Raw genomic sequence first — 70,829 nt, 5'->3', positions numbered from 1 at the left:
ACTGTGAGGATGTCCAGGGTTTAACCCATTACAGTGGTGCCACCAACCCCGGTGTCTGAGTAGGTGAGGAAGCACAGTCTCCCTTTGACCTCCATCCTCCCAGGCCCAATTATTACGTACTCCAAGTGCCTCAGAGTGCTGTTCATACGGAGGGCTTGAGCGAGGGCCCTGGCTCCCTCTGGACTGATGGAGTTTTCTCGTAGGCTGAGGAGAGATGAGACTCTCAACATCCAATCGGGCAAGTGAGGCTTCTGCCCGAATAAGCCCAGATGTCCAGGCTTTCCAAACCCCAGGAAACCACAGACAGGCCCTGGGCCTCCTGGGCCATCTGGGCTGAAAGGTGAAGGAACCTCTTGCTCCCAGCTAGGGCTCTAATCCGTGTCCTACTCGGGACCACAGCAGTGCAGGAATGCACAGGAGGAAAGGGACCGGATCTGGGTTATGATGGGCAAATGGCACCCGAAGGACTGTACATAGAGGGGCGTATCCACTGGGGGCCACACACACAAGGCAGGAAAAGGGGCAGGGTGCTATGTTCTAGAGCCAAGCCCATACCAACTACGGTGTTTTCTACAGCAGTTTTCTCTGTCCCAGCCTTTCTTTCCAAGTCCTAGAGGCCCTGCATCCCCACTGGTCAAAGGGGCAACATCCGGGTTAGGGGTTGGGGGCAGGACTTACTTAAGACTAGAGAGTGTCTGGTTAACATGGAGGGCTCGCATCAGCACGGCCACTCCGGTGTTACTGATGGCATTGCTCTGTAGACTGCAATAAAAGACAAGACAGTGTTGATGTGGCTGTCCCAGGACCTGGAGCCATACCCAATGGGTTCAACAGGGAGTTGGGGACCTGGGGATTGCTCTTCTCGTCCCTCTTTCCCCGCCAGTCACTCCACTTTCTAGCTCCTGCTGGGTAAAGTCAGTGTGGTTTAGCATAAGCCCTGAAGCTTAAGCTGACATGGGAGCTGCATATGTTCTCAAGGCCGTGAATGTTACCCTGCTCCAGAGAAAGCGATGCAGGAAACCATCCTGAAGTTGCGGTGGCATCCAGCTCACCCTGCCCAACCTACCAAGACTTTCCTGCAGCCCTGGGGGCTCGCTTATGACGAGGCACGCGGACCCTGTCATTCTGAAAGATGGAAGAGGCCAGAAGGTGGTGGAGGGGCAGGAACAGCACAGTGCTGGAGCTGGGGTTGCTAGGGTGGGTTGGTTCTCATGGAAATGGGTTCTGGCAAGAGTATCATCCATGGGGGATTCCCAGGCAGACTCACTCCAGGTTCTCCAGGCCCTGGTTCACCTTCAGGGCCTCAGCCAGTGCCATGGCACCTCTATCTCCAATGGTATTGCTGGAAAACCTGCAAGGGACAATGGTGATGGGCTGTGCCTAGAGGTCAGCGCTCAGGGGAGACTCCCTCTGTCCCGGGAGTGTCCAGTGCAGCTCATCTGGCCGCAGCTGTGCTTATCCTAGACTCCAAAGGTGACCCTTATCTTCCTTAGCTCTTTGGAAAGAACTAAGGGTCACACCCTCGAGGTGTTTGTGGGACTTTATGTGAAGATGGCCAAGCAATGATGTTTCTTCCTGAGAGCAGGGAGACAATAATGTAAACATGCCCACACTGCTTAGGGCTCACCCAGTTCTGGGAGTCTGGGTTTCGATTCTCCTTGTCCAGTGTTTTGTGCTTCCAAACCAACTAACCTGCATTCGCGCACACATCAGTTTATCTAAATCTCCCACGTGTCCCTCTTTCCAACCATTTCATCACCAGTCCACCCACCCATTCTCTTGTTCATCCAAGGCCGTCCATACGTGCATCTTCTCACCCCTCCCTCCATCCCTCTATCCTGTCATCCACTCCCCTGTTCACAATACGCAGTGTGCCCTGGCCTTCTGCTTGGCACAGAGAAAACCAGGTTGGCCCTTTGGCCTTTCTCACATGAGTTCCTTTAGACTCTTGTTCTGTTTCAGGGCATCTGCCATCTGCTGGGCTCCCTTAGGCCCAATTAGGTTCTTCTGTAGCCTGTGGGAGATGAGAGGGGTCCATCAGCAAAGCCAGCCATACTCACTCCCAGGTCAATGCCAGTCTGAGTTTTGGGTGAGAGGTTAGGGACAGATAGGATGCCATCTCCTTCACAGGGCAGTGGAAAGGGGTCTCACAAAGGATCTAGCTGGAAGAGTTAGGGGGAAAGAGCAGCCAGGAGTGGGGGCTGATGGGCTTAGCAGCCTCCTGTATGCAAGACTTTTGCACTCAAGTCTGCAGCTAGAACGTACACATCTGGACCAGCACACCGCCTCCCACCTGCAGAAACGTCCCTGGGAAGAGGTATAGGGGACAGATGGGGAAGGACCTCACCTGTGTAAAATACCCTCCATATAAAGAAAAGACATGGCCTCTGGATGGCTCATCAGGTAAAGGTGCTTGCCACCAAGCCTGGAGACCAGAATTCAGTCCCTAGGACCCACGCGATGGGAAGAGAAAAATGACTCCTGCAAGCTGTCTTCTAACCTCCATACTTGTGTCATAGCATGCATGTGTGTATGTGCACACACACACACACACACAGAAATAAAACATAAAAAATGTACCTATACTGTACGTGACCAGACACCTTTTTTTTTTTTAAAGGAGAAAGTCATCTATCTCCCTCTTTGTAGACTGTTTTCTTGGGAAACTAAAATTTAAACTAAAAACTAAAATTTTTAGGTTGCAAATTCATACTCTGTCTGCTTGCAGGCTCAGTCAGCCGCCTCTGGCCCCACAGCCCAGGGGTGTGTTTGGTTTGGTTTTTGAGACAGGGTCTCTTCATGTAGCTCAGGCTGGCCCCAAATTCCCAGAGATCTGCCTGCCTCTGCCTCCTAAATGCGGGATTAAAGCCATTTGCCACCACACCAGGCCTCCTGGGGTCTTTCTAAGGGTCTTGAGGCCTTCATTTCCAAGACAAACATCAAACAAGGAAGTGCTCCTGTCCCTCTCACTGTGGGAATTAGCCTGGGTGCACAGCTCCAAGTTGTGCTTTACCAGATCGTCATAAAGGTAGGAGCACTTTCGTCTGGGCAAAGCAGTTCAGGGGCACAGTGGCCTCTCTCCCTGTCTGGCAAGCTCAGGATCAGCTGCCAGCTCCTCACGCTTGACAACAAATCCTCATTGACCTTGGGGACGTGCATGGAGCGAAGGGCAGGACCTCCGTCTTTGCAGCCTCGCTGGCTGATTACAGGTGGTATTATTTAGAGAGGAGAGCAGTGTCCTTTTCCTGTGGCTGTGGGCATGATTTCCTGGGCTGACAAGAGGTTTTATTTTCTCTGGAGAAACAGGTGGAGCAGACAGCCTTAGGACCGCCTCCTTTCTCTCTGTCAGGGGCAGGGCAGAGGCTCAGGAGGAGAGAGGAGAAGCAAGACTTTGTCACTCACTGTAGTATGGCGATGGTCTGGTTGGAGACGAGGGCCTCCGCCATGCACATGACACCATCATCCTTGATCACGTTGCTTTGGAGGCTACAGAGGTAAGAAGAGGTGTGTCACCAGTGGCCCGGCCTCTCTCTGCAGTGGAGACACCTGCCTCAGAGGCCCAAGACAGGAAGCAGCTGACTTCCATGAAATGATTTACCAACCATTATGGTTCATCACCCAGGAAAGACTTAGCCCTCCTGTACTGAGTTTCTAAGTAGCTACCTGCCAACTAGGAACAAGGTGTCTACATCAATTAAAATGCAATTCCATTCCTAGGTGTATTCCCCAAGTAATTAAAGACAGGTACTTGAATACTTCTACACAAATGTTGCTATCAGCATGTAGCTAAAAAGCAGAAGCACACTGAATGTATGAATGCATGGACAGTCTGTGCCTGGGTGTGCAAGCAGACTTCTCCACCCATACAGTGGAACACTAGTCAGCTACTAAGTGCAAGAAAACAATATGCTACATGTGGATGAACCTGAAAACACGCTAGCAGAGACGACAGACAAAAAGTTCGTGTGTGTGTGTGTGTGTGTGGTTTTTCAAGACAGGGTTTCTCTGTAGCTTTGTACCCTGTCCTGGAACTCGCTCTTGAAGACAAGGCTGGCCTCGAACTCACAGAGATCCTCCTGCCTCTGCCTCCTGAGTGCTGGGATTAAAGGTGTGCACCACTGCCGCAGGACCCAAAGTCTTATTGTATAATTACATTTGTATGAACTGTCCAGAGAAAAGGAATAAGCAAAAATTAATGGTCAAAAACATTCTGAAAACATTTTGACAGAGGTGGTGGCTGTACAATATTGTGAGTGTACAAAATGCCAATGACGCTAGGCTGTGGTGGCGCTCGCCTTTCATTCCAGCACTCAGGAGGCAGAGGCAGGTGGATCTCTGAGTTCAAGTCAGCCTGGTCTACAGAGCAAGTTCCAGGACAGCCTGGGATACACAGAGAAACCCTATCTCAAAAATAAAATAAAATAAATGCCAAAGAACTATACACTTCAAAATGATAAATTTTATATCATTAAATTTCATCTGATGCTAGGCAGTAGTGGTGCATATCTTTAACCCCAGCACTTAGGAGGCAGAGACAGGTGGATCTTTGTGAGTTCAAGTCCAGCTCGCTTTGAAGGCCAGGCTGGTCTTGAACTCATCAAGACCTATATAGCCAGACCCTGTTTCAAAACAATAATAATGAAAATTTCATTTGAGCTGGGCAGTGGTGGCGCACGCCTTTAATCCCAGCACTCGGGAGGCAGAGGCAGGCGGATCTCTGTGAGTTCGAGACCAGCCTGGTCTACAAGAGCTAGTTCCAGGACAGGCTCCAAAACCACAGAGAAACCCTGTCTCAAAAAAAAAAAAAAAAAAGAAAAAAGAAAATTTCATTTGAATAATAAAATTAGAAAACCAGAACAAAACAACAGTATACCCTCAACTAGATGGACACAACCACAGGCTCCTAAAAGGGACACAGCAAGCCATACCCAAGCACTGTCATCTTCTGGAAGGCAGACTTGTTATTGTCCCAAGAAATCTTGGGGTCTTAAGGAAGCACACAGAGTTAGGGCCATCTGGAACCTGAAGCCTGCTGGCACCCCAAAGTCTCCATTTTAAATCCTCTCCCACGCCACAGCCTCTCCTGTAGCCAAGGTTTAGTTTTCTGGGCCCTCTCCTGAGGTCAGGGGTGGAGCCACATACCTTAGAGAGGTTAGAGTTCGGTTTATCTTCAGAGCATCTGCCAGGGCCTTAGCTCCCTGGGGCCCAATGGTGTTGCTCCGGAGGCTGGTAGAAGCAAGAGAAAAAAAAGATGATCGGGGTATGAAGAAGAATCAAAATAGCACTGACATTTAAAGTCTACAATTCTTAAAGGGAAGGAACTGGCGTTAGGGATTTCATGTTTGATATATGGCAGAAATCGTGTGTGTATGCATGTATGTGTGTATATATGTGTATGTATGTGTGTGTATGCATGTATGTGTGTATATATGTGTATGTATGTGTGTGTGTATGTGTGTGTGTGTGAATGTATGTATGTATGAATAAAGGAGTTCCCCAAAGCAGCCCGCCATGGTGAAGGCAAGGGAACAGGATGTGGTCTAGTGAGCTAACTGTGGAAATGACAATAATGAATCTAGGTCAGGGTCAAAAATCAAGTGTTTTCTGAAATAAAGTTTAAGGGACAAAAGAAGTGGTGACATTGCTTGCCCAGCTGTCCTTCCCGCCAGTCAGAAGGACATGTAGTCGGCAGGAGCTCAGAGCTCAACACTGCTGTAGATGGGGCTCTGGGAGCGCTCAAGACATTTCACAGACAGGGAGATAGTTAAAATTCTCTTCTTCCAGGGGCCCGTGGTGTCCGACTTACTCTAGTGTGGTGAGACTTCTGTTGACCAGGAGGGATCTGGCCAGAGCTTTGGCCCCTTTGTTACCAATCTGGTTCTCAGTTAGGCTGCCAAGACAAGGGAAAGTGGTTATCGCAAGTCTGTGCCTCTCATTGCCTCTTCTGTGATACTGGGCTCATGGTTAGTCCTTGTTTTCCCAACATCACCCACGAGACTATAAGTGACCAGGGAGCAGAAGGCAGGGATAGGAAGACCCCTGAACCTGGAACATGGAGTCAGAGTGGGCCTGATGACCTTTGCCCTGATGAAGGGCTCCAAGGAAATTTTCCCAGCATGCCACACAACAGCTGCTTTACAAATGTGGAGCTTTGCGTTGAACATAGAAGTCTTTCACATGGGACCGGCAAGGTGGTTCAGAGGGTAAAAGTACCTGCGGCTAAGCCTGACAACCCCAACTTGATCCCCAGAACGGGAGAACTGACTTATACAAGTGGTCCTCTGACCTCCACATACGTGTTGTGGTGTGTGCATTTACACGCATGCACACACACATACACACTAGCACTAATACAATAAATGCAGTAATTTCTATACTGGATTCTTCCATATAGACCCCATCTATAATGTTCATGTGACCCTCAAGGGGAAGCGAAACACTGCTGCTGGTTTCTTGGTGCAAATGCCCCAAACCACAGCGAGTTTCAAGCACTCTCTACTTGTGAAATTCCTGAAAACCCACAGCGCTCCTAAACTAGCCCGAACTAGTTCGAGCATACCATCAATCCTAGCCTTTCTCTAGTGTAAAACAGCAAATGGTACAATTACCACAAAATTAACTAAGTTTACAAAGGCTCATCTTTATGTGCCTGGGAAGGTGGTTCCCGCAGCTGGCGGATCCACTCAGTGTTGCTGCCTGTGCCGCTGTTAGAAGTGGGGTGCTTGGGACTTCTTTAGTTTTGCAAGCATCATCCCCTAGGAAAGAGCTGTGTGTTAGAATCCCTGTGATGTTAGGATCAAGTGAATTCCAAGAGCCCTGTGGGATCCTGGTACCCGGGGCTGTCAGGAAGAGGAAGGGCGCCAAGGGGAGCAGGCTCTTCTAATACTAACGGTTCCCCCTTTGTCCATTTTATTCCCTGGGTTCTGATTGACACATTGCTTTTCAGATGAGTTCTGTTGCTTAAAAACTTGAGCCAGGTGTGGTGGTGCACGCCTTTAATCCCAAAACTTGGGAAACAGAGGCAGGCCGATCTCTGAGGGTCAGAGGCTAGCCTGGCTTACACATTAGTTCTAGGCCAACTGGGACTGCATAGTGATACTCTGCGCATAAACAAACAAACACACACACACAAATAAATAAATTTGAATACTAGCCAGGTGCAGTGGTAGATGCCTGTTATTATAGAACTCGGAAGGTTGGCATATTGAGTCTAAACTACGGAAAACCTTGTTTCCCTGCCCTCCACCTCAAAATGTTTGAAGAGCAGCCCACTTTTGTCGCCACAGAATTTATACAATGTCATATAAACAACATCTCACAAGCAACCTTAAGTGTTTTTCAGAGACTTGAACACTGTAAACAAGTGTCTCTGAGGGCCAGAGAGGAAAAGCTTGTAGGAGAGATGCTTGGCTTTCTTCAGAATCATTTTTGAGCCCCATTTGCAGCAGAACTAAATCGATTCTTTTGCCATGGGCTAGAAAGACTAGAGCTGCTGTGCACGACAAAGAACTGGCAATGAGAAGCTGCAAGATCATCTCCTTTCAAAGGGGTTCATCCTTCCCCAGCCAGGCAGAGCCCCCCTACACTTCATCCCTGCCCCTATTCTCCAGAATGACCCCATCGCTCTGCCGACCTTCCCGGTGTCAACACACCACAAGCCCAAGGGCTGCCTCCCTCAAGTGTAGAGCTTTCAGAAGCTGTGACATCAGCACGCTGTGACGTCAGCACGCAGGCTCTTCTCTAATCGCAGCATACTCGGCGCCTTCGCGTTTTATCTGAGCTGGGATCTCACTGTGTGTAGGCCAGGCTCTCCTCCTGCATCCGCCTCTAGAGTGCTGGGATTGTAGGCATGGACATTACTCCCAGCCAGAGACAAACTTGTAAACTTAAGCTTCTGAGACTGGAGCTGAGAATGTGACTCAAGTGTTTGCCTCGCATGCGTGGTGCCCTGGGCGCCATCTCCGGCACGGCGTAAACTGGGTATAGGGGCACACTGCTGCAATCCCAGCTCTCGGGAGGCTCAATGCTCAGGATCACCTTACCTATGTAGTGAGTCTGAGCAAATGTGGACTACACAAGACCCCGTATCCAAAAACAAAACAAAAATTGAGGCTGGAGAGAAGGCTCAGCTGTCAAGAGCATTTATTCTGGCAGAGGACCTGGGTTCGTTCCCAGCAACCACATAGTGGCTCACAGCTGTCCCTAACTTCCATTCCAGGGGATCTGACGCTGCCTTCTGACATCTGCGGACACCAAGAGCAGGCCACGGCACATCTGTACATCCATACACACCAATCTAAAACATTTTTAAATTTCCACCTTAAATTATATTTAAATTGAAAATTAAATTTTAAATTAAACTTTTAAATATCCTAGTTTAAGATATAGTCCTGTGCTCAGAATGTCATCAGAGTGAGAAGGTGATGGCTGATCCAGGCCTGCAGGTGAGCGAGCACTGGGGACACCCCCAAGTCCAGGACAGAGTGTGCGCCTTGGCCACCGTTTCCCTTGTCTCGCAGACCAGGTGCCTGAGCCGTAGACACCTTCTGGAAGGGGGCGAAAAGAGCAGAGGGCAACCTGAGCACTGAAAAGATACGTGTTCTTGGGGTGCCCTGGATAGCTGGGTAGAGAGGGAAGAGACCGCATCCCATGCGACAGGTGGGTACACTGGGGTCTGTGTTACCTGATGTTTTGAATGCGACAGTCCTTCCCACTCAGCACACTGCCCAACAGCTCCATCACAGGGTCCTGGAACTGGTTGTTGTCCAGTCTGGCGGGGAGAAACCATGACACTGAGCAAGACAGGGCCCCATCCCCACTGAGGTCCGTGGTTTCAACGCAGAGCTCCAGACTTCCCTGTGGGAGCAGCTGAGGCGGTTCCTGTGAGCTACGCTGTCCCTCCTCCGTGGCATCTTACAGAGTGTTGTCACAACAGCTCTGATAGCATTGTATGGGACACTGTGGCTCGCTTTCCTTCTGATGCCCAAGCCACTCTCAAGTCCTGATTGACCCATGTCCAACATCTTTTCCTCTTTGCTTGCTAAGTTCAGAGTATGGCTGAGGGTGTAGCTTCTGTCAACACTGACTGGCTTTGTGTGTGTGTGTGTGTGTGCGTGTGTGTGTGTGTATACAGCCCCTTGTATCACACTGCTCTGGCCTACCTCCTGCAGCTGTATGTGTGTGTGTGTGTGTGTGTGTGTATGTGTATGTGTGTGTATGTATATACATACACACACAAAGCCAGTCATTGTTGTGTGTGTGTGTGTGTGTGTGTGTGTGTGTGTGTGTGTGTGTATAATCTTGCTATGGGCTGGGGCAGACTGAGGGGCCACTGGCAGTGGCACCAGGATTTATCCCTACTGCTTGCACTGGCTTTTTGGGAACCTATTCTCTTTGGATGGATACCTTGCTCAGCCTAGATATAGTAGGGAGGGCCTTGGACCTTCCCCAAAGCAATGTGCCTTACCCTCTCTGAGGGGTGGATGTGGGGGTGGGGTGGGGGGTGGAATGGGAGGAGAGGAGGGAGTGGGAACTTGGATTGATATGTATAATGAAAAAAAAAGATTTTCTTTTTTAAAAAAATAAAAATAAAAAATCATTCTTAAAAAAAAATCTTGCTATATAGCCCAGGTTGTCCTAGAACTCAGCAATCTTCCTTCTTCAGCCTCCTGATTCCTGGGATCACGGTATGAGTTGCAATGCCTGGTTCTCAGAGGGTCTCATGAGTTGTACCGTGTTTCTTTGTTGAAATTCTAATCTTGCTGTCTCGAGAATATACCCTTATAGGGATGTGAGCTTATTGCAGATAGGAGGATGCCACACTGACACAGGTGGGCCTATAACCCAATATGATGATGTCCTTGTAGGAAAAGTGAGTGCCACGTGAAGACAGACTCAGGGGCAGATGGTCATATGACAGGGGGGGACCAGGGAGCATCAAAGACTGCTGGCCCTCGGGAGCTCCAGAGGCAGGAACGGCCCTCTACTAAGGTTTCAGAGAGAGAGTACTGCCCATGCCCTTGACCTCGGTCTTAGTTCTGACTTCCAGAACTAAATCAGTTGCCATGATGGTCCCACACCCTTACTCCCAGAATGGACCCCATACTCGCCTGAGGCTCTGGCAATAGAGCAGCTGGGGCAGCAGGCTCTGAAGGACACTCTGGCTGAGGCACAGGGATAAGTTGGCTTCCTGGGAGCGGATATCAGACAGCTGCAGGAGGTAGGCCAGAGCTGTGCGATGCGAGGGGCTGGTCAGTCCAGCCAAGGTCCCGCTCTGCATGGCCTCCTCCACACTGCGGGCCAGCTCTGTGTGCTGCATCTCATGCAGGCAGTACAAGACATTGATGCCCCGTGCACAAACCGCGGTGTCAGGGCGTAGCAAACCTTGTAGGACCTCAGCTGCCTGGGCCCGGTAGTTCTGATGCTCACCTTGGGCCAGCAGGGAGCCAGCCAGCAGCGTATTAACCCTTGGAGACAGGAGGCCAGAGAGGAAGCGCAGAAACACATCCAGCCTCCCATCCTGAGCTTGTGTAGCCCTCTGGGCCGCACACCTGAAGTGTGTGAGGAAACCCAGCCTGGGCCAAGACATGCCACTCTCGGTGAAGAGGTCAAAGATGGCTCTCTTGGATGCGCTGAAGTAATACGTGGCCGCCACAAATTCTTGCAGAGACAGGTGGGTAAAGCAATAGGCTGCCGAGGAGGCCAGAGTCTCTTCCCGTTGCAGGAGACAGCCGCACAGAGCGCTCTGCAGCAAAGTGAGGTCCACGCCAAACGCCTTCATGTCTTGCTCATAAAACACGTATTTCTTCTTGACCAGCCCATGAAAGGCCAGGCGGCCCAGTGTCCCCACCATTTTGCGGGCTCCCTGGGCCATCTGCTCAATCCTAGGACTTACCTTTCCCTTGTCCCGCCCCTCCCCACCAAAGGCCATCCTAAAGTACCAAGAGTAGAGCTCACACAGGGTCAGGGGCAGTGGCAACTCTGCGTCTTGGACAGCTAGGTTGCTGTGGTACAGGTGACCCAGTGCCAGCCCCACGAGCCTACAAAAGGCTGGCACGGTGCACATCAGATACAGAGCCTTGTTGGCCTTTATCTGAGTGAGCACCTGGCCTAAGAGGTTTGGGTCCTCAGGAAATACTTGCTCCAGACACGCTTTGATCTCTTCCTCAGTAAGGCCCCGGATCTCAGTCATCCGGTCCACTAGGCCCCCGGGGACCTGACCAGCAGCACTGGGACGGGAGGTGATCCAGACAGAAATTTCTGGAAAGAGGTTGCCTCGGATGATGTTAGTGATTAGGTGGTCCACCTGGATCTCCTTCTTTGGGTCTGTGCAGGCCATGGTGTTGGAGAATTCCAGTGGCGTCTTGCACTCATCCAAGCCATCCAGGACCAGGAGGACTCTGTTTGGGGCCGTTACCTCCAGGTTACCTTCCCCAGCGTTTGGGAAGACGGAGTGGATGAGTTTGTCAGCAGACAGCTTCTCATAGGTGTTCAGGTCCCGAAAGGTGAAGGGTAGAACCAGTGAGAAGTTCTTGCCCACCTGTCCCCTAGCCCAGCAACGAACAAAATGCCTCACTAGAGTAGTCTTGCCGATGCCGGCCACGCCAATGGTGACAGAGATGCGAGGTGGGATGGACACCCGGGACAGAGGCAGGAAGAGCCTATCCAGGGTGATGGCCCTGGCAGAGTGCCAGACCCCACGTGTGGCCTCCACCTGTGTGAAGTCATGCTCCCTCAGCTGCAGGTCTGTGAGGCCCTCAACCAGCAGGAGGCTGGCCAGACGGTGTGAGAGGCTGCCCAGTTCTGGGTCATTCCCCACCCTGCTCAGCAGGGCCTCACAGTGCCTCCGTATCCTTGAGTCTGCAGGGCGCAGGAAAAAGCAGGTAAGATCGCAGGGCAAGGCAAGAGGGTTCAGGTACCCCCTCTCCCCCACACCCATGGTAAACTTACCATTGCTTTGGGATCCTAGCGGGGAGTCTGGCATTTTGCTAGGGGCCTGTAGTAGCTGACCACCATTCCTAGCCAGCAGATCCACAAGGGCCTTCACCTGCTCAGCTGGGGAGACAGCATTGTAGGCCCGGCATGTCTCTCCATCTGTCCTCACCTCTTGCTTCCTCATGGAGTCTGTGACTGCAGCCAGGAGCTGTGAAGAGCCCAGACTGCTGCCTGGTGGACCTCCGTTGTTTCCTGGCCAATGAAAATAATCATGGAGACGCAGGGGCCAAGTGAACAAGACTTGGGGTGCTGGACTTGGTCTCTGCTCTGGCACTTACTGAGTGACCCTGGGCAGGCTGTGTCATTTCTCCCTCATCTGTGACCTGGCAATGATGATGCTATTAAGAGCAAGGAGACCAGAAGGAGGGAGGAGGGAGGTAGCCAACCTGGGGAGGAAGCAGTCCATGAGGCCATCTAGTTAGCATCCTGGGGAAGGCAAAGACTGGAGATGGAAGGACGAAGGTGAGGATGGTGGGTGCCAGGGTTGAGGATACGGAGGCAACAACACTGCCCTGTGTGATGCTGTAATGGTGGCTGGGTGTCGCTGTATGTATGCAAGGGTAAACTGGGTTTCTGGTGATCGTGTGTCAGCTAAGAACCCGAGGTCCCTCACTGTAGCCAATGCAGCAGGGCTAGGGGACGTGGGTGGCGGAGTCTGTCAGGGCAGGCACAGCTGTGAGGGATCTCCATTCTCCCGTGAGCCTAAACTGCTCTAAAATGTGGCCTTTTAATTTTTCAAAAAGGAAAGGGAAGAAAGAGAGGGGAAGGAAGGCAGGCGGCTCTCAGAGCAGAAGCACTGTGGCTTCTCTTAGCTTTCCTGGCCTTCCTGGAAGCGTGGGGGCTCTGGGCTGCAGGAAGCACCCTTTGCTCTGAGGATAGAGACTTGGAGACAGCAAGAGGCGAAGCCGCTGCACATCCCACCTGCTCACACCCTTTCGCCAAAGCCACTGCTTCTTGGGAACTCTCCTATGACCCGTTCCATCTGTGCTCCTCTTCATCGGGCACAGGGGCCACCACAGTCCCTATGGACCTGTCACCCATAGTTGACAGATCTAGAAGAGGAAAAAACAATGGGGGAGGGTCAGCAGAGGTCATGGTTCACCACTGCTGGCCGCAGCCCTGTTTACGGTCGGTCAGTTGTCATTGCTGCCAAGAATCTGGCGAGCCCTCGATGCCCTGCGCTTGGCCAGTTCAGTGGCTGGTTAGCTGAAGAGAAGGTTGCTGTCAACAGACTCCTGGTTTTGAAATTGCATTGTGGATTGGTGTCAGTTTAACTCGGCATGAATATTTTCACACAGAAAATACTAAAAGAAGGTAGCAGTAAGAAAAACAACCGTTCTGCTCACAGCCATGGTGAACAGTCAATAAAAGCAGCAAGGTTAAGTCCAGTGAGCTGGGCTAGCCTGGGATTGCTGAGGCTAGCGTAGGATGGGGCCACTCTGGGCTAACCTGGGAATGCTGAGGCTAGCGTAGGACAGGGCCACTCTGGGCTAACCTGGGAATGCTGAGGCTAACGTAGGACAGGGCCACTCTGGGCTAACCTGGGAATGCTGAGGCTAGCGTAGGACGGGGCCACTCTGGGCTAACCTGGGAATGCTGAGGCTAACGTAGGACGGGGCCACTCTGGGCTAACCTGGGAATGCTGAGGCTAACGTAGGACAGGGCCACTCTGGGCTAACCTGGGAATGCTGAGGCTAACGTAGGACAGGGCCACTATGGGCTAACCTGGGAATGCTGAGGCTAACGTAGGACAGGGCCTATGGGCTAACCTGGGAATGCTGAGGCTAACGTAGGACAGGGCCACTCTGGGCTAACCTGGGAATGCTGAGGCTAGCGTAGGACAGGGCCACTCTGGGCTAACCTGGGAATGCTGAGGCTAGCGTAGGACGGGGCCACTCTGGGCTAACCTGGGAATGCTGAGGCTAACGTAGGACATGGCCACTCTGGGCTAACCTGAGAATGCTGAGGCTAGCGTAGGACAGGGCCACTCTGGGCTAACCTGGGAATGCTGAGGCTAGCATAGGACAGGGCCACTCTGGGCTAACCTGGGAATGCTGAGGCTAACGTAGGACAGGGCCACTCTCCCCTCCTGTGCAATCCTGCTGGTTTTGCTCTTTTATTTTTGAAATGTTCAAACCAAGGGGAAAAGCAAGTGGGATAACCATTGATGCTGTGATATTTCGGACTTGTGCTCGTGATTAGATGTGTTCATAGGTTACCTAGTAAACCGTATTTTTTTCTCATCTACAGTTTGGAAAATAACAGCGTCTTACTTGTATCTCAGCATTTGTAAAATAGTTTTTGTTGGCCTGGAGAGAAGGCTCAGTGGCTAAGATCACTGGCTGCTCTTCCAGAAGACCAGGGTTCAATTCCCAGCACCCACATAGTGGCTCACAGTCATCTGTAACTCCAGTTCCTAGGGGGACACCCTCTTCTGGCCTCTGCAAGTGTTACCCGGGTGCACATTCAGACAAAGTATATAAAATAAAATATTAATAATAAAAAGTTTTTGTTGTCATTTTGAATATTATTGGTGTAAAAGATGATTAATTTTTGTATTTCATCATATTTCAGTGAATTGGGCATTTTTGTCGACTCATCACTGCTCTGTTAGTTTCCTTCATGCTTTTACATTTTCAGTGGATCCTCTAGAGATGTCATGGCTGTGTCGCTTGGCATCCTTGTAGGAGCCTAACAGTGGGAGCAGGGGCTGTCTCTGACCCCTTTGCCTACTGGTGTGACCCTTCTCCTCCTCCTGGTTGCCTCATCGGCCTGGATGTCACGGTATGTGCCTGTCTTGTATGTAGCTTTCTATCTGTGTCTGGCAGATGTGGATGTCCTGGGAGGCCTGCTCTCTTCTGAGGGGAGGGAGAGAAGAGAGGATCTGGGGGACAAGAGAGGTGTAGGGGAGAAACTGAGGCAAGGGGAGGGAGGGGGAGCTGCAGATGGGATGTAATATATGAGAGAAGAATTAAAAATTAAAGCAGATTTTCATTGGGAATAATTTATGTTCTGTTCATGTGAACGTGTGTTCATGTCTCTATGGGTTTGTACGCATGCGTGTGTGTGCTCACAGAGGCCAGGGAGGCTGTCAGGTCTGCTGGCGCTGCCATAGGTGGCTCTGGTGAGGATTTGGGACCAGACTTGGCTCCTCTGCAGGAATCGTATGTACTCATTTTTAAGACTTGTTTATTTTATGTGTATGAGTGCTGTTCTGCAGGCCAGAAGAGGGCGTCAGATCCCAGATGGCTGTGAGCCACCATGGGGGTGCTGGGAATTGAACTTGGCCTCTGGAAGAGCATCCAGTGCCCTTAACTCCTGAGTCATCTCTCCAGACTCATAATTCATGTTATTTCTGAACTGTCACTCATTTTTAACAGTTTGGCAACCAGTCACCTTTCCCTGGAGCAGTGCTGGCTAGCAGCCTCACTGTGCTGTGTGCGCCAGGAGCAGCTCTGGGCAGATTTCGAGTTTCTATCGCCATTCAGCTAATGTTGCAGGATGTTTCCCAAAGTCACACTGCATCCCACACCTCCTGTGCTCCTCCCAAGGCATCTACATCCACACCTGTTGTGCTCCTCCCAAAGGCACACCATTGTTGTGCTCCATGTTTGCATCATCTAACTTACTTATAAGGATGAGTCTCTACCATTGCCTCATTTATACATAGACCAGAACACGGAGGTTAGGTGACTTTCCTAAGGACGTGTGGCTGGGAAGCGTGGAAGCTGAGCTGGGATGGAATCCCAGGCCCTACTGATCCCAGAACCTGTGATGTGTCACTACCTCTGTAACAGGTATACACATGGCTCAAAGCCTTGGTCACTGGGCGTGGTGGTGAATGACTTTAGTCCTGGCACTTTGGAGGCAGGGGCACCAGGAATGCAATCTCGAGGAGAGCCTGGGCTACATAGCAAGACCTTGCCTTAAAAAAATAGAGGAATGTCTGTTAACTAAAAGGTATTTTTTTTTTTTTTTTTTTTGGTTTTTCGAGACAGGGTTTCTCTGTGGTTTTGGAGCCTGTCCTGGAACTAGCTCTTGTAGACCAGGCTGGTCTCGAACTCAGAGATCCTCCTGCCTCTGCCTCCCGAGTGCTGGGACTAAAGGCGTGCGCCACCACCGCCGGGCCTAAAAGGTATTTTTTATTTTCCATTCATTCAACCAGTGAAATTTTTTTTTTTTTGAGACAGGGTTTCTCTATGTAGCCCTGACTATCCTGGAACTCACTCTGTACACTAGGCTGGCCTCTAACTCACAGAGATCCACCTGCCTCTGCCTTCCAACTGCTGGGATTAAAGGTGTGCACCACCACTGCCTGGCTCAATCAGTGAAAATTTAAAGTATGTATGTGAGTGTGTGTGATGGTGTGTGTGTGGTGTATGCTCTCAGGTGTGTATGATATTACACACACACACACACACAGAGGCCAAGTGAGGATGTCAGTTGTCCTGCTGTGTCACATTCTCCTTCACTCCAGCGACATGACCTGGACCTCTGCTGGCAGACAGAAAGCCCCAGAGACCCTCCTGTCTCTGCCCACCATAGCGCTGGGATTATAGATACACACACATGACCATGCCCAGCTGTTACATGTGTTTTAAGGATTTGAACTCAGATCCTTGTGCTTGTTCAGCAAGTGTTCTTGCCCACTGACCCATCTCCCCAGGCTCTAATCTGAAAATTTGTTTGCACGTTTGTTTGTTTATGAGATGTCTTAGAGAGTGGCCTTGGCTGGCCTGGTGCCTCCTTTGTAGCTCAGATTGGCCTGGAACTCATGTAGTCCTCCTGCCTCATCCTTCCAAGTATTGAAAGTACAGGCAGGTGTTACCAGGAAATGTTTATAGAGGGTGTGTTTTGTGTTGAAGATTCGGGGAATATGAAAGTGAACAAATTGGACAATGTTCTCATCTTGTGAGAACAAGGGAGTAGGGATAACGATAGTAAAGGAGACAGAAGAAAGGATTTCTAAGGTGACTGGTGACGCCCATGTAACCGTCAGCAAGGGTGACAGGAGTTGGCAGTCTGTGTGGTGGGCTGGAGGATGCTTTAGCCATGGAGGCATCTCTGAGCTCTGTGAGACAGCTACGTAAAAGTAGGAGGGTAATGGGGCTGGGAAGATGGCTCAGTGTGTAAAGTGCTTGCTGCCCAAGCATGGCAACCTGAGTTCAGATTTCCAGCAGCCGTGTAAAAGCTGATACAGAGGTATGTGCCCTGGCCCAGTGCTCGAGCAGAGACAAGCAGATCCCTGAACTCAGTGGCCAGCCATTGCAGTCAAACAGACTCAGGGTCTCAAAAGGAAACCGATCAGGAGGACACGTGATGTCCACTTCTGTTCTCCATAACGCATACACAGGCATCACACAAACACACACAGAGACACACATTAGGATTAGACAGTGTTGAGAAGAGCATTATAGACAAAGGAAATAATTAGAATTAGAAGAAACGGACTGGAGGGTAGGCTCAGTGCCTAAGAATGCTTGCTGCCCTTCCAGAGGAGTAGAGTTTCCAGTATCCACATCAGACAGCTTACAGATGTCTGTAACTCCAGCTGGCCACTGAGGGCACCCGCACACACCTGTCTGTAATGCCAACTGACCTCTGAGGGCATCTGCACACACCTGTCTGCAACTCCAGCTGGCCACTGAGGGCACCTGCACACACCTGTCTGTAACTCCAGCTGGCCTCTGAGGGCATCTGCACACACCTGTCTGTAACTCCAGCTGGCCTCTGAGGGTGCCTGCTCACACCTGTCTGTAATTCCAACTGGCCTCTGAGGGCATCTGCACACACCTGTCTGTAATTCCAACTGGCCTCTGAGGGCACCTGCTGACACCTGTCTGTAACTCCAGCTGACCTCTGAGGGCACCTGCTCACAACTGTCTATAACTCCAGGTGACCTCAGAGGGCACCTGCTCACAACTGTCTGTAATGCCAGCTGAACTCTGAGGGCACCTGCACACACCTGTCTGTAACTCCAGCTGGCCACTGAGGGCACCTGCACACACCTGACTGTAACTCCAGCTGGCCTCTGAGGGCATCTGCACACACCTGTCTGTAATGCCAGCTGGCCTCTGAGGGCACCTACTGACACCTATCTGTAACTCCAGCTGACCTCTGAGGGCACCTGCTCACAACTGTCTGTAACTCCAGGTGACCTCAGAGGGCACCTGCTCACAACTGTTTGTAATGCCAGCTGGACTCTGAGGGCACCTGCACACACCTGTCTGTAACTCCAGCTGGCCTCTGAGGGCACCTGCTCATAACTGTCTGTAACACCATATGACCTCTGAGGGCATCTGCACACACCTGTCTGTAACGCTTGCTGGCCTCTGAGGGCACCTTCTCACAGCTGTCTGTAACGCTTGCTGGCCTCTGAGGGCACCTGCACAAACTTGCATACAAGATGCCTACACTCACAAAGACATATACACATGAATACAAAAAAATAAATATATTTAACTTTTATTTATTTTTATGTGTAGGGGTGTTTTGTCTACATATATGTCTGTGCACCACATGTGTGTCTGCTATGCATGGAGACCAGAAGAGGAGTTCAGATCCCCTGGAACTAGAGTTACAGGTGGCTTTGAGCTATTATATAGGTGCTAGGATCCTCTGGAAGAGCAGTCAGCACTCTTAACCACTCAGCCACACCTCCAGCCTCAAAACAAATATTTAAAAAAAAACAGATGGGTGGTGGTGACACACGCCTTTAATCCCAGCACTTGGGAGGCAGAGGCAGGCAGGTCTCTGAGTTCAAGGCCAGCCTGGTCTATAGAGTGAGTTCCAGGGCAGCCAGGACTACACAGAGAAACCCTGTCTCAAAAAAACCAAAATAAATAAATAAAATTAAATGCAATAAAGATGGATATAATTTATAGAAATATGTGACTAAGAAACAGTCTGTCAATCAAGAAGAAAAACACTGAACTATTCATTTCCAGTTGGCAAATATGAAACCTTAGTGTGGTTATGACAAGAATATGGCAGTATTAGGAACCTTTCTCTTAAGATCTGTTTATTTTATGTGTTATGAGTATTTTTCCTGCATGTATATTCACCATGTGTGTGCAGTACCTCAGGAGGCCAGAAGAGGGTGTCAGGTGTCCTGGAACTGGAGTTATAAATGGATGGGAGCTGTACCCATGTGGGTGCTGGGAACAAATCTGAGTCCTCAGCAAGAGCAGCAAGTATTCTTAACTGCTGAGCCATCTCTCCAGCCCAAGAAGTATCCACACATTGGTGATGGAAATACATGTTAGTATAGAAATGATGGAATATTTTTTTGTAACAATGGGGCTGTATCCCCTCGTGCATAACAGGAAAGCTCTACCACAGTGACCGCATCCCCAGTCCAAATTATAGATTTTAGTTTGCCAGTAGAAATTCTACTTATGGGAATTAATTTTTTTTGTATATGTGTATGTAAGTGTCTGTGTGTCCATGTGTGTGTGATGTATGCACAAGCATGCGCGAGTACAAATGCCTGTGCATGTGTGGAGGCCAAAGCAAGATGTTGGATTTCTGGTCTACCTCTCTCCACCTTATTCCTCTGAGACAGGGTTTCTCACTGAATCTGGAACTAGGCTGGTGGCATACATGTGGCATGCATCACACACATAACATGTCAGCTACCTTTCTCCACCCAGCACAGCACTGGGGCTATGTATGCACAGCCACACCCAGCTTTTTACATGGTGCTGAGAATGTGAACTCATGTCTCATCAAGTGCTCTTACTATCTCCGAGCCGTCTCCCTAGCCCCCACTGAGGGAGTTTATCTTAAATAAATAAGCAGATACTCAAAGATGCAACTACAAAACATATTTATAAAAATAAATTTGGTTGGGTTCTACACTGGAAAGGGTAAAGTAAGGCCGACAATGTGTCAAACTAGAATAATGCGCACACTGTACTCTTTATTTTGAGAAGGGTCTCGCTGAATAACCCTAGAACTGTAGACCAGGCTGGCCTTGAACTCACAGAGATCCGCCTGCCTCTGCCTCCCAAGTGCTGGGATTAAAGGTTTGTGCACCCCCATGCTAAGCTTCACAGTATACTTTTTATCTTTTAATGTCATAAAGGTTTTAAACACCTTATTTTAATGTATAATACATAAAAATGGATAATTTTGAGTGCCATTAAATGGATTCTTTTTGTGTGTGGCTGGGAGTTAAGCTGGAGTCTTGATCATGGCAGGCAAGGGTTCTACCAATGAGCCATAGTCCAGATCTGCAATACATTTATCATGGCAGGCAAGGGTTCTACCAATGAGTCATAGTCCAGATCTACAATACATTTTTATACTGAAAAAGTTAAAGCACAGAATACAGAGGCTGGAGAGATGGTTCAGTGGTTGCTGCTCTTACAGAAGAGCCAAGTTCAGTTCCCTTAAAAGCTGGATGTACCATCTCCAGCGCTCTCTCTCCTCTCTCTCCTCTCTATCTCCTCCCCTCTCTCCCCTCTCTTTCCTCTCCTCTCTCTCTCTCTCTCTCTCTCTCTCTCTCTCTCTCTCTCTCTCTCTCTCTCTCTCTCTCTCTCTTTCTCTCTCTCTCTCTCCTCTCTGCACACTGACCTCAGGTTTGTTGTGCATTCCGTGTTTCCTTCTCACTCACGCCAGGTAATTTCAAATACTGCAGCCCAGAGTTGATACAAAAGTTGCATTCAAGACAATGCTGACACTCACACAGCATAGGCAGATGCTATTTAAGATCACAGCTGGGCGGTGGTGGCCCATGCTTTTAATTCCAGCACTCAGGAGGCAGAGAAAAGCAGATCTCTGTGAGTTTGAGGCCAGACTGATCTATAGAGTGAGTTCCAGGACAGTTTCTAAAGCTACAGAGAAACCCTATCTTGAAAAAAACAAAAACAAAAACAAAACAAAAGAAACAAAAACATGACAACCAGAGATCTATCCCCAGATCAAAGGAGAGAACCAATTCCTGAAAATTGTTCTGACCTTCACATGCATGCAACGATATACACATGTGTGCATACACATACACATAATAATATATAATATTGAATATTATATTATAATAATAATGTTATTAAATTAAAATTTGAGATGGCATATTGTACACGAACATGCAGAAGAAAGTATCACAATGATTAAAAACTATGTCTCACCATTCACAGTTAAAATGATCGTGTACACAGAAAATTCAAAGCCGTCTATACACAAACAGTTAGAAGTGATGTATGAGCTTGTCAAGGATCCAGACACAGGGCTGGTGCTCACAAGCAGCTCGTTATAGTTGTACTTACTAGCCACAATCAAATCAAAACTGAAATGTTAAGATATCATAAAAATAAACTACTTGGGATGAACTTAGCAAGAAGTCTGCACCTTCTATGATGACACTATTAACCATCTCAGATGAGGAAGTGCCTGCCAGAGGGACCTAGGCTCGGAGGCATCTATTTCCACCAACGCACGGGTGCTAGAATGTTCTTGACAGTTTTATTCATAGTTATCTAAAGTAATAAAATCAACCAGTATCCACCAACCACAGCCTGGGAAATTTGGGGAACATGAAAAGGCGCAAACTGCTGGCCCAATCTACCACACAGATGACCTCATGGCTTGCTACAAAATATATGTTCTAGGGGTCCACTTTTAGAGAGCTTAAAACCAGGCCAAACAGATCTGAAATGATAGATACAAAAGTAATCACTCTCGGGGGGGGGGGGGTTGCTTCTACCTGAGGGGGGCACAGGAGAGGTCAGGTATGTTTCCACCCGTTGACGTTAGTGGTCATAAGAACACACACACAGAGCCAGTGAGCTCACTTCCTTGGTGTAAAGTACATCTTGACTTAAAATTGAAGTTGATAACTGTGTAAAAATTATAAGCATAGTTAGGCCAAACAGAGCCATGCCAGGATACGAGGGCCCCGTCATACTTTCTGGTAGGGAGCTGTCAGGGTGTGGACCAGGGCTCGACACTGCTTACTGTAACCAGAGGCCCACAGATGATATCTTACTGCTGCTATTGACCAACAGGATGAGGAGACCATGCTTTGGGAAGGCCTGTGTTATCGCGTCTTGGTTCTGGCGGAGCGTTACGGCTGGTGGAGCCTGTTCTGTTTCATGCTTTTCTCCCAGGGCTGGACCTGCAAATTTCCTTCCAAATGGCTGCTTTTCCCTGCCTACCTTGGCCTAGAAAGTGGGTGGGACTTACTGTGATGGCTGCCACCTGGAACGCTCAGATCTTTGGCCACAGTATCTCGGGCTTTCCGTATTACCAAGCCCTCACCCGCATCCCACTTCCGATGCCTGACCTAGCACCATGGCAACTATGAGCATCCTGAAGGCAGAAGCAGAGCCTAAGGAGACACTTACTGCCCTGCCCTGGAGTCCCAGCATGAGGGTAGATACAGCCTTTGAGGGATGGCCGAAGTGAGTTAGGCCCGAGTGTAGCCCAGGGCCTAGGAGCTTTGCATGGGGTGGCTACCAGAGCTAACACTCCCTATGGCCATGGGGTTTCGGCTGGCTGTGCAGCAGCACCTCTGACAGAAGCTCTCCCATGGTTATCAGTCCCCCAGGCATGGCTAGGAGTGGCCCTCGGGGAGGGGGTACTTAGGGGAACTGGGCCCGGGAGCTGTGTGTATCACCTCTCTTAATCTTTGTCGCAGATGCTGGAGTTGTTACCCCACTTACAGAAGGGAACTGAATGCCAAGAAGAGGGCCGCCTACTTGGGATCTGCAGCCTGGGAGGAGCAGGGTTCCAAGAGCATTGCTGTTCACCTGTGGCAACCTGCAATGCATCCTCCTCCCATGCCATCACCAAGAAAGGGGAGCTTCTTCTACACTGAGGCATGCAGCCCCAGCAGCTGCCGGCACCCCGGGGGTCAACGTTCTGGAGTCTCCCCACGCTCAGAATAGCTCAGGCCTTAAGAGCTTCTGTCCCTGCTCCTCCCCTGCTCCCGCACTGACGTGCTCTGGACTCTACTTACCTCCCTGCCGTTGTTGCTGCTCCAGGGTGCTAAAGTGGGTGCCCAGAGGGTTCCACCTGCATGCTCGCTCCTGGGCTCAGCCCCCGAGAGCAGGAGGACATTGTGGTGGAATGCCTTGGGTAATTAGTGGCAGTCCGGCTGAGGCTGGGGCCTTGGTCTGTCCGGAGCTGAGGGAACCTTCTCTGACGGGATCAGGGGAGTTTACCACACTGATCACACCAGGGCCAGGAGTGACAGACCCACCACATCCTGCAGTTCGCAGGCGCTTCACCCACTGTCACTGCAGCTCAGCTCCTCAGCTCTTCCTGTGCGGGACTCCACCTCAACCCTCCTTCCTGTCTAGTTTCAAAAGCCAACAGCCTTGTTGACAAATCAGTGAGCCGCTCGGCCCCCAAGCTCACCTCGATGGTTTTGTCACGGCCTCCAGAAGTCTAAAGTGTGGGGAAAAGATGCTGGGTCTCCATTCTGGGTCTGAGCATCCATCCCTACAGCATGTGTTCAGGAGGTGGTGTAGTGCCAAGACACTTGCCTTCCACCCAGACAGACACCGTCAGTAGGCGGTAGCTTTTAGGTGGGTGGTGGGGGAGCCAAGTGAGCAAGGAGGAAGTTAGTACCTGGCTTTAGGTCATACTGCTAAGAGACAGCTTGTGGGGCCGCAATGCCTGTGTACTTGCAGGCTTTGATATGGTGTACTCTTACTAGACCTCTTCCTTTCCGCCCAAGGTCCTTCTGGCCTAGCTCTAGTCTATGTCTAGAGTCAATGGACCCCAAAGACAGTCACCTCGATCCTGAGACAGCAGAATGCATCCATTCACAGCAGGAAGGTCACTTTGTCTCAGTAGGTGTCCTGCTCTGGCAGGAAAGGTAGGGTAAGGGCATGGCTCGGAGTGAACAAAGGAGATAAGCCTCAATAACTGACCTGTTTAGAACATCTAGTGACAGGCAGCAAGCCACTTAACACGAAGCCACTGAGGTGAGTTAGGCAGCCTGCGTGCAGGGATGCCAGGGACCTGCAAGGCCCCTGTGATTGTTATGAGTCCATCTTCATTGAGAGGGGAGGGACTTTGGTGGTAGGTTAGAAACGCTATCTTCTTCCTTTCTGAGCACACAGGAGTAGGCACTGCGCTGGAGGACACAGTGGTGAGGCTCCAGGCAGAGCATAGAATCGGTGGCTGCAAGGTGGGGCTAAGATGCCTGAACCAGGTACCTACAGCATGTTGGGAAAACACAGGGGCCTTGTGGGCCTAGCAGACTTTAGAGGCCCAAGAGCTCAGCTGCCTGCTCTAGGGATCTGGCAGGAGAGGAGATAATTTCCTCTCTGAGGGTCATGGGGAGCATCCCAGTGCTAACTCCCTGCTCAACTCCTCACCTCCTCACCTCCTCACATGGGCTATTCTGTGCTCTCTCTCTCCCCCCTTCTCCCTCCCCCTTTGTATACATTCCTCCAGGATCATCCTCACTCTGAGACTTTTGGTCTTAACTTGGGGAGTGTGAGGTTTCCTGCCTGCAGGTCAACGGCTTTCCCTGTGAGCTTCCATTTTTTCTTTCTCTCTCTCTCTCTCTCTTTCTCTTTTTTTCTCCCAAGGCAGGGTTTCTCTCTGTAACAGCCCTAGCTCTGTAGACCACGCTGGCCTCAAACTCACAGAGCTCCATCTGCCTCTTCCCTGTGAGACTCCTTACCGCGGCCAGTGGTCATCTATCCAAGCTGGACTGTGTCTCAACACAAGCTGCTTTTAAGTAGACAAGCCTAGGACACGGCAAGGGCTGGAGCATGGGAAGTGAGCAAACTGGAGGTCTGGTCACGCTGCTGTGGCTGCATGGTTCACTTGTGTTCAGCGGGCATTGTTGCGGGGCCAAGTGTTTTCTTTTTGTGCTAATCCTATGAAGGCAGGTGGTTTCTGGGACGGAACCTCTCCCCGCAGTTTATTCAACAAGGGGTCCCTGTGCCCATGTGGTTTCAGCTTCTTTGGAGGTGAGAGGCAGCCCTGTCTTGGTTTCCTCTTTGAGTGGCTGACCCAGGGCTGTGATGCTGGAGCCAGCGTTTTTGTGGGAAGATTGAGGGATTTTTTTCCCCAAGTCCCTGTTCACCTCTTCTAGTTCTGGACGGTGGCCATGCCTTCATGCAGTGGTTTGTTTTAACCTCCCTCCAGAAGCAGCAACTGCTCACTGATTGCTTTAGAACAAGTGGGTGATGCCGAATACACAGCTTTAGTGGTTCCAGACGGCTACCCACGGCACATGCATGTGCAGCCTGAGCCTGCTGCTCAGCACTGTGGGCTGCCAGGAGCCAAGTGGGCCCAGCCTGGCCACGGAGTGAGGCTGACACAACCACTGGTTTGTCTCCTGCTTTTAGCCACCCAAAGGCTTTTTTAAAAACGCTTTTTTATTTTCCTAACTCTTCCCTCAAGATGGACAACCTGACCTCTTTTTTTTTGTTGTTGTTGTTTTTTCAAGATAGGGTTTCTCTGTAACTTTGGAGCCTGCCCTGGAACTCACTCTGTAGCCCAGGCTAGCCTCAAACTCATTGAGATCCACCTGCCTCTGCCTCCTGAGTGCTGGGAATAAAGGTGTGCGCCACCACTGCCCGGCAAGTTGGTATAATTTAAGAAAAGCTGTCAAAAAACAAGTCAAGCTAAGGCCAGACATTTATAACTAAGAATAAGCCTCTGTGTGTGGTCTATTTGGGAGCGGGGTGGTGGGCCCTTCAAAAAGCCCAGAGTAAAACATCTCACAACACAAAGCTTCATTTTTCACCACCCTAAACTGTTGGCCTCTAAAGTTAGCTCAGAGACCTTTTCCAGGTCCTTGATGTCAGCCTAGGGGCCCAAGGGTGCTTCACCTCCTTGTTGCAGGGCTGAGAACTGAGCCCAGAGCCTTAGGCATGCCAGGCAGGTGCTCGATCGCCGAGCCATGTCCCAGCTCCTAAAGAAGGCTGGCTGGTCTTCCCTGTGGTCTGGCATAGTTGCAGATCAGCACTGTACACGCATTGTGTTGACAAGGCAAAGCTGACCAGTAGGTCCATCAGGACCAGCCTGCCACTTGTGTGTGTCCCTGGTCTGCTTCCCTGAGCAGCTGCAGTTTAGTGCCTGTAAGGGCACCGCCAGTGTGAACAGAGGGACAGTGGATGGACAAGCAAGAACTGAGTCCTATGCCTGTTACCTAGGACCGGAGAGAAACGGGCAATGAGCAGCCCTGGCCCCCGGGGTAAGAATGTGTGCAAAGGCGCTGGGGGCAGCAGAGCTGTCGGGCTCAAGTCACCATGGTCTCATAAACTTCACAGGGAGGAACATCTAGGTTTATTTACTTAGTATTTATTTTAAATAAAGCCTTGTTTTTATTGCACTCATATAAAACAACTTCACGGTATTTAAAACAGACAAGGACATTCACAGGCTATGGAAATCCAAACGTCTGGTTTTTTTGGCCCTCCCCAGGGTCCACACTGCTTCTGGGTCACAGGTTTAACACACATGGGAGGAACCCACAAACAACATGCTTACTTTGGGGGTCTTCACAGTTGTGCTGGGCCCTATTCATAGTCCTGTTTAGAGAATGCTGGTGACAGGGACAAGGGTGTGGGCAGGCATCAGGTCAGAAGAGCACCTGTGGTGTGGTGGTCCAGGCCGCCCTGGGGTGTCTGGGTTGGTCTGAATGCTGAGAAGGCAGGCTGGGCCTGACGCTCATCCCAGAATATGTCACCAGGACAGCTGTGCTTGGGCGTAGTAGACAGAAAAAGGCAAGAGAAGAAGGCGTGGGTCTTGTCCTGGTCAGCTGGTATGGCCCACTGCTCTCAGGAATACATAAGATGGGGATCCTGCTTGAGTCCAAGGGGGGAGGGAGGACCTGGCTCTAAATCCAGGGGCGACACAGAGCAGAGAGTATGCTGGGGATGTCACTCCAGAGACACGGGCTGCCGTCCTGAGACACACCCGCGAGGCCCTCTGGCAGGTAGCTACTGAGGTGGAAGCCTGTCATTTCTGGTCCTTTTTCTTCCTGCCCAGGGGATGCCGTCTCCTCTGTTTGAGCTTCTCCTTTCGGGCTGCAGCAGTTGTGAAGGTGATGCACTGGGCATCGAGGATGTCCAGCAGCTTGCCCATAGCCACAGGAATGCCCTCCTGCTTCAGCTCAGCCTGGAGTTCAGCCAGCTCGAGAGGCTGGTATGTCAGCACCTTCCTGTACAGGGCAGGCATGGAGCAGATGTAGCGTCTCACTGCCTCCTCTGTGTCTGCGGCCCGGCGGGCAACCTGTGATGCACTGACCCCCTCCTCGTCGTCCTTGTCTTCACCTGCAGACTCCAGGGCAGCTCCAAACCCACAGGAGGAACTGAAAAGAACAGATGATGATCTGGTCACCCTCTCTCTATGGCCCTAAGACCCGGAGCCCCTTTGAGGGAAAGAGAGTTTCAGGGCTCTGCTGAGCCTCGCATGTGACAGGACTCCTGACGGTGTCCCCTAGGTCTGTGGTTTCAGGATTCCTGGCTGGCCCAGTCTAGGTGGGATCCCCTCTTAGCCAGAAAGCTCTAGCATAAAAGGAAGTTACAGAGTTTCAAAGGCCTGTAGGGACTCAAGGAGTGAACCTTTAAACTGTGTGGGCTTCCTGCAGAGGCCCAGAAAACAATGGGATTTTGGACACTGGCCGTTAAGTGTCCCTGATGCCCTCTCACGCCCACCGTTCAGAGGACACATGTATGACCATTACCTGTGAGAGCTAAAGGAGTTGTCACTGCCATCCACAGAGGTGGCCACGGACTCCTGGGAGGCTGGGAGCAGGGCGTCCCCAATAGGGCCTACAGGCGGCTCCCCGGCTGGCAACCTGCTCGGGTGGGAAACACTTTTACTGCGCTGTTTCTTTCGATGCTGAGGGTTCTTGCTCTTAGTGGAACCCTTGGCTCTTTGAGCCCCCAGACCTGCAGTGGCTTTGATCTGGGTGTAGCTTCCTGACCTTGAAGGCTTGTAGGTCTCAGTGGTAGACGCCTGGCTACCAGGTACCTCTGGGCTGCAAGGTAGCTGGGAGGACTGGATTTCATTCTCTGAGTCTGACTCCAGCGTCTGGTGAGTGTACTGGAAAATCTCCTTCAGTTTTAGGACCATCTGGCGTTTGGGCAGAGCACGGACTCCAAACCTGCATGGGAACAGGTGGACTTCAGGGTCCAACGGTGCAGCCATTTTTGCAGAGCAAGGCACGGCTCCATTGGACAGAAACGTTACAGCCTGACTTCCAGGAGTGTTCATGCCAGCTGAGCTTGCTCTAAAGGACATCCACGCTGGAGAGTCCCGGAGTGTTCTCAGCAGTGGTGGAAGCAGCCACTTCACCAGGCACCATGCTGAAGAGCAGTGTTTGTTGGAATGTGACTGTTTCCACGTTGTTTTAGAAAACGAAGTCTCCTTACTTGGAGGGCATGGCTAGGGCCCATGCCTACCAGTATGGACCATGGAGACCTATTTCCTAGGATAACCCTCAGGTGTTAGTTTCTTGAGCTCAGATCTGGTGGAGAGAAGAAAGGCCCAGCACCCACCCACCCAAGCAACCATGCCCTGGGCAGAGCAGCCTGCAGGACCTCCCTCCCAGGCTCAGGGCCAGCTCATCTCCCAGACCTGAAGGGGTGCTGCGTCATTCTACTTCCTGGGCCTGGTTACTCACAGGAGACCACGGAAGCAGAAGCCTGGAAGAACACTACCAACCTGTCCAGCTCCTTCTTCAGCACTGGGGTCTCCATGATTGAATACCTGGGCATTGGAGTTATAGGCACTTTGGGGGGCAAGTTCTTTTTCCGATTAGCACCTTCTGGATAAAACACGAGAAGCACAGGTATTAGTGTGACAGGCATGGATTTGCTACCACTTCTTGCCCTGGAAGTGTCACATGGGAAATGACAGACCCCAATCGACACCGTGCCCCCGGACAGCATTAATGGCACCATCACCATTTGGAGCTGTATCTTCATATTGGGAGGAGCACACAGCAATTGTGAGGAACCATGCCATGTCCACAACACTAGTGTCGGGGAGCAGGCTCTGGGGCCTCTTGGAACAACAGCCCAGCACACGCTCTAACCAACTGGGAAAGAGCAGCCTGCCGAGCAGTGACGGCAGCAGATGATCGGCAGTACTGACAGCTCTCACGCTTAGACGTCAGAACCTCCTGTTCAACAAGGAAAAGACCATGCAGGCTGCTGCGATGGCTCAGTGAGTGGAGAGTGGCGCCCACCCCGAGCCTGATGACCTGGGTTCATCCCGGATGCGACACCGCAAGGAGAGGGCTAACACCGGTCGCCTCCTGACCTCTGCGTGCGCATGCACACACAGAAGACAATATAATTATAAATAAACAAATATTGGGGCAAGCGACTCTCCAAAGAAGATGCACAAACATCCACTAAATCCATAAAAGATGCCCAGCATCACGAGCCATCAGTACAATTGCACTTAGCAGCCCTAGGAAGGAAGCACGGACGGTGCTGGCGGGGACAGGGAGAGCTGGAGCACCCACTTCACACATGTCTTCGTAGGGGAATACAATGAAGCAGCATCTTGGGGGAAAATGTGTGGCAGTTCCTCAAAATGCTAACCACTGCTACCCTGTGATCCAGCAGTCCTGGACCTAACTACCAGAAATGAAATTCTGTCTGCACAAAGCAGGATTACTCTAACAACTCAAATGTCCACTAATGGTGGATGGGTACAGTATTCAGATGCAATAAATGAAGCGCAGCAGAATCTTGAAAAACTTGTGCTAAGAAGCCAGTTATGAAAGACCATACATTGTACTAATCCCCTTAAAAATGCCTTTGGGGGTGGGGTAGGTGAGAGATAGCTCAGCAGCTAAGAGCAAAGCTGTTCCCCCAGCAGACACAGGTTCAATTCCCAGCACCCACATGGCAGCTCACAACTGTCTGTAACTCCAGTTCCAGGGGATCTGATACCTTCACGCCAATGAACATAAAATTAAATAATTAAAAAAAAAGATAAAAATGCTTTGGGGGAGCAGCACAGACACTGAGATGAACAATTAATAAATGGGACCTCCTGAAACTGAAAAGCTTCTGTAAAGCAAAGGACACGGTCAACAAGACAAAACGACAGCCTACAGAATGGGAAAAGATCTTCACTAACCCCACATCAGACAGAGGTCTGAACTCCAAAATATATAAAGAACTCAAGAAATTGGACACCAAAAGATCACATAATCCAATTAAAAAAAAATGGAGTGCAGACCTAAACAAAGAACTCTCAACAGAGGAATCTAAAATGGATGAAAGACACTTAAGGAAATGTTCAATATCCTAAGTCATCAGAGAAATGCAAATCAAAACAACTCTGAGATTCCATCTTATACCTGTAAGAATGGCCAAGATCAAAAACACTGATGACAACTTATGCTGGAGAGGTTGTGGGGAAAAGGGAACACTTCTGCATTGCTGGTGGGAATGCAAGCTGGTTACAACCCCTTTGGATGTCAGTGTGATGGTTTCTCAGAAAACTAGGAAACAACCTTCCTCAAGACCCAGTAATACCACTTTTGGGTATATATCCAAAGGATGCTCAATCGTGCCACAAGGACATGTGCTCAACTATGTTCATAGCAGCTTTGTTTGTCATAGCCAGAACCGGGAAACAACCTAAGTTCCCCTTGACCAAAGAATGGATAAGGAAAATGTGGTATGTTTACAAAATGGAGTACTACACAGCAGAAAAAAATAACGACATCTTGAATTTTGCAGGAAAATGGATGGAGCTAGAAAACATTAGAGTGAGGTAACCCAGACACAAAAAGGCAATTATCACATGTACTCACTCATAGGTGGTTTTTAAACATAAAGCAAAGAAAGCCAGCCTACAAACCACAATCCCAGAGAACTTAGACAACAATGAGGACACTAAGAGAGACTTACATAGATCTAATCTACATGGGAAGTAGAAAGTAGAAAAAGACAAGATCTCCTGAGTAAATTGGGAGCATGGGGATCTTGGGGGAGGATTGAAGGGGGGAGGGGAGAGGTAGGGAGGAGAGCAGAGAAAAATGTAGAGCTCAATAAATATCAGTAAAAAAAAAGAATATCTTCTACATTGAAAAAAAATGCTTTGGGGGACGAGGCAGTAGTATTGCATGTTTTTAATCCCAGTACTCAGAAGGCAGAGACAGGCAGATCTCTGTGAGTTTGAGATCATCCTGGTCTACAGAACGAGTTCCAGGACAACTAAGGCTACAAGAGACCCTGTCTTGAAAGACCATAAAATAAAAAAAAATTAAAAAATTAATGGAGATGCCAGGTGGTGCAAAACTGAGAGGTTTAGGTAAAGTATTGCTTCAGCTCCCAAGACAGCCTGGGGCAAACAACAGAACTCCACCTGCTCACGAGCTGAGACAGGATTGAATTTAAGGGGTCCCTGCACGCTACCACTGAGCTGTAGCCTTATCCTATTACTGAACTTTTTAGGGAACCACACCTCGCCCAATCTTAGGTACAGCTGTCGCCTCTGGCTGCTGGTCCTGGAAGTGAGCTCACAGAAGATACTGTGAAGTCTATCCTAGGAGCAGCCACTTCTCCTACTCTGCAGGAGAGTCTGGGGATCAAAGGAGAGGTCTTGCAGAGATGAGCACTGCTAGCCCAGCTTTCCTCCCGAGACTTCCACGCCTACATCAGTGTTAAGAGGAAAGGACAAGATCTCTCAGGCCTCACAGCCACTCACTTGGTGTCTCTGGACTGTCTGGCTTCAGAGCTCCGGCACTCAGCATCTGGGCCACCGGCGAGGCCTCTGGAGAGTGTTGCTCTTCCTCGTCCCAGTCATCCCACAGAGCTGGGCTCATGAAACTCAGTTTGCTGCTCCCTGGAGAGGCAGCATGTGAAGATTGCTCTTGAGACTCTCTCAGGGCACCAGAGCTTCCTCGAACGGGGGTGCTGCCCAGGAGTTCTGGGGGGTGGCAGTCATCACCACGCAGCGCCTCCTGGGACTGATGGTTGGGACTGCTTGTGGTCAGGGGGCCAGTCCGCTCCAGATTCAAGTGGTCAATTGGAATGGGTGAGAGAGGCTCATCATGCCAACAGTAGTCACCCAAGGGGACTGGGGGGTCACCATCTAGCACAGGGCTGCTGTTTCCTTGATGGGAAGCCACCTCCTGCTCATCGTCACTGTCCCCAACTTCCACCACTTCATCATCTGTGGCCTGGTTTGGCAGGTATGGCCTCGGTGATGAGTGTTTCTGGGGCCACCTGGTAAGATCAGGGGCAGGACATGATGGCTGTAAAGAAGGCTTGTGGCACCTGGAGTATGGATGGGAAGGGCTTCTGCAGCCCTGCCGCCCACTCTCAGGAGTTCCCTGAGTAACAGGCAGTGTATAGGGCACGATCACGGAGAGCTTCTGCGCTGCTTCCTGCACAGGCCTGCGGTCTCCGGAAGGCCTGGGTATGTGCTGAGTGGTCTCATCTGGCGGGCTCCTGGTCTTAAGGCTTAGGATTTGGGTCTGTGATGAGCGATCACGACTCCTGCAGGCCCCCGGAGTGGCAGGCACCAGCCAGGAGGTGTCTGTGGAGATGCCCTCGTCCAGGCTGTTCTTCTGACTGCAGAACAGCCAGGGGATGTCTCTGCTTCCCAGAGCAGACTGACTCTCCCGCGGTCCCTCCTCTTCCCTGTGGAGCCCGGCTTCTTTCTTTGGTGGGCTTTGGGAATGCTCTTGATCTTCATCGACATCGATGACTGAAAACAGTTCAGAGGACTTGGGGCTAATGTCTAGAACTGTCCTTCCTCCTGGGGACTCCTTAGAAATGAACTCTGTCTTAGTGTGCTCTAGTTCCAGCTCCTCGTCCGAATCCAGTAAAAGGATAACCTCATCCTCTTTCTTCACATGACACGGAGGATCCTGGGTCCTGGGACTCAAGGGATCAGGGGCTGACTGGGTCAAGTCAATGGGAGGAGACTTTGCTGGGGAAATCAGGATGCCCCTATTTCTGCGTCCCAACATGGAGCTACTTCGTTTACCCTTCTGGTGGCCCGGTTCTCTCAGGAATGTGAGAATGGTACTGTCCCTTCTCTGCTTAGCTGGTGTAACTGGAGACAGTGAGCTTGGGGACGATGCCTTGGAAACGCTACTGTGTGGCTGGGGCACCGACGGGGATAGATTGCTTGTGGGATATGAGTGAAGCCGTGACTGGCTGGGACTTCCACCTACCGGAGACTGTGACAGGAGGAAGCAGGGGGAACAGGCCACCTCTGCCTGCCTCTCCCTAGCACTGCCCCTCGGCTCGTCGTGACCAGCTGTCATTCTGGACAGCTCAGATGGGTCTCTCTGAGTTAATGCAAAGAGCTGTTTGTCATCACGGGCCTTGGTTGGGAGCAAAGGTGAGCACTCTTTAGTCCTCACCTGCTGGCTCTCAGAAGGGCTACAGGAGCTAGGCTCGCCAGCTGCCTCCTTTAGTGCCTCCTGGGTCCCTGCTTTCCCTGCCCAGGCCGAGCACTGGTCCTGGGGTAGAAGGGAATCTCTTTCCTCTTCCCAGTCGATTGGCCCAGATGACTCCATCTGTCCTGTCTGCCTGCTACTCTGAGCACCTGCCAGGGAAGGCTCAGAACCTGGACTGTCCTCCCCGAGCCGGATTGTGTCCTCATCTGTGTCTGCCGCGCTTTCCGCCTGGAGCAGCTTTCTCTGAGTGGCTGCGAATTCATAAATTTCTTCCATTTCTGCCTCATTCACTTTTTCTCCATCTTCTTCACAGAGCTCAGGCTTCACCAAAGTCTCTGCTTCCTCCTCCTCATCTGCCCACACTGACCTCAAGAGTTCTTGGAAATTCTCGGCTCTGCTTTTGCAATTCTCGTTTTCCTTCTCCTCCTGTTGCTCTCCCTCCAAGTCTGTCATGATAGGCACTTGTTCACACAGGTGAACAAGGTCACTCACACCAAACCTGCAAGAGGAGACACTGTATTATCACCGCTCTGTACAGAGGCGCCTTGCTGGCACCTGGACTGGTAGCTGGAGCAGCTTTCATGAGGAGGTACCAGGATGTTTCTCTCGTGGCCTTTCCCCTTGTGCAGGAACACACTTGGTCACTTGGTTATAGCTCTAAATAGCACCTATGGTGCCTTAACTCCATTGGTGACAAAGTGGAGGAGTGTTAGGCTGAGCTGGCGACCACAGGAGCTGCTATGGCTATAAAACCAGGCAGCACTGAGAGTCACTCAAGACCCAACCACAGCAGACAGAACTGTTGGCAGGCCAGCTGACCGCCTATCAGAAGGCTCCGAAAACCAGTCAGCACATCTCAGACCCCACCGCTGAGCTGTTGTTCCTTTTCCGAAAGGCACCCAGGGATTCACACAGCCTGGGAGGGGTGAGGCTTTACCCAGAGGTTTTCAGCTCTGTTAGAAGGAAGGATGCCTGCCTGATGCTGGGAAACTCTTATGGGGGACAATCAAGGAGCTGCATGCTATGTGTGTGTCTAAGGGTGCTGAGGCCAGAGCTGCCATCTCACCAAGCCAAGTATAATTTCCCCTGCAAGCGTCCACTCTAACCATCATGTACTGCTCAGGGTTGTGGCTGGGGCAAACTTGGGATTAAAAGATATGATGAAATTTTTATAGGCTCAGCCCTGGCCTTTTGACAACCCTGCCATGCATGAGCTGTCAATCTCTCAATTCATGTCACCAACTCTAAAGGCTGTGGAGTGTGTGCAAAGTACAATCCCAACCTGAGGGCCAGGGCACGCAGTTCATGGGCCAGGCTGGGAGGCATGTCAGTGTCTGCCATGTAGAGATAGTTCAGAAATGCCAGGGCAGCCTCAGAGCTCACATCATTCAGCAGGATGCGCTGGGTCAGATCCCCATCCTCCACAGCACAGAAGCCTTCAGCGTTTACCTGCAGGCAGGGGAACACAGAGGTTTATTATAGCTTGGAGTGAACAATGGTCCTTCTTTAGCCTCTCAGACAGCCTGAGATCCATGGGGTGGGGGGCAGTCTTATGTATTTTCTTACCAGATTCTATAGTCTTGACCTTTGTTTCCAAAATCATATGGGGATGGATGTCTAAGGAATACTTTAGTTTCCCCTTGACAGATGTATCACGTGCTCTAGGCATGTCTGACTTGGGCCTGTGGGTTGCATGAGTCCCAGGATAAAGATGAATATGGCCCAATGCATTTGCAGACAATAATATCATACTGCAGTACTAAAGGTTGGACACTCCTGTGTCTAGAACTTTCTGACAAAGACTGAGTGGTCTGCTGGATTCCCATGTGGGGGCTCAAGCTCATAATCTCAGCATTTGGGAGACTGAGGCAAAGGGTCCCAAGTTCCAACAGAGAGAGAGAGAGAGAGAGAGAGAGAGAGAGAGAGAGAGAGAGAGAGAGGTTGGGAGAGTCCACAACGATGCAAATACTAGTAAAGGAAGGAGGAAAACCTTCTTTCTGAAAAAAAAAAAAAGGAGGGAGAGGAAGCAGGCTGCCAGCACCCTGTATACTTACGTGTTGAATAAGAAGTGGGCATCGGGCATAGAGAACAAACTTGTGGGCATAAAACACCTCTCCGCTGTCAATCTGGAACTGGATATCACTCAGGTGTGGATTATTGACCATTGTCCCAAAGTCAGACACCAGCAACCCAAGGGAGCAGAGCTGGAACAGGAGGAAAAGAGAGTTGTTAGCTCGCTCACTGCTTGCTAAGTGAGCTCACACACTGAGAGGTGTGTCAGGGAAGACCAAGGGCCTGGCCATGCTTTCCTCTCCAGGATGTGTACATGAGGTATGAGGTTCTACCTCTAGGCTACATTAAGGACCTCATCAAACTAGAATGGCAAATGCTAGTTTCTTTCTCAGGTTCTCTATTACGGTGTGTTCCCTGACCTATGATAGGAGGAACAGTGATAGACAGACATCTTCACAGCTCATAAGCATGTACACACCAAGATACTTGGTTCTCAGAGTAGCCTGACGTAAAGGACCAGGACCCTGAGCCCAATTTGTTCTGGTACCCAATACTTCCTAGCTCCATGTAGGGACATCACCAAGGTGGTCCTCTGCATAAGAAGGTCTTATGACCGTGGCGGTGACACACACCTTTAAGCACAGCACTCGGGAGGCAGAGGTAGGTGGGTCTCTATGAGTCTGAGGCCAGACTGGTCTATAGACTGAGTTCCAGGACAGGCTCCAAAGCTACAAGAAACCCTGTCTCAAAAAAATAAATAAATAAAACTTAAAAAAATTAAAAAAGAAAAAAGGTCCTGATGAAATACCCATCTTCCAATGCCATTCGTTACCAACAAAAATCTATTGGGTTGTTAGTTGGAGTCCACCTCATAATCCATACAGAAGAGGCACAGTGAGTTTTTAATGAATGAAGGAAATCACTAAAAACCAAACATACAGAACAGATGCCTGAATGAGGCAGTCACTTAGGGAGCCAATGATCTCTGGACTCCTCCACAAAGCTGGCTCTGAGAACTGGCTGCTGAGGACACCCACAGTGTCCAAGCAGAGGAGGCCTGGGTCTCAGCCCCACCAAGGGTTGTTAAGGTATGTTATTTGGGAACTAGACCACAGAGCCAGGGCTGAACTGACAGGTTATCTTGCAACATAGAAGTCTTCATACTTACGGAGGTGTGATCACTCCTCTGAAGGGTCTTCTTAGTTGGCAGTACAAACCCAGTCAGTGGAAGACTGTTGGGTTCCAAGTCCAACCCTGAGAGACAGATTTATAGATTAAAGGGATGTCACCTCCCAAGCAGGCAGTGTCAGTCCAAGGCTTGGCTGGACACATTATTTGAGGACATCTTCACTTAAAGTAACCCTCCCCCAATTATTTCTACCCATCTCCCTGACAGAGAAGTAGAAGGACTGTAAAACAGACAGGACTGGCCCAAGCAGCTCCGTCTTTGGCTGGAGTTTAGGAAAGATGGTGAGACACACAACCGCTCTGCATCACACCCACGTCCGAGGACAGACACTGAGCTGAGACGAGCACAGCCGCCCAGCACCCCACCCAGCGTCTCACCTGTGGGTGCTCCCAGACTGCTGGACCACGGGCTGGTGCTCATCCCCTCCTCTGCCAAGTCTACAAGATCCTGAAGAGCTTGGTGCTCCCTCTGACTGGAGAACAGCGGCTGGCTCTTGGGGCTGTGGCTTATGGGAGGGCTGCTGTGGAAAGCAGGGGGCCTTTGGGTACTTGGCTCTTGCTGCTTAGGCAGCTCCAGTGACACCTCACGTTCCTGAAGGAAGTTGAAAGTGACTGGTTATTGTCACCGACACGTTCTGCTGCAGCCACCTACACATGCAGAGCTACATCTAAAGTTGCAGATAGGACAGGGCCCTCAAGGGAGACCAGTCACAGCCAGTCATAGCCAGGAACCTGCAGTGTTGGCAGCTTTTGTCATGGCTCAGGTCTACCTGGTGCCTCCAAGTGTACAGAAGAAGGGTCGGCAGAAACTGGCAGCCCACTTCATGTCCTTTACATGGCCAAGGCTGGACCAATGCAGGACCACCTTCAGCAGAACCGTCTCAAGTATGTATTCAGGACCTAGGTTCCAAGGCTCTGTCTCAGTTAATACCTGGATATGGGTGGACCTGGACTTCACATTTTAAACAAGCTTTCTAGCAATGTTTTAAATGTAGGGAACCAAAGTCCTTTTTTTCGGCAGAAGCGCTGCCGAGCTGCTACTGAGAGGCATGAGGCATAGCCAATGCTCTGCTGCTTCCTCCCCATTCTATCTACTGGACTTCTCCTCATCCAGTCCCAGTATCTGGTTGCATTTCTAGACTATCCGCCTCTCTCCAAAGCCCACCCATGTGTGTTATGAGGAGCAGGCTCACCCTGGGAGGCCATGGGGACACCGCTGGAGGGACCAGGCCTGCTGTATAGAAAGACTCCTCAGCCCAGGCTCCTGTGAGGCCACTGCACTCCCACAGAAAATTCCGCTTTCCTGCAGGCAGCTGCAGACGCCAGCCCGCATGCCCCAATTCTTCCTTTAAAATCTTGCTGGCAGGAAGTGGCGGGGTACAGGCTAGTTCCACTTCTTCTGAAAGGAGCTGGGCGACGCGATCCTCAATCTGTCTACTTGTGGTCTCAAAGTCCTGAGTTAACAACTGTGGGGGACACACTGGGGGCTTCTTCCTGCGACTTTTCTTCTCTAGAGAGAAACAGAAGCGGCTCAGTCAGAAGTGGCTCTGACCGTTCATCCCAGCAGCTGCCATAACTCTCACCCAGCAACCGGGCACCAAGCTCTCCCCAGGCCTCTGCCCCAGCCACACGTACCTGCTCCTAGCCGTATCTTCTGAGAAAACGCATTTTCCAGTCTGAGTGGGGGCACAACTGGACACTGCTCCATCTCAGAGCGAGACAGAGCCATGGCCACCAGCAGATCTTCAGATGGAGCCTCGGGCTTATTGGCCTTCCGCCTCTTCTGTGGCTCCTTCTTGACGACGGCTCCTTTCCGTTTCAAACCTCCAACATGGTTGCTGAAGTTAAAAGATGACCACAAAGGTCAGCGAGGGCCTCTTCAATCTTACAGGAGACAAAAGATGGATGTGTCTGCCCCATTGCAATGAGCCAACAATTGCTTGGGCTTTCACTGTGCTGATTTTATTTGTTGTGAGCTCATTCGGCCCTAACCTAGAAATTTAGCAACTCCATACACTGGAGGGCCCAGGCTCTTTCTTGGCCATCAATGGTACCCAAACACCTAGATGTGGCTAAACCCTTGTGGTCTATAGATCCAAGTAGGCTCTCTGTAGCGAACAAGTTCTGCCCACTGAAACTTCAGATGCTCCCAGGGCAGTCCTGGTTGGAGGGATCCTGTCCCTCCTTCAGGAGAACGACAGCAGCACCTCTATCCAAGGCCAAACGACAAGGCCTCCAGACTCTGCTGCCATGAAGCAGCTGCCCTAAGAGCTGACCCCTCTCTGTCTTGCAGAAGGCTTGTGTGAAGGCTTCTTTGGCTGGAAAGAAAAATCTACTGTCTGAGTGAGCCCCAGCAACTGGGCAAGGAGGAGGTGTGCTAGGGAGCAGCTCTGGAGAGCCTGCCCTGCTGCTAGCGACATAACTCAGGCTTTTGCAAAAGCTCATCTGACACAGGGCAAGTCAGAGATTCTCAGGTGTGGTCTTGGAAGACGTAAGCAATTCCTTTTTTTTTTAATTCTTTTATTTATTTATTTATTTATTTATTTATTTATTTATTTATTTATTTGTTATGTATACAATATTCTGTCTGTGTGTATGTCTGCAGGCCAGAAGAGGGCACTAGACCTCATTACAGATAGATGGTTGTGAGCCACCATGTGGTTGCTGGGAATTGAACTCAGGACCTTTGGAAGAGCAGGCAATGCTCTTAACCACTGAGCCATCTCTCCAGCCCCGTAAGCAATTCCTAACTCAGCTAACCACAGGCAGGATAGAGGGCACCAGCCAGCTGCCAAGAAGTAGGCATGAAGAGCAGCCCTGATGCTGTCTGTACCTGTACAGGGCTCGGGCTTGGGGAAATCAAGGAAGGAGTGAGGAAGGCAAGAAGATACTCGGACCAGCATGGTTCTCTAGCCATGAAATGCTGACTATTCCAAAGTCCAAATACCTTGGCTTGATCCCAGCACAGGAACGTTCAAAGCCCCCTTAGAAAAGGTCCAAAGTCCCCTGAGGATGTTCAATTCTCATAACTTTCTACTCACCAGCCTTCTAGAAGAACCCATGTACATCTAGTTTCACTATTTGGAGGTATTTTAAAAGCATGTATGTTTAATCTGTGATACAAGCAATAGATTAGATTCTAAGGCCTCAAGTCTTTCTGTCCTACAGTGCTAGTATGGATGTACTAAATGTAGGTAGACTCCCTGGCTTGGAGAACCCCCTCTGCCCACTGTGATCTCAGCTGTGGCCCAGCCCAGCAGCTGATAACCCATGTGCATGGTAGTGACTAGGATAAAGAGCTTCCCACAAAAGTCTGTAAAGTTAGGGGTCAACTTAGATGTCCTCAGCTCAGGAACAGGGGACAGAGCTGATCCTCTGCTGCCTGCATCCCTGGGATCTGCATGCTGAGGACGGCTTCCCAGCGGCTAGGGGAGTCTCCTATTTTAATACATAAGCATCAATTCGTGCTAGGGGAGTCTCCTATTTTAATACATAAGCATCAATTCATGCTAGGGGAATCTCCTATTTTAATATATAAGCATCAATTCATGCAATTCAAAAATACATTTCTAGGGGAAAGAGTGGGGTGAATATAAACAAAAACCATTCTATTGGATTCTCACAGAATAACAGATAGTCTTGAGGTTCTGCCTAGTCAACTCTGGACGGGGCTGAACAGTCTGATTAACAGTATGAAAATGCAGCTACACTAAGACAGAAACATGCTGTACAACCAAAACAGGGAAGTAAAGCAAATACCAAACTCTTATAAGCTCTGGAGTGGTCACTGTAGGATTATGGGACTGGCAACACTGCAGAAAGGATCAAGAGAGCAGTAGCAATTCTTTGCATGGGTGATTCCACATACATGCAAAATCCTTGTGCTCCTTAATCTTTTTTTTGACCATGCTCAATTTCCTGAATTGTTTCATTCCAGAATCCAAAAGAGAGCTGGTTCTCCCTAACACTGTAAGCAGCTTTTCAGGGAAAGTCTAACTGGAGTGAAAAGACCATTATTTGGCTCCTTCATCTGTCTTACCTGGGTACTGGAGGGCTGCTGCCCCCCTCAGGCTGAGCAGTCTGTAGCCTCACAGCCTGGAGCAGGAGCTGGGGACCCACCTCCATCTTCACTGCACACTGCTTCAAGTGACTCATTCGGCTCTTGGAGGTGAGGAATGGTTTACCACATATTGGACAATCAGGGATCTGAGGAGGAGCAGGTCTCAGTGCCTTTTCTGCCTCATCAAGGCATCTGCAGGAAGTCAGTAAATACAAAACAACTTCTCAAGTAACAAGGACTACAGCAAGTGCTTCATCTACATCATCGTTCCCCAGAGCTGGTGCTGCATGTCTCCTAGAAGTCAGCCTCAGACATGAGCTTTAAATGAGTGTGAGCAAAGGTGCCTGAAGAAACTGAGGGCTTACCTTACAATCCAACAATTTCACTCTCAAGTAAAAGTCCCAAGGAAATGAAAACAAGTGTTCAAACAAATCCATGAACCGTGTGTTCACAGCAGCACTCCTGTAAAAGCCATGAGGTGGAAACCCACAGGTCTGGCATGGATGAAGTAACTGTGTTCTGTCCACACCATGGCTCACTGTTCAGCCATAGACAGAGTGGTGCTGGAGAGCGACACTCTGACACAGAGATGAGCTCTGCAAACATGGCTAAGTGCAGGATGGACACAGGACAGACACTGTGGGTTCCACACGTGAGTGCACAGGAAGCAGCTATTAGAAGAATGAGGGTGGGGGCAGCACAGTGACTTCCAAGGGGGAGGACGCTCCCATTGGAGGTGATGAAGTAACCCAAAACAGACGGAGGCAACACGTGCAGAGAAGCCAAGGACTTGTGCCCTTCCAGTGGATGAAAGACAGCATGGGGCTTGTATCTCAGCGGGTGCTTAGGAAGAGGGGTACATCAACGAAACTGAGGTGCTGTCCTCATGAAAGGTGTCAACACTCCCACTGATGCTATCAGGTGTCCTGGAGTTGGGACAGCCCTGCTGCTCCTACCTGTTCACATGCTGCTCCCTCCGGGTCACATTCATCGCAGAGAGGTTTTTCTGACACATCTGGCAGAAGAACAACCCCTTCTCCTCCAAGCTGTCATGACGTGAAGATGCTTCCTCCTTTCTGAACTCCTGCTGTAAGGCCAGGGCCATAGCAGCATCGCTGTCTGTGGCATGGAGCCTTGCCTTAGACTCTGTGGAGTGGGTAAGCATCCAGATCCATGAGAACAGACAGGCGCCGTGACCTTTACCCCTTTGCCTTATCTACAGCTCGAGTATCATGGGCACTAGGCAAATACAAGAAACTAAAACCTAGCACCACTCTGCACGCCTGTTTAGAGGCGCAGCCTAGGGAGAGTGGGCACTGGGCGGGGGACTCTTGGAACAGCTCTTTCCTACTTCAGCGTGCATGAAGATTACCTGAAGCTTGTTAAAATGCATGCTTTGGCAAGATACCAAGAACCTTTGCTAGTAAATCACAGCCTCATGGCAATACACATATTAATAGAATGGGTTAATTTAAGATATAAGAGATAAGCTAGAAAGATGCCTGAGTTGTTGGCCAAACAGTGTTGTAACGAACATAGTTTTTGTGTGATTATTCAGTCTGGGAGGCCAGGAACGAAACAGCAGTCTCTGCTTACATGCAGTATTTCACAGAATATGAGCTCTGCCAGGTCATGACCATCACTTCAGTCTACCACTCCTGCCACTAGTTCAAAAACAGCACAGCTTTATTTTGGTGCCTTATTTCTTTTGAGTTATTAGAGATCAAACCCAGGACTTCACATATGATAAACTGTACCACTGAAGTACAGCCCACACCCAGCTCCTCTTTTTCCTAAACAAAGGGATGGTGTATATTAATTCCTGCCACCACATGCCAAAAGGACTGAAGACTCAACAAGATGTCCAATCATTGCAGGCTGAGAATCCTTTGGGCTCTCAAAGTCATGACAGCAAATACAGCACCCAGAGACCCCATTGTTATTAGCTATGGATCCTCCAGTAGTGTTTCTAGCTGCTCCTTTACTTTAGAGTGAGCACACAAGTTGACATTGGTCACTTGATCACTCTTAGTGCAGCAGGATTTTTTCTATACCTGGGCTCATCAGTTCAGCTAGTCTAGCTGTCCAGTCGGCCCCAGTGACATCCTGTATCGGTCTCCCAAGGCCTGAGATTTCAGGGGGGCCCATATGTGCTCAGCTATGATGTGGGTGCTGAGGATCCGACTCTGGCCCTCATGCTGATGTGGTAGGCACTCTATCCAGTGAGCCTTTTACCTAAACCTTCTGTACATATTCAGCAGAGATGAGAGCCATGCCGCTTAGAGGATCACCTGACAGTATGAGCCTCTAGGAACACAGAGTTCACAGCCCCTTTGTAAAGTGGAGGCCAGGCCATTTAACCCCGAGCTGGTCAGACCTCTGACTCACTCACAGTATACCTAAAATACAAGGGACGGGGAAGAGACGAAATGATGGCATAAACAAATAATCAAGCAAACCCAAATGTGGCAAATTATGAGCCAAGTAATTAGTCTAGACTTTTCAAAAGTTAATGTAAAAAAAGTTGGGAACTATTCTACAATCTAAACTAAAAGCTGGGTGGTGGTGGCGCACACCTTTAATCCCAGCACTCGGGAGGCAGAGGTAGGCGGATCTCTGTGAGTTCGAGACCAACCTGGTCTACAAGAGCTAGTTCCAGGACAGGCTCCAAAACCACAGAGAAATCCTGTCTCGAAAAAACCAAAAAATAAAAAAGTAAAAAATAAATAAACTAAAAAGATTTTATTCAGAGCTGGGTATGACACTGGAGCCTATAATACTAATACTGGAGATGGGGTTAGAGGTATAAGGATTAACCCTGAGTTCAAGGCCAGCTTGGTTTACATAGTGAATTCTAGAGCTACATAGCAAAAATCTTGTCTGAATCCCACCCCAAAAAACTATTGGAGCTAAAGCAATACACAGCATGTGAACTTTGATCAGGAAAAAAAACAAGCTACAAAAGATAGCATGGACAACTAGGGAACTGTTATGAATTTAGGTATAATGATGGTATTGTGCTTATGCGAGAAAACCTAAGGGTGGCACGTCCTTGATGTCACGCCATCACTGACGTCACTGGTAAGTATAGAGAAATACGTACGGCAGGAGCATCGGGAACCGTTCTGGGTCTAGTCTGCTGCCCAATTCCAGAATCATGAACGAAGCTAATTAAGATGAGAAAAACGACCTGGAGAGTGGTGGCGCACGCCTTTAATCCTAGCACTAGGGAGACAGAGGCAGGTGGATCTCTGTGAGTTCGAGGCCAGCGTGGTCTACATAGTGAGTTCCAGGACAGAGAAACCATGTCTTAAGAGACCAAAAAAATGATGTCAAAAAACAAAAAAGTATGTCTGTGGCTAAATGTTACAACTGTTAAATCTAGGTAGAGTGTATAAAGCTGCCTTTCGCTACCTTTCTCAACCTAGGGGTGCAGATCATATATTTACATTACAATTCGTAACAGTAGTAAAATTAATTATAAAATAGAAATAATTTTATGGTTGAGGTCAACACAACATGAGGAACTGTATTAAAGGGTCACAATGCTAGGAAGGTTGAGTATTGGCATAAAGGAACATTTCTTTAGGTTTTTGGTTTTTTTTGGTTTTTTGAGATAGGGTTTCTATGTGAGAGTACTGGCTGTCCTGGAACTTACTTTGTAGAGCAGGTTGGCCTGGAATTCACAGAGATCCACCTGCCTCCTGAGTGTTGGGATTAATTGCGTGAATCACCAACACCTGGCTTTGTTTTGATTGTGTGCGTGTGTGTGTGTGAGCGCGCGTGCGCGCACATGCGGAGGCCAGAGCCAACATTAGGTGTCTTCTATCGCTTTCTACCTTTCCAGGGATCAGCCTGTCTATCTCTCCAGTATTAGGGAATAGCGCACACCATCACACCCAGCCATAGATGCTGGGGATTTGAATTCAAGTCCTTGTGTTTACATTTTACACACTCTGCCATTTCCTCAGCCCCTACTGTGGTTAAAAAAAAATAAAAAAAAAACCTTCCTGTAAAAGAATAATTTCATAATAAAAGGAGGGGAATGGGAATGAGAAGGACGTGAAACCATGTAAGAAACTAGGAGCTAAAGAGAGAGTTCAGCAGTGATGGGTGCGTAGTGCTCTTGCAGAACCAGAGTTTGCCGCCCAGTACCCATGTCAGACAGCTCACAACTGCCTGCAACTCCAGCTCCAGGGGATCCAACATACTCTTCTTCTGTGTGGTAGAGTAATCCTTTTGTGCACTGTGGAGATTTGTCACTCAGAGTGGTTTAATAAAGAAGCTGACTGGTCAATAGCTGAACAGGATAAGGTTAGGTGGGAGAGCCAACTGAGGATGCTGGGAGGAAGAAGGGTGGAGCTGGGGAGTCGCCAGCAGACGTAAAGAGAAGCAAGATGGGCGTGCCATACTGGGAAATGGAACCAAGTTGTGTGGCAAAGCATAGATAAGAAATATGGGTTAATTTAAATGTAAGAGTTAACTAGTAACAAGCCTCAGCTATCGGCCGAGCATTTATTTGCAATTAATATTAAGCTTCTGAGTGGTTATTGGGGAGCAGCTGCCCGCACAGGAAAACCCCGCCTACACTTCTGATCTCCACAGATACTGCACTCCCGTGTACATACACCCATATAGACACATACATACACATAATTAAAAGTAATAAATAGTTTTTACAGGGACATTCGTTCTTTGGCTAGCTCCAGTGAGGGGTGAGATAAACACAGACAGGATACCTGTGTACAGAAATGAGGCCAACAGGCTCCTTCTGTCTCCCTTTCTTACAGTGTTGTCTTAGGAAGCAGAACACGCTCACCATACCGTTTTCTGCCACCATCTCCGCTTGAGGGCTCCTCGGGACATTTTCTTCCAGTGTGGTCTTTAGGGAGGAGTCTTCTGAAGCATGCCGCAAGCGCTCAGGGTCTGCTCTCTTGAACTGCTTCATCCGTTGGAGAACCAGCTCCGAGGCTCTGGGTTTGGAGGGACTTGGCACGGCAGTCGTGGTGAAGCAGGACGGAAGGGGCTGGGAGCCGCCATTGGGAGCACTCTCTGGCAGGAGGAAAATATGCAGAGCATTTGTCCTTCAGGTCGGACTCAAATCCAAAACGCCTTTACCAGCCAGTTCAGGCTTCACCTGACTCACTCGCCCGCGCACTGTGGCGGGAGACCCAGCAGTGGCGGGAGACGGGGTCCAGGGACTGCTGATGAGCTCAGAGGGTGGTGCAAATACTCTCAAGCTAGGTGGTGGTAGTGGGGGTTGCACACTCTGAATGTACAAAAACACTAAGCTGTACACTTTAAGAGTAAAATTATAGAATCTGAGTAATACCTCAATAAAGCTCTTATCAAAGAAATAATAATGACAAGTGTTTGTCTCTTTCTAGTCCAATTCTTTAACTTGAGATTCATCTATGGCCTTCCGTGGGGATTCAGGAACCCCCGAAGCTACAAGCCAATTTCGCACTATGTAGGTGCAAATCACGTGGCGCTTTCACCAGCTGCACAAAGGGAGTACGAGCGCTCAGAGCACCTGGGCAGCTTTCCACGGGCCTTCAGCGGTCTCCAGTGGCTCAGACTTTACCACCACTGCTGAAAGACTCTGCACCCACGCTAGAAAAGTGTTTTTGAGGACACAGAGGTGAGGGAATCAGAAACAGAAATCAGAAGCCTGAAGAACACATCACACGTGCGAGGCTGGTTTCAGTTCTGTGTGAAGAGGGTAGCTATAGCAAGCACACGGCTGAGGATGCCAAGGGTGACAGGGCAGGGAACCTGAACCTGTAGTGCACCCTCTGAAAGCCTCCTCAGCTAACCAAATTGTCTGACCCATCCCAACCCACCTACCTTAGAATTAATTCACAAAAATACAAAAAGCACCATTATTTTTAGGCTGACATGACTACTGTTGACTTCATAAACATCTACGGCAAACGGAGCACAGAGCTCCTAAACATATCACAGGAAACTCACAAAGGTTGCACAAACTGTGGTCCCAGGGCTGGCCTTGCTTTATACTGTCACAAGGCCACACCCTCCACGTCCACATCATCAATAGCTGGTCTCGCGCTACAGCAGACCATTAAGAACAGCTGGCCTCTGTGCCTAGGGGAGATCAGTCTAGGATCTCTGTGAGTTCAAGGCCAGGCTGGTCTACAGAGCTAATTCTAAGGCGGGCCAGGGCTGTTAAACAGAGACACCCTGTCTCAAAAAACCAAAACAAAAAACCCATAAAGACAAAGTACACTATCTGCATTTAACCTGTGTACACCTAGTATGCTTTAATTCAGCTACAGATTAATATAACACCCATTACACAGTAAATGCTGCACAAATAGTCGCTACACTGTATTGCTAGGAAATAAAGACAAACAAAAAAAAAAGAGAGAGAAAAAAAGACATTAAGCACAGCCTATTTCTTTCCTCAAATGTTGACCATGTGACAGAGGGTGAACCCATAGATGAAGAGAGCCAACTGCAGTTGCTGCACAAACTATATGATCTGTAAAAACAAAGTATTTATTCTCTGACTTTTTGTTTTGTTTGAGATAGGATCTCTTTACATAGCCATGGCTGTCCCAGAACTCAGTATGTAGACCAGGCTGGCCTCACTCAGCCCCTGCCTCCTGAATGCTGGGATTAGAGGTATATGCCACCTGCCCTTTTACAGCAAGTTTTCTGAGCCTTGGTTTACAGGAGCACACATCACGTGATTCGCTCTCCAGAACCAGATCTGGCAGTGGGTCCCAGTGGCCCTGCTGGTTACCTGTCTGAATGCTCTGTGCTCTCTCACACAACACAGGCTGTGGGGCAGGAGCAAGGACACCGCCCTTTCCATGCACAGGGAGATCTGGGTCCCCTTCTTGGGATTTGGGTGCCCCTTGCTTTTTAGTCCTAGAGGCCTGGCTGCCTGATCGAGGTTTCTTCTCTGAAGAGCCTTGAAGGCTTTTGCTCCTGGCGGCAGCTTGGCTGGTTTCTTTCAGTGTGCCTCTCTTCTGAGAGCTTCCAGCGGTCTTCGGCTTCTTCCTTTCTCCTGACACTTCTTTGGTTGCATTTTTTCTCACCCTTTGGAAAAAGCTGGCACAGAGTTCTTTGAAATCATCATCTGACTCATCCATCGTTTGACCCGCTTTGAGGTTTTCAGGTTTGTCTTTAGGGGAGTGAAGAGCAATCTGGAAACATGTCCACAGAGGAGACACTCGTGAATAAGCTTGCTTCGGTCTTACCACACTAGGGCTCCTCTTCTCCCTGATTTACTTGGAGACTTTGCACAACTGCTTTCCTTTCCATAATGACTTAAATGTTCTTCAATTTGAACCCATAGTTAAACATGTTTTTAAAATTCCCTGTTAATGTTCACAAGGGAGAGAGTATGTTGCTGTCCAGCTGCTGCCTCTGAGACACAGCACATGTGAACTGATTCTCCACGATCTCCATGGTGATAAAGGGTATGGGTTCATTTAATTTCGTATCTGTGGAAAACCAAAAGCATCTAAGTATAATTAGACAGCACTGCTACTTTATGTCATTTCTTCCAGGAAGGTACAAGAGCATGTAGGCTATGGGAAAAATCTCCAAGGCACAGCCTGGATGGAAGTCCCACAGTATGACCCAGCACAGAGCACATCACACACACACACACACACACACACACACACGAATGCACACCTAGAAGCCTGCCAATACAAAGTCTCCAGGCAGGAAAAAAAAATGTGTATCTCGAGAGTATGTTTTTTATTGAAATTTGGAGAAAAACAAAGGGCAGCTGCTACTAAATAAATGTCCCCAACTACAGGGAGCTCATCTCCCCATAGTGGCCTCAGACCCCAGCTATTGTTTTCTCAGATGATGAGGCTGTCACCAAATGTTGCAAAATGACTGGAATAAAGAGATAAAGGGTGTGTCCTTGTATACCCAGGAGAGCACAAAGGCCACTCTTTTCTGTCCTTAGTCCACAGGGGCTCGCTACACCGCCTGCATGCAAAGGTTCGACCAGTGGGCGTGAGTGTTTCCTGGGGCACACAGTGCACTGGGGTTCAGAAATCAAGACTGAATAATCTGGATTTGGGGAGATGGTTCAGTGGGTAAGTGTGCTTCCTGCACCAAGCACAGGACCCAAGTTTAAGTATCCAGGACCCATGTCAAAAGGCCAGTGCTGGGCAGAAGGTAGCAGAGATGGAGACAGGATTGCCAAAACTTGATGGTTAGCCAGCCCACTGGAAAATTCCAAGCTCCAGGTTTCACTGAGAGACCCTGTCTGGAGGGGATAAGGCCGACAGTGATAGAGCGGTATACCCAACATTCTCATCTGACCTTGCTGCACACACAACCGCGTACATGCGCGCACATACATACACACATACATACACACACACCACCCTAAATAACCCAATGGCAGAAATCTATTCATTCCAAATCTAGTAATGCAATAATCTTAGGGGTTTCCCTTATTCCTTCAATGGGCCCTGTCCCCCTCCTCATTCTGTACTGTCACACATGGTTGTCATAGCGACATCTGTCAAGGTTTATAATCACTTGCAGTGCATAACACTTCTTAAATGCTTGTGTACCAGACACTACACCAAGTGCTGTTTAAATCTTTAACTCATTTAATCCTTACAGCAATCCTATGTAATACAATCTACCGTCATCTTTTCTTTAGATCGAGGAATCAGGCACAAGCTAAATGAGGAACAGTTTTGAAGCGGCAGGGCAGGGATTCTAGGCAGTGCAGTTCAGGTCCCATGATCCTATGCTTTTAGTCACTGAATTACCTGTTAATGAAGTTCAACACCTCAGTTAGATGCAGATTTTATTTACTTTATAATTTCTGTGGCTTGTCGGGTACCCAACTATCTGTTGAATTCACAAACTACAAAGAGTTTGATACAGTGGGAGTGAAGAGCAATGGGAGAGGGAAAGGTCTGCTGGGAGAGAGAGCTTAGGCACAGGGCCCGGGACATCAGGCAAAAGCAAACTGAATTTTATCATGCTAGATATTTATACTTCACACTTCATCAGTGTTGAGGCCCCACATAAGACGTCCCTCTCCTCCGGTAGGTGCTCCACCAATATCTACTAAACGACATAACGGACCCCACCAGGCTGCCAGCTTCCAGAGGGCAGAGCACTCCGCCTCCCGGGCGCCCTACCTGACTGCCAGCTCTCTGCAGGCGACGAGGGAATGAATGGATGGGGGGCGGGGCGGAGCCTCCCCGCGAACCTCTACTGGAGACCCAAGTCGGGGACTGCCTGGGAAAACGCCCTGGCCGTCCTAAAGCCAGACAGACCGTTCGGAGCGCTGGGCTGTCCGGTGGCCACAGCACCGTCCCCACCTCCCTCCGGGGCGCTGCCCCTGTCTACCGAGCACAGCTCCTGCCACTCAATGGCCGGGGGCGCCGACGGACGAGACAGACGCCGACCGGGCTCGCACGAGAAGGGAAACCGCGGGAACTGACAGGCCCCACACCCCCGCCGGGTCACCAGCCCGATGCCCGGCTCCTCCTACCTCCCGCGCAGCGGCCGCACCTTCTCAACCGAGAGCCGTCCGACTGCGCCTGCGCGCTGAGGCTTGTGAGCGGAGAAGGACGAGTGCGCAGGCGCAGAGACTGCGCGTGCGCAATACTATGTGTGTGGTGTTGGGTTTGAAGAGCGAGCGAGGGTCCTTTTCCGGTGTTCCAGTGCAGCTGCGAGCGTTTCCGGACAGCGTGAGGCGGGGCCAACCGGGGGTGGCGTCTTGCTGGCTGCACGGTGACAGCGCGCGCTGCGTGAATTCTACTAAGTGCTGTGGAGCCTCGGGTTGAGGGTAGTGACGGTCATGTTTAAAGTGAGGTGGTGGGGCTGGAGGGATGGCTCAACGGTTACGAGCGCTCTACAGGAGGTCTTGAGTTCAATTTCCAGCATCCGCAACCATCTATAACTGTGGTCCCATGGGGTCCAATGCCCTCTTCTGGTATGCAAATGCACATGCAGACAAAACACTCATGCACATAAAGTACGTAAATAGATAGATCTTAAAAAAGAATAAACAAAATGCGGTGACATCCACTCATGGGGCGCGCAGGTGGAGAAGCGCCAGGTGCAGGCAGAGTGCCTGCTAGTGCAGCGCAGTTTTGAGAAGCCCCGATGAAGTCATGTGAAGGGTTTCAGCTTCACCTGGAGGTGGAGGTCCTCGCTACTGCCTGCAGATTGTGAACGGGGTGAAAGAGGCAGCACCTTAAGCCGGGAGTCAGAAATTTGCGCAGTAAAGAGAATGGAGACAGATTACGTGATAGATTTGTCGTGACCGGTTGGTTAGAATTCGTAGGTTTCTGAGCTGAGCTTTTGATTATATTGTGACCCAGGCACTGAAATCACACAGGAAACATTTGAAGGAGTAGAACAGGAGGGAAGTTATAAAATTTTCTTAGAGATATAATTGAAGAAGCGGGCGGTGGTGGCGCACGCCTTTAATCCCAGCACTTGAGAGGCAGAGGCAGGAGGATCTCTGTGAGTTCGAGATCTACAGAGCAAGTTCCAAGATAGGCTACAAAGCTACACAGAGAAACCCTACCTCGAAAAACGTATTGTAAAATCTTTTTTTTTAATTTTATTTATTTATTAAAAATTTCCACCTCCTCCCATTTTCCCCCCACTCCCCCTCCCCTCCCTTTCCAGTCCTAAGAGAAGTCAGGGTTCCCTGCCCAGTGGGAAGTCCAAGACCCTCCCCCTTCCATCCAAGTCTAGGAAGGTGTGCATCCAAACAGACTAGGCTCCCCAAAAGCCAGTACATGCAGTAGAATCAAAACCCAGTGCCATTATCGTTGGCTTCAAGACCGCGAGGGGTGCGTCCGCCCACGGAGACAGTGGGAAGGCCAGCTGGACTGGGACTGAACGAGCTTGTGATCAGACTGGACCCTCTGAATGTGGCTGACAATGAGGGCTGACTGAGAAGCCAATGATAAAATCCCCCCCACCCCCCCAGCATGGGTTTCTCTGAGTAACTCTGGCTATCCTGGAACTCACTCTGTAGACCAAGCTGGCCTCGATCTCAAGAGATCCTCCTGCCTCTGCCTCCCAAATTCTGGGATTAAAGGCGTATGCCACCACCACCCGGTGTAAAATTCTTTTAAAATGTGTGCTTCGGTAGCCCTTTATCCACAAGACTGTACTGTCATCACTATTGAATTCTAGAGCATCCTATAGTCTCAGATAGCAGTCAGCTCTCATTAGCACTCAGTTTCTAGACATCAATGTCCTCCATTTCCTGCCCACCCCCTTTCTGTTCTAAGTTTGTATTCTTGTGTGTTTATATAAATGGGATTATAAAACATGTGGCCTCTTCTGTGTGGCTTGCATGAGTGGATGTTTCGTTTATTTTCATGGTTGAATAATCTGTTGGAGCCTGTACTACATGTTGCTTATCTGTGTATGGCCATACAGGGTTTTAAAATTTACTATTAGTTTTTTATGTTATGTGTACAGATGTTTGGCCTCCATGTATGTCTTCATCGTGTGTATACCTGGTGCTCAAGGAGGCCAGAAAGGGGGAGTTGGATCCTCTGAAACCAGTTAGGATGGTTGTGAGCTGCCACATAGATTCTGGGAATTGAACCCAGGTCCTCTGGAAGATAGCCAGTGCTCTTAACTGCTGAGCCATCTCTCTAGCCCCTGTTTTTGCTTTTTGCCTATTATAAATAATGTTGTTTGTGAATATTCATGTATGTTTTTGTACCCTAGGTTTTGAATTGCTGAGTAACACTGCATTTTATTCTGATATTTGTTTGATGGAGTTAGGGGTGAAACCTGGGGCTTCATACATTCCAAGCACACCCTCTACAGTGAACTACATCCTCAGCCCTAGTTCTGAATGTTGGAATTTATAGAAATCCACCTGCCTCTGACTCCTGAGTGCTGGGATTAAAGGTGTGCTCCATTACACCTATCTAAAACTGTTAGATTGGGATTGACTGAGAAGACAGAAATAATAGAAAGAAGACAGGCCTCTCCAGAAGCAGAGCTGTTCTTTAATCAGGAGAACAAAAGGGCCACAGTCTCTCTGAGGGAGTAGAGGCTAAATGCAGGGGGCTTGGAAATTTATAGGACAGTAAAGGTCAGTTCCCCCCAGTCTGGAAGTGGTGGATATCAGGGGGTTGGTATATGCAGCCCCTTATCAGAAGCTTCCCCGGGTGTTGTCAGTCATCTTTTCTGCCTAAGTTTCTAAGTCCACCTGAGGCTTTTCTGGACCCTGAGGACAGATGAAAAGAGGGTTGCACCTGACTCTGCTGCTGTTTCAGCTACCGACTGAAGCTCCACCATCACTGCCCCACAGCTCACCCGCAGACAGAAGCCCCGCAGAAGATTTGTATGAGCTGGAACCACCTCTTGCCACTGCAGCCAAAGACAGTTTGTAACTAAATCCCTATCATTCTGTTTACCAATAAAGACTCCGGAGTCAGATGCTGGAGTGAAAACCTGCTAGCTCGGAGAGGCTGAGAGGCAACCAACTGACCCAGCAAGAGTGGCCTTCCACCACCCCAAACAGAAAAGACTGCCACACTGTCTCACTCTCCTACTTCTGCACACCTCCCTCTCCATCTTCAGGACTCCCTTGAACTCTCTATCACTACTTTCTGTCAGCTGGTTGCTGGCTCCACTTCCTGACCCAAGACTGATTATATTTAATTAACATAGTCTCGGAGTTCACAGTGTGATTGAATATCCTGCAACATTTTCCTCTTTTTGTCTAAATAAAAAGGAAAGGTTTTTAACTCTTACACAGCAAAATTATGTACAATAAAAACAATTATCAGCATAAATTACACTGATAGTGTCCAGTCCATTTGTATTTGGCAACTTTGGAGAAAGTACTCTATTATTTTTCCTATCTTGGTAAATCCAAAGTTTTGTGCCTAAATCACTTCCTATCATAATTTGTATTACCAACCTAGAAATATCTTTTTAAACCTTAAAACATTTTCTTAGATAAACAACTTAAGCTTTTGTATCTCTCAACATTTATAAACTTTACATATTTTTTGTAAGTTTCTTTTTTGGATTTGGTAGCAAAGAAAACTGTAAAACTATAACTATCTAGTCTTTAACCCTATCAGAGACATGAGAATGATAAAATATTACTTGAGTAAACAGAAAACAACTTCCAAAACTGTAGGAATGACAAGAGACAGCTGGCTGGGCCGACGATAACCCAAGGTTCTGCAGCATTGGAGCACTGGTACATCTGCAATCTATTAAATACACCTGGGGTATACACACTTAGTTTCTAGTTGCCTGCTTCAGACTCAAACCTGAAAACATATACAGAAAGCTGGATGATGCTTATTTCTAGAATTAGTACTTTATATAGCTATTAATATCATGACAGAAAATTTATATATACATAGTCTTATAGATTTTAAGAGAATATTTGTACCTTAAGAAAAATTTTAAAGCGTCATTTATGAGATTAGTGAAAATAGAATAGTCTCTTAATTTTGATTTTCTTCTGTCCCAGACCAGGTGGCTCTGGAACAGAGATTTTGGATTTTCCTTTAACAAGCATGCATGAGTTTAGAGAAAGAAAGAGCCATGCTCCAACTCCAAAGCCAGCTTTGATTACTAATTGAATTGGGACCACAAAAAGACCATTTGCCTTTTATGTTTGTACAAAGCAACAAAAATAAGCATTTGGGAAGATTTATGAAATTCTACCCTGTTGGAGGTATGCTATATCAAATAGGCCAATTTACTCTTTTTCTTGGGACATTTTTCTCTGGATAATTTGTACTTCTTCAGAAGTCTTCACATTCCCTCGTTAGATGCTTTTATTCTCCTGGAAAGACAAAAAGCCCTGTGCCAACTCTAACTTTGGGGAGTTCCCTTTTTGGCAGGCTATCTTTGTTAAGGAAAAAAAATTTGGCAACAGAAAAAGTATTTTCTTTTAATTAAAAGTTTTATTTTTATTTGCTTATTTTTTTAACTTTGAAATTAAATGTACCTTGGTATGTGTGGATATATATACCCATGATTCCCCTTTCTATTCATATATATATATATATATATATATATATATGTATGTATATATATATGTATATATAGTTAAGGTTAAAGTGTATTTATTTTTAGATCACAAAGGACATTCATTCTGAATTATAGCCCATCTTTCTAGTAACCCTGGAGAGGGTTTTTTAATAGTCTGTAAATATGGTATGTGATTTCTCTAGTATGAAAACATACCAATTAGGAGCTGTATCTGAATTTTGTCTCTAGATGATGGGATTAATGATGTGCACCACCACCACCTTTTTTACTGTAATGCTAGAATTTAGAAAACAACCAACTTATTAGAGAGATTTGTCTATCTTTACTGTGATTAAAGGCATGGGCTAACATTAACCTGCTCAAATATTTTTTCTCAGCTCCCAATCATTCTAACTCTTAGATATTTAGAAAATCAGCTTTAACTGTAGTAACCCTTTGAATTTACTTAAAACACTTTAAATCTCTTAACTGCGTGTTTAATGACAAGCAACAAAAATATCTTTTTATTTAAGATGGAAACTCAAAAGGTAATGTCCAACATGGTGTGGGCCACATGACAATATACAGTCTAACATTCTAATATGAAATTAAGATGTGATTTAAGAAAACCCTTTTTTCCTTTCATGCCAGTAAGGCATGAAATTATCATTCATACCTGATCAAATGAAAGACATTTGTTGGTCATTATAAGTTAGTTTGGACTGAATGACCAAGCTGTTTTATGAATAATCACCTCTCCTATTCAAGAAGTTTCTCCTGTTTGAATCTAATCTTTATCAAATTTGATGGTATCCATAGCTTTTCTTCTCCTCTGGAAACAAAAGCAAAACCTCTTCCTCATGTAACACATATCCTGGTTTCCATTCTGAGGTCAACACATTCTTAAAGTATATAGGCTGATTTAATTCAGCATTTTTTTTTTTGCTATCTAGTGTCTTTCCACAACTGTTGTTCCTTTTTCATTAACATTTTAAAAACTTAAAGTTAATAAACCACTGTATAATCTATTATTAGCCCTTTCTATTTATTGAGCATTTCTTTTAAAGTATGATTACATTTCTCTATGACTGCTTGTCCTATAGAATTCAGTGGTATGCTTGTAATATGCTTTATGTGGCAATATGAAAAAAACTTTCATTTTACTAGAGACATATGCTAGAGCATTGTCAACCTTAATTTGTATAGGTATTCCTATAAATAAATGTGTAATTACAAAATCCACCTTTCAGAATTTAAAGCAGTTGCCCATTGAGTTCCTGAATATGTTTCTGTAGTACGGTATACATACTTTACTTTTCCAAACTCTGCAAAATAAAACACATTGATTTGCCAAATTTCATATCTTTGAGTACCATTTGGGTTACTTCCTGCAGGAAATAGAATTTGGTTATATAAAGAACAAGTAGGACATTTCCTTATAATTTTCTCGGCTTGTTGCCAAGTGATGGGAAAATCTTTCTTCAAACCTTTGCTTTTAACATTGTATTTCTTATGAAAGTCTGAGGCTTCTAGCATATTTCCTATTAATAACTGATCAATTTCATCATTGCCTTGTGCTAGAGGGCCTGTCAGACCTGTATGGGATCTGATATGTGTTATATACAATTGATGATTTCTATTTCTTAAAGCAGAATGCATCAGATGGGGGAAATGTGAATCAAATAATCCCACACTAGCTCTGAAGAGGACATACTAAGGTTTTTCTTTATTAAGAGGGAAACTACAGATCACAATGAGGAAATAGGAATGGGGTCTAACATCCAGGTGCGGTGTGCAGGAAGAAGAGGGGCAAACAGTCAGGTCAGCAGCTTTTTAGTATCCAAAGCCATGCCCCACCTGGTACAGCCTCTCAAAGGCCATTGGTTGAAGGATGTTCCCCATCACCTCTCCCTTTTGTCTAAATAAGAGAGTTTTAAACCCAATACAAAGCTATATACAATAAGAACAGAAATCAAGTATAAAAATTAGAATTACAACCAGCATAAACAATATTAAGCAAGGAACATATGCTAAATGTTTTAATAATTATTTTATCTTATGGAGTCTAGGTCTTGTATTAGAAATGGCTTGGCTAAACCTTAAGAGGAAAGTAAGTATGACTATCTAATCTTCAGCCCTGCCGAAGGCCTGAGATGGGAGATAATATTACTTGAGTAGGCTGAAAGTGCAACCAAGCAGCTTCTAAAATATGTAGTAGATAACAGAGACAACTGGCTACCCCAGCAATCACCCTAAGTCTCATTTGCAATGTTGAAGTAACCAATTTTAGCTAAGGCCTAGAGTAACTAATAGACCATTTTTAGAGGCAGGGGAAATTTTAAAAACCATCTTACCATGTTTTGGCAAGGTTTGGCAGTCATTTTTTGTTTGTTTGTTTGTATCCTACTTATCCAGTCCAGACATCATGCATTTTGTCAGTGGTCAAGGCATGGGCAGTTCCTTGCCCAAAGGCCAGATGTGCCAAGAAGAAAACAAGCACCAAGTGGAGTGTCTTTGGTGCTCAACCTTCTCTCAGGAATAGATAGGTGCTGCCAGGAGCAATCCTGTCTCACATCAACAGAGTCAACAGAATCCTAAGTTATTTAAATACCATATTCTACGTATCTTTGAAGTGGTTGAAGATTACCTATCTATGCGAAATACAATTTCTATGTATATAAAGAACCTAATTAGTCTGACTAACAATATAACAAACATGAATGACTATTGACCTATAATACTTAATACCTATATAACTTAAAGATTAAGACTTCATATCAGAATATTAAACAATCTTTAAACAACTGCAGTAAAGGAGAACAATGACCTTCAAATGTAAACAATGTATAAGTATCTTAATCAGAGGTAAAAATGTATAATACAATATGATAAATATATCCTAAAATAGCATCAATATACAAAATGTCTTAAAGGTAGAAACATGCATGCATACAATCTGACAAAATAACTTTGCATAGGTATACAAATATTGTAAACAGAAATAGCATACTCAATATAACAAATATAATTTGAATTTGTATCAATATACAAGAATCTATGCCAATGTAAATTGTCTATAAATAATAGGTCACAATTATCACTCTATTACGCACTATTATTCACATTAATCTACCTATTATCCCATTCAGTTTTCTCACTTTTCTTTTTATGAGATCGCTGGGCCTACATAATTTCCAACCCAACCCTAACCCTATATGAGTAATGATCAAACCCTAAATGGTACACCTAACCCTGAGGACAAACTTTGTTGGGAGAGGGGACATTGTCTTCTAGAATTGCTTCCAGCTGTCATGGGGACAATGTTCTTTTTATGGAATCCTTTAAAAGTAAAATGATGATTAAGTTTTAAGATTGCTGGTTTGTACGATAGCAAATGGTCTCTGAGTAGTCAATAGGTCTTTCTGAAGTTCTTATTTGGAGTCCTGGCCAGAACACTGTAAGAAGGTGTGCCATTTCCATAGCTGGTACCTCAAAACCAGTCTCATAGTAGTGCTATCAGCACTGTGACGTCATATTGACCAGGTGGAGTTGTTGTTGTGGGGCTCCATCTTCTTCCTGGAAATTTCAAAGATTACTGCAAGAAAATCTACTGTTTATTGTGGAAAACTTAAACATTATTTATATAGATGTATATTCAATGAAAGATACGATATAGACAAAATGGGCATGGAGAAAAGTAAAATATTTCCTTAAAATCTACCTTCTTTCTGTCCTATACCAGACAGCTCCTGACATGAGACAGAAATTCTGAATTTTTCTTTTAACAACATGCTTAGATTGTGAGAAGAATAGCCATAGTCCATCTCTAAAGCCAGATCTGATTTTTAAGTAGAGATGTATATATGTCCAGATAATCAAATTTTACCATGCAGATAATACAGTATCATAAGTCAGATTTATCTTTTCTTGTTGGTTCTTTCTGGATAGCTATCTTTTCATCTTTAGACATCTAGATGTCCAAGGTCTCTTGACTCTTTAAAGATGAGTATTTTTCTGCAAAGACAAGAACAGAACCCTGCTCCAACCCTTCTGAGGTTTTCTTACCACCTGTATGATTGTCACCTCTGTAGATGTGCTGTTGTTTCTCTTTCTCAAGAGGTTTCTCTTTTTCAAACTGAATCTTTATTAATTTTCATGGTATCCATAGTTTTCTTCTCCTATGGAAACAAGAGCGTAATCCCTTCCCCAACATAGCACATCTCCTGGTTTCCATTGTGAGTTCAACACATCATTGAAATACACCAGCTGATTTAATTCAATTCAGAAGTTTTTTCTTTTATCCAGTGTCTCTCTGATGCCGTTGTTCCTTTCTCATTAGTGTTAAGAAAACTCAAGATTAATAAACCATTATGCAATCTATTTCTAGTGGTATTTTCTATCCCTTTCTGTCTGTTTAGCATAGCCTTTATAGTTCGATTTGATCTTTCTATAACTGCCTGCCCTGTAGAATTGTTTGGTATACCTGTAAAATGCTTTATATTATAATAAGCAAAAAACTGTTTTATTTTCTTAGGCACATATGCTGGACCATTGTCTGCATTTATTTGTGCAGGTATACCCATGATGGCCATAACTTCTAATAAATGCATGATTACTGAATCAGCCTTTTCTGAGCTCAAGGTAGTTGTCCACTGAAAACCTTAATAAGTGTGAATGATGTGATGTGCATATTTTAATTTTCCAAATTCTATAAAGTAGAACACATCCATCTGCCAGATTTCATTCCTTTGAGTACCCTTTGGGTTACTCCCTGCAGGTAACAGTATTTGATTGAAGAAAAAGCAAGTGGGACATCTCTTTATAATCTCCTTAGCTTGTTGCCATGTAATAGAAAACTCTTTAAGCCTTTGCTGTTGATGTGATGTTTCTTATGAAATTCTGAGGCCTTCAGCACACTTCCAATCAATTATCAGTCAATTTATGTGTTACCTTGAGCTAGGGGACCTGACAAACCCGTATGGAATCAGATGTGTGTTATGTATATGGGACAAAGCCTATTCCTGACTGTGTCTTGAACCTTAATGAATAATGAACACAATTCTGTATCATCTGTTATAAATCCACCATTTTCAATATGCAAGACAACTCTTTCTGCATATTGCGAATCAGTAACTATATTGAGACATCCTTTAAAATCCCTTAGTACCATGAGAATAGCATGTAATTCTGCCTATTGGACAGAATTACAAGGGCTTTGTTCCATCTTACTTAATTCTTCTGATCTGTAACCTGCCTTCCCTGATTTATATAAAATGTATGGGCTCCAATTACTGGTGTCTCATGTACAATTTGGGGAAGAATCCAAATAGTTCTCTTTATAAGTTAATTCTATCACTTTTTGGGATAGTTGCTATTAATTTATCCCCCCAAAATTAGCACAAGCTCTTTGCCATGATTCATTGTCTTCCCATAATTTTTTAATTTCATCAGTAGTAAAAGGCACGATAATCTCTGCTGGATCTATACCTGCTAGTTGACAAAGTATCAGCTTTCCCTTTATAATTATTCAGAGACATTTTCCACATAAGTTTTTAATTTTTTATTTGGTTTATGTGGTAAAAATATCCATTCTAAAATAATATCTTCCCTCTGCATTTTCTTGTAGGGGAAATTCTGGAAAGCAGTATGACTAGAATACAATTAAGATTTGGACTCACCCTATCCACATGTGCCTCCTATAATTTCTCTTCAATGACCATAAATTCTTTTTCGCTTTAGCTGTTAATTCCCTGGGACTATTTAAGTCTTTGTAACCACCTAAGGCTTTGTTTAGATGAATTATTAGATCAGGTATTATCCCAACAGCTGGTCATAGGCTGGAAATGTCTTTGAGTGTCATTAAGAGTCTGCAGTTGGTCTCTCCTAATTTGTGCCTTTTGTGTTCTAATTTTCTGTAGACTATTTTATAACCTAGGTAATTGACAGAATCTCCTCTTTGTATTTTTTTCAGGAGCAATTTGTAATCCCCATTTAGGCAAAACTTTCTTTACTTCTTCAAAGATTCTCTTTAAAGTATTTACATTTGAGTCAGATAACAAAATATCATCCGTATAATGGTAAATTATAGGCTTAGGACATTGTTTACATATTATTTCCAATGGCTGACTTACAAAGTATTGGCACAAGGTGGGGCTATTGAGTTTTCCCTGTGGGAGGATGGTCTACTGGTATCTCCTACTAGGTTGAGAATTATTATAAGTAGGCACTGTGAAGGCAAATTTTTCTCTGTCCTTTTCTTGTAAAGTATAGTTAAGAAACAATCTTTTAAATCAATTACTATAAGAGGCCATCCTTTTGATAATAGAGAAGGCAGAGGAATTCCAGATTGTAGAGGGCCCATAGGTTGAATTACCTTCTTGACAGCTTTTAGATCTGCCACCATTCTCCATTTTCAAGATTTCTTTATAACAACAAATACAGGAGAATTCCAAGGGCTTGTAGATTCTTCAATATGGCAAGCATCTAGTTGCTCCTGTATCAGCTGTTTTAAAGCCTTCAGGTTCTCTTCTGTTAAAGGCCATTGTAAAACCCCTATTGATTTCTCAGTTAACCATCTTAAAGGCAAGATTGTTAGTACCTCTGAAGGTTTGCTAGTAGATTTGTGTTCTTATACAGCCTGAATGTCTGGTGATCTTTGATTATAATATCTTATAATATCCTTCCCAGAAACATGAGTTTTGGGGACTGCAGGAATGTTAATCTGGGTATTCCATTGCTACAATAGGTCACAACCCCATAAATTCAGTGCAATATTAGCTACATATAGCCTCAGAGTTCCTTTCTGTCCTTCTAGCCCTAAGCATTCGACCCATCTTGTGCTTTCTTTCATTTGAGGTAGGGTTCCAAATCCTAGGGATTGAATATTTGCCCCTTGAAGAAGCCAATTCAGATGTCAGGATTCTGGAGTAATGATACTCACATCCACACCTGTTTCTAGTAATTCCTCAATTACAATGTCATTTATACACACTCTTAGCTTTGGTCTTTGATCATTTATAGAAGTCTGCCAAAAATACACATTTCCTACTTCCTATTGGAGTTTTTGATTTATCCTCCATATCATTCTATCATTCAGAATAGTATGGTTTCTTATTGTAGTACTGGATTGTTTAAATTTCCTGTTGAGTCGTGTTTTCCACAGTGACTGGGAATGACTGGACCTTGTTTGACATGGGGGCCTGCAAGAGGACCCATAAGGAGTTTCCTGGTGATATCAGGTTGCCTTGTCTGTCTCTTGTTGACCTACATTCATTAGTCCAATTTTGGCCTTTGACACACCTCCTACATATAGCAGAAGGCTGAGTCCTCCTATTCTTGTCATTCCTAGAAAAGACATTATTCCTAGGAATTCCTTGTCTACAGTTCCTTTTCAGATGTTCTATTCTACCACAATTAAAACATTTTGCATTTTGGTGTCTCCTCATAACATTGGTAAATTGGTAATCGCTTCTCCTAACCAACCCTCAGTACTATAGTCAAATGTCATAACATTCATTGTATGCAAGATCTATTCATCTAGTGATGCTGATCTGACCTTTAAAGGTGCAAGGATCTCCTTTGAAAATTAAGGCATTTTCAAAAACCAAAGATTCAATAAGTACAAGTCTAGTTTCTGAGTCTGTTACTCCTACTTGTGTAGCCTTAGTTAATCTTTGTAAAAAGTCACTAAAAGGTTCTCTCTGGCCCTGTTTAACCCTGATATTTGATTCAATTCCCTTTCCTAGTTTCTGAATCCTGTTTCAATCATTTAAAGCTGCTGTGCTACATAGTGACAAGGTGTGCTCATCAAAGAGAGCCTGGTCCTGAGAATCAGAGTAATGGCCCTCACCAAGAATTTGATCTTGGGAAGTCTCAAATCCTTTTGCTTTCCCCTGTTGTTCTAAACTTTTTGCCTCTTCTCTCCAATAACACTTCCAAAGCAACTGATGTCTGTCCTCTAGGACTGCTGAGATTAATTGAAGCCAATTGTGTGGGGTAGCCTTATTGCTTAAAGCACACATTTTCACTATTGACCTAACAAAAGGTGAATGTAGTCCATAAGATACTATTGCTTGTTTAATTTCTGTTAGATTGCTTATACATATTAGTTCCCATGTATATTCTTTGACTACCTTAGGGTACTTCATACAAGATAGTCTTTCCGAGGAAATTACCAGATATGCAGTTAAAACTCTGGGTAAGTCAACCTGGGGTCTGGCACATACTGATGAAGCTGAATCCTGTTCTTGTTCCTTCTGTCCCTGTTCATCAGTTTCAACAAATTCCTCAATCTTTTCAAATCTTTTTACTACTTCCTTTTGTAAAACTACAGAGAAACCCTGTCTCAAAAAAAAAAAAATCTGAATCTACTGTCCAATGTTCTGTCCTAATACCCTCATTGGGGATTCCAAGGTATTAAACTCGTCCAATAAAGATCACGTTTCATTCTTAGACATAATTTTGATGGTGTGCATATTACCTTCCTGGAAAGATATGTTATCCCTTAATCTATCTTAACTTTTCAACAGATTCCAATTGTTAAATTCAACAGCACAAATTCTTTCAGATAATTCTACCAAATTGATGATATCCCTCTCCATAGTATTGATCTTCTCAACTAGCTGTCCATTATTAGTCTGTAAAGACTGTATCATTTCTAAAAGTGCCTCATTCTTGGTCCTGTTATCAAACCATTTTCTTACTGAGATAATATGAAAAACAAAACTAATCCCTAGAATCAAATAAAGGGATGTAGAAGGAAAATCACATAAGCCTTGCAGAATACCATGCACAGCATAAGCAAAATAATTATTGACCTCCTTGATAGTTATATTATTGGTAATTTTTGTAGTTTTTCAGATCTTACCTGTTGTAAGGCAATTATAGTAAAATTGGAGTAGTGTAATAATCATTCTTGGCCAACAGGTGTTGTAGTTGCGGTCATGTGGCAGAGAGACGCTAGCTGTGGCGAACAGCATGTATTGCTTACTTAGGTACTGAAAAATATGCTTTGTTTAACAAATTAAGAGCAGTTATTGAGGTGATCAAAGCGATTCCAAGAGTTGGTGACCAGGATAAAGAGTAAACCCAAAGCTTTCTGTCAGTGCGAGTCATGGACTGTGCGCTTCAGTGTGGGTCATGCCAAGCAGCAGCATATGAGTCACGAGTGGGGAAGAACCGAGCAGCAGTGTGCTTCATCTCAGTGCCGGCTAGAGCTGTGGGTGGGAGAGTCAGTGCCCAATGCACCACATGGCTGCCAAACTGATCCCAAAAAGGTTGGAATGGTCCCCACATTTGGGCGCCAGATGATGACAGAAGTTACAAAATCATCTCACACTAGCTCAGAATTACATATAAAAAAGGGTTATTTATTCAGGGGTAGACTCACAGATCACAGTCCTCTGCACAAACGGGGAACAGAAACTGAATCCTGCAGTCAGAAGTGAGAACACAAGCTCACTTTACCTTGGCAATTATAGTATAAGAGACCATGTCCAAGTGACCTGGTAAGTTAAAGGCTATTGGCTGAAGGAGCTCCCACAGCACTTTTATTATATGAGGGAGAATCTAATTGGTTCTTTTGATAAACTGAAGTTTCTTGCTTTTGGAACATTTGTTGTTAATCTCTCCTAAAAATTATTGCAATCTCTTTGCCAGTGTTCACTTTCTGCCCATAATGAGGCGATTTCAGAATTAGTCAAAGGTTCCACAATTTCTCTTGGGTCTATTTCTGCTAGTTGATAAAGTCAATTTTCTTTTAAGAATCAATTCAGAAACCTTTTCTACATAGGTCCTTCATTTTTTTACTGTTTGTATGCTAAAAATATTTATTCTAAGACATAATCTCTCTGCATAAAAAATTACTGTGGGAGAATCTGGGCGGTGGGGCCATACACCTTTAATCCCAACCCTCAGGAGGCAGAAACAGGCAGATTTCTGTGAGTTCAAGGCCATCCAGGTCTACAAAGCAAGTTCCAGGACAGCCAGGACTGTTACACAGAGAAACCCTGTCACAAACAAACAAACAAACAAAAAAGAATTACTGTGGGAGAGTGAGTAGAAGGTAGAATGACTAAATTCCAGTCAAGCGTTGGACTCAAGCAATCCACATGTGCATCCTGTATTTTGTTTCCTACCAGAGTCAATTCTCTCTCCATCTCAGATGATAATTATATTGGACTTGTTTAAGTCCTTATCACCTTGTAAGGTTTAAAATAAATGACTTAGCTCTTGAGTAACTAATCTAATTTAGGACTGTAGCCAGTTAATACCTCTCAGCAATTTTGAAAATCATTAAGTTTGTAATTGATCTCTCCTGATTTGTACTTTATGTAGTTGAAATTTCTGAAAACCTATCTTATATCCGAGGTAATGAATACAATCTCCTCTTTGTATTTTTCAGGAGCAATTTGTAATTCCGAACAAGGCAAAATTCTCTTTAATTTATCAAACTTTTTCTAATGTGTCTACTTCTGAATCAGCTAGTAAGAAATCATCCCTATAGTGGTAAATTAGAGATTGAGGAAGCTGTTTATATGTTATTTCTAACAGCTGTTGTACAAAATATTGATACAGGGTGGGGCTGTCCTGTGGGAGCACATTCCACTCCTTCAGCCAATAGTCTTTAAGATATCAGCCCATTTGGGCGTGGTCTCTGATACTCTAAAAGTAGTTGTAAATGGTGTGCCCGCTCTCTCTTACCTCTGGCTCCCGCTTCCAGCTGCTAGACTCTGTTCCTGATCATGCAGAGGACTGTTATCTAGGACAGTGATCTGTAAATTTCCCTTAAATAACCTTTTTATTATTCATAATTCTAAACTGGTGTGGGATTATTTTGTGACTTCCATCATCATCTGGCTTTCATCACCATTTGGTTTTAGAAACCCTGGCTCTGCTACACACCACCAGGCTTGGAATGCACCCTGTTCAGCCCGCCTCGGCCACGGCCTGTACTCGGAGCCATCTGTTCATATAGAATTCTCATACCAAATGTTGAGCACCAAAGACACCCCACTCGGAGTTTGTTTTCTTCTTGGCACCATTGGCCTTTGGACAAGAACTGCCCATGCCTCAACCACTGACAAAGTACATGGTATCTGGAAACAGATAAGCAGGACACAAGGAAAAAGACTGTCAAATCTTGCCAAGACAGGGTAAGACAGTTATAAAAAATTTCCTGCCTCTAAAAATGCTCTGTCAGTTACGCTAGGCCTTAGCCAAAGTTGGTTGCTTCAATGTTGCAAAATGAGACTTTAGGTGATTGCTCGGGTAGCTAATTGTCCCTGTCATATATTGCTTCTTTTGAAAACTGCTTGATTGCACTTCCTGCCTGCCCAAGTAATATTATCTCCCTTCTCAGGCCTTCAATGGGGTTGAAGATTAGATAGTTATAGTTATCACCCGCTTATGATCTAGCCAAGCCATTTCCTACAAGACTTAGACTCCTTAGGACAGAATTTTTATTAAAACATTTAGCATATATTCCTTGCTTAATATTGTTTATACTGGTTGTAATTCTAATTATACTTGATATCTGTTCCTAGTGTATATAGTTTTGTATTGGGTTTGAAACTCTCTTATGTAAATAAAAGTGGGAGGTGCTGTGGGAGCACATTCTGTTCCTTCAGCCAATAGCTTTTAAGATACCAGCCCATGTGGGCGTGGTCTCTGATACTCTAAAAGCAGTAGTGTGTATCTGCTTTCTCTTGCTTCCCGCTGTTGCTTCTGGCTGCTAGACTCTGTTCCTGTTGACGCAGAGGACTGTTGTCTAGGACAGTGATCTGTAAGTTTCCCTCAAATAAATAACCCTTTTATTATTCATAATTCTAAACTGGTGTGAGATTATTTTGTAACTTCCATCATCAGGGCTGTGGGTTTTTTTTGTTTGTTTGTTTGTTTGGTATTGTTTTTTGAGACAGGTTTCTTTGTGTAGCTTTGGAATCTGTCTTAGAACTCACTCTGTAGACCAGGCTGGCCTCAAACTCATGGAGATCCACCTGCTTCTGCCTCTCAAGTACTAAGATTAAAGGCATATGACACCACCCCCTGACTATTTTTTTTTAAAGATTTGTTTATTTATTATGTACACAGTGTTCAGCCTCCATGTATGCCCTCAAGCCAGAAGAGGGCACCAGATCTCATTACAGATGTTGTGAGCCACCATGTGGTTGCTGGGAATCGAACTCAGGACCTCCGGAAGAGCAGTTAGTGCTCTTAACCTCTGAGCCATCTCTCCAGCCCCCCTGACTATTTTTTTAAGATTTGCTTATTATGTTTGCAGTGTTCTGCCTGCATGTTTGCCTGCACACCAGAAGAAGGCATCAGATCTCACCACAGATCATTGTGAACTAAAATGTGGGTGCTGGGAATTGAACTCCGGACCTCTAAAAGATCAGCCAGTGCTCTTAACCTCTGAGCCATCTCTCCAGACTAAAGGAAGAATGTTAATCTGTGTTTTCTATTGCTGCAACAAATCATATCCCCATATTCATGGTTGTATTAGCCACATAAGCCTTTAATTTTCCTGTTTTTCTGGCTCTATTGTCGGGGTCCAGTCCTGACATAAATTATTTCTCAAACAAGAGTGGAGGTATGAGAATAAAGACACAACTCATATGACCTTATCTGGAGGGAGTTTTCAGGGATCCCTCATAAAATCCTGAATTCCCATCCTGAAAATTCACCCACGTTTATTCTCCAAACAGCTTTTATACCAAAACGTAAACTGAGGGGGAAGTCCATTAGCATTCTGTTTCCTAGGTAGCCGGGAGAATGACTGTGGTCACGTCCACACCTTCCTATGCCCATTTTGTCACGTCTTCCTATATATGACTGCTCTGTATGCCTGCTCTGTCACGTAGACTGAATTAACACCTCTTTCCCAGGCGTCCTCCCAAATTACAAAGGAGATAGCGACATTAGCATACCCTGACCCTTTGTTTAGGATGGCATCAGTTTGTCTCAGAAGGCTAGGTGACCACCTTTCGTGTGGCAGGTGCAAACTGTGCCCTGAAACTCTGGTCACCATACAATGTAGAAACATGGGCCTGTATAAATGGCCCTACACCCTATACACTCGATCCATCTTGTACTGTTTTACCTCAGATAGAGTTCAACTTCAATCCCTAGAAGTTGAATATTTACCTCCTAAAGAGGCCGATTTTGATGCCAAGATTTTGATGATAGTGTTGTTACATCTGTACTTGTGTCTAATAATCCTTCAATTTCAATGCTATTTGTATTTTTAGTTTTGGTCTCTGACATTCATAGCAGTTTACCAAAATAGTTGATTTTTGATCTCTTCTGAAAATTTTGCTTTATCTACTGAAGCTGTTCTGTCCTGATCACATCCAGAGCAGTGTGTTTTTTAACAACAGGCTTTAAGTCTTTTAATTGTTCTGTGGATGAGCTTCTCTGACGCTGGCAGGGAATGATTGAGCCACATTTGATATTGGGGCCTGCAGGAAGCCCCCTAAGGTATTTCCCAATGGCAAACGGTTACCTTGCCTGTCCCTTGTTGAGCTGCATTCATTAGTCCAATGCCAGCCTTTGCCTCACCTTCTACATACTCCAGAAAGCCGGTGAACTCTGTTTAGATTATTTCTAAAAAAAAAAAAAAAAAAAAAAAAGAAGAAGAAGAAGAAAAAAAAAACATTGTTTCTAGGAACACCTTACCTACAATCCCATTTCAAATGACCTTTTCCCACAATTAAAACATCTGCTATTTTGATTTTTCTTATAATTTCTAGAAGTCACTTTTCCTATGAAAACAGCCTCATAAGCATGTGAGCAATATTAGTCGTATTTCTGATCCATTCACCTATTGGTGCTGATCTTGTCTTTAAAGGCCTGATCACCCTTTTACATCCTAAATTAGTCTTTTCAAAAGCAAAGATTCAAATAATATTTGTCTGACTTCTGGATCTTATACTATTTTATTTACAGCTGAAGTCAGTCTTTCAAAAAAAATCACTGAAGGCTTCTTTTGTGTCTTGTATAATTTTAGTAAATGACTCAAACTTCCTTCCTGATTCTTTAATCTTGTCCCAAGCATTTATAGATGTTAAATGACATAGGACCAAAATGTGGTTGTCAAATTCAAGCTGCCTGTGCAATATTGACCCTCACTTGGTGACTGAATGTTGGGAAATATCAGTACCTATAACCCTAGTTCATTGTTTATGGCCTTCTTTCTCCACCATGTTCACCGTTGTAACTGAGGATCAGCTTCCAGTATTGCTGTGGCCAATTTTTCCAGTCTTGAGGAATAATTCTTTCTGAGTCACCCATGAATTTGACACCTGCTTCACATAGGGCATGGCATATGAAATGGCTGCTTCCTTAAATCTCCTCAGATCTAAATATTTCTATAGGATCCCATTTAATTTACTCATAACCTTGGGGATGCTTATCATCTGCTGGTTATTCGTGTGTAGTGTCTGGATAAACTAAGGTTGGGTTTCTAACAACCTTGGCCATCCCTCATCAGTTTCACTATGTGGTGGCGCAGCAGGTTCTTGTCTAAATTCCTCTGTGTCTATTTTTCTTATTTTCATTAGTATGTCTTTCTAAAGTTTGTATCCTATCAGCCAACTTTTCATATTTGACACAATTATCAAACCACTTTTTGTATTTGGTATAAAAACCCACTGTGGCCATGACGGTTAAAATATGAATTACTAGACTGATAGTACTTTTAAAAAATCAGCATTGTCAATCCCTGCTCAGTCATTTATCCTTTTATTTATTGCAAGCCATCCATAGTAGCCCTAGACAGGGTCCTAACTCTCTGTGCTATCATTATTCACATCCTTAAGATGGGAAAGACATTTTTTAATATTATTTAACTCTCTCCCTCCTTAAGGACTTCCCAGGTGTCTCACCAAATCCACTGACTTCTCAGTTTGTCCACAGGAGTGGCTACATTGGTAGTGAGCTGGAGCCTCTCCCAAGATTTCCTAGTGCAAGCCTGCTTGACCTTGCAGCGGCACAGACTGGTGTGACTTCACCAGTGTGGTCATGCACAAGTTGGAGAGCAAAAAAATATTGTTTTATCTACAGCTGTCTCAGCTGTTGACTACAACTCCTGCCCCACAGTTCACCCATTGCTCAGACAAAGGCCCAGCAGAAATTTTATGTCCTGCTGGAACTGCCTCTTGCCACTGCCAACAAATGTAGCTTTTAACTAAATCTCTATCATTCTATTTACCAATAAAGACTCAGGAGTCAGATGCTGGGGTGAAAACTTGCTAGCTCAGAGAGGCTCAGAAGCAACCAGCTGACCTTCCTCTTTAGCCAGCGACCAGCAAGAGTGTCCTTCCACTGCCCCAAACCAAAAAAGACTGCCACACTCAAAGTCCCTCCCTACTACTTCCTGTGTGTCTCTCTATCCATCTTTCAAACTCCCTCTGACTATGATTACTTTCTGTCCACTAGTTGCTGGCTCTTGCCCCAAGGCTGATTGTATTTAATTGACACAGGCTTGGAGTTTACAATGTGATTAGAACATCCTGCAACAGGGAAGTGATGCATTCTCTCACTGGCTACTTCCTTCAGAGGAGGAGTCATGGAGGAGTGGGACTATGCTCTAAATGGCCGTAAATTGACTTCATATAGCAGGAGGAGAGTTTTTTTGGTTTGGTTTGATTTGGCTTTGGTTTTTCGATACAGAGTTTCTCTGTGTAGACTTGGCTGTTCTGCAACTTGCTCTGTAGACCAGGCTAGCCTAGAACTCACAGAGATCCACCTACCTCTGCCTTCCAAGTGCTGGGATTAAAGGTGTGTGCCACCACCACCCTGCTTAACTTCATCAACCTTGGTGGATTATTTGATTGTTCCCACGCATTCCTAGAGAAACCTCTGAAAAATAATGGTGCTGAAGGGTTGAAAACAGACGATCTGCTTACAGAAGGGAGCTGAGAGATTGCCCAGGGACGGGAAGGGAGAGAGGTAAAAGCAAGAGACACAGAGAGGAGCTTGTAAGAGGAAGTGTGTGTTCATAGATAAGGGGCCCTCATACAGGGTAGAGAAGGATTTGTATGGTGTCTTGAAGGACTGCAGGTGTTTGGCAGTGATGAATCAGGCCAGAAAGGGAAGGATGCCCATAGAGTTGATCAGCTGGAGGAGAGAGATAGCCTGCAGTTTGGGATTATGGAAAGAGTAGGGCTGTTAAAAGGCTGGGGAAAGTGGCACTGCTCCAGAGGTCTGTTGTGGGTTTTGGCA

General features: G+C 46.6%; 2 protein-coding genes across 6 annotated transcripts in view; both read right to left on the bottom strand.

The window, feature by feature from the left end:
* Nlrc3 (NLR family CARD domain containing 3) overlaps window positions 1-12,181 on the bottom strand; it is an 18,524-nt gene extending 6,343 nt beyond the window's left edge. Inside the window, exons 1-10 of the mRNA XM_057776295.1 lie at window positions 11,950-12,181; window positions 10,110-11,859; window positions 8,684-8,770; window positions 5,807-5,890; window positions 5,143-5,226; window positions 3,403-3,486; window positions 1,931-2,014; window positions 1,268-1,351; window positions 679-762; window positions 121-204 (exon numbers count right to left, since the gene is read on the bottom strand). Coding sequence (XP_057632278.1) covers window positions 121-204; window positions 679-762; window positions 1,268-1,351; window positions 1,931-2,014; window positions 3,403-3,486; window positions 5,143-5,226; window positions 5,807-5,890; window positions 8,684-8,770; window positions 10,110-11,859; window positions 11,950-12,118 — 2,594 coding nt within the window. The 5' untranslated portion in view covers window positions 12,119-12,181. The remainder of the gene's footprint in view (window positions 1-120; window positions 205-678; window positions 763-1,267; window positions 1,352-1,930; window positions 2,015-3,402; window positions 3,487-5,142; window positions 5,227-5,806; window positions 5,891-8,683; window positions 8,771-10,109; window positions 11,860-11,949) is intronic.
* A 14,105-nt stretch (window positions 12,182-26,286) lies between these two features.
* Slx4 (SLX4 structure-specific endonuclease subunit) lies at window positions 26,287-50,166 on the bottom strand. 5 transcript variants are annotated; one of them, XM_057775601.1, is made up of 16 exons: window positions 49,763-50,041; window positions 47,377-48,082; window positions 45,435-45,662; window positions 41,567-41,756; window positions 40,590-40,802; window positions 38,186-38,388; window positions 37,744-38,060; window positions 36,929-37,142; window positions 36,531-36,616; window positions 35,404-35,553; window positions 34,632-34,798; window positions 31,645-33,848; window positions 28,636-28,738; window positions 27,896-28,075; window positions 27,653-27,766; window positions 26,287-27,277 (listed from the first exon to the last, which is right to left on the bottom strand). In XM_057775601.1, the coding sequence occupies exons 2-16, from the start codon at window positions 47,726-47,728 to the stop codon at window positions 26,926-26,928; spliced, it is 5,073 nt and encodes a 1,690-aa protein (XP_057631584.1). In that variant the 5' UTR covers window positions 47,729-48,082; window positions 49,763-50,041; the 3' UTR covers window positions 26,287-26,925. The 5 variants fall into 5 exon arrangements, with proteins under 5 accessions (XP_057631584.1, XP_057631582.1, XP_057631583.1 ...); XM_057775599.1 differs by lacking the exon at window positions 49,763-50,041 and adding an exon at window positions 50,119-50,166 and having other exon boundaries at window positions 27,653-28,075; XM_057775600.1 differs by having other exon boundaries at window positions 27,653-28,075; window positions 49,974-50,047.
* Between the last annotated feature and the right edge of the window lie 20,663 nt (window positions 50,167-70,829).

This window comes from Chionomys nivalis, chromosome 7 (genome assembly GCF_950005125.1).
Source record: "Chionomys nivalis chromosome 7, mChiNiv1.1, whole genome shotgun sequence".
NCBI classification, from domain to species: Eukaryota; Metazoa; Chordata; class Mammalia; order Rodentia; family Cricetidae; genus Chionomys; species Chionomys nivalis.
Note: the sequence above shows the minus strand (reverse complement) of the source record. Positions and strands in the feature narration are given on the sequence as shown.

Coding starts and splice junctions, on each gene's coding strand:
- Slx4 (XM_057775599.1), bottom strand. CDS start 47,728: ATGGATGAGTCAGATGATGATTTCAAAGAACTCTGTGCCAGCTTTTTC. Junction 45,663..47,376: donor AGCACAGAGCATTCAGACAG/GTAACCAGCAGG, acceptor TCCTCCTGCCAG/AGAGTGCTCCCAATGGCGGC. Junction 28,739..31,644: donor AGACAGTCCAGAGACACCAA/GTGAGTGGCTGT, acceptor TGTTTTATCCAG/AAGGTGCTAATCGGAAAAAG.